Raw genomic sequence first — 70,370 nt, forward strand, 5'->3', positions numbered from 1 at the left:
AGAGAGAGGGAATGATTGAATGTAAGCTTTCTTTAATGGGATCATGGAGTATAATATACTTCACTATGCTTATATAAGAAAACTCAGCACAAAATCCCAGATTAACTGAAGATCTAAACGAGAGTGATTGAGAGCTGGGAGCAGCAGACAGCTTGAAGTGCAATGGGAGAAGTTCCTTCAAGGCCACTTTCCCTTCTCCCTTCTCCTGGCTCTGGGGAGCTCAGCCATCTTCAATTTCTGCAGTTTGTATAACAGCAATCCCTTGCTTGAAACAACAGAGGAAGTGAGGTGAGAGCAGCAGCAACAGAGTCCCTGTGGTGTGGAGGAGGTGAGGTGAGAGCAGGAGGAAGTGTCCCTGTGGTGGGGAGGAGGGAGGTGAGAGCAGCAGGGTCCCTGTGGTGTGGAGGAGGTGAGGTGAGAGCAGGAGGAAGTGTCCCTGTGCTGAGGTGTGGAGGAGGGAGGTGAGAGCAGCAGGGTCCCTGTGGTGGGAGGACTGGTGAGAGTAGACTTGGAGCCAGGCCTTCTCTGGCAGTTGCTGTTTCTTATAAAGGTAACTCAGGCCCAGAACGATGTTAGATTGATGCACGTATGTGAAGCCCTGACGCACTAGCTCCTGAGTGTGCACGGCGCCAGGGTACTGCTCACAGAGCAGCGGCACTTGGCAATGCCTATGCCGTAAAATGTCTGTGAAAGCAAGGGCCAGCTTGCATGCTACTGGCTATATCTGGAAACACGTTTCCCATGGAAGTTTAGGAGACATGCCAGCATGACCGACACCGGCTCTGAAGGGGTGTGTGGGTTTGGAGGGCACCACTGCAACTCCTGTTCTGCTTGCGCTCGCACGGGAGTGTGGCCTCATGCACACTTTAATCTGTACCAGTCCGTGTGGGTGAAAGGCAGGGCAGAAGCAGGCAGGAAGGGAGTGAGTATCTCATTTGTGATTTTTTTGCAGGTATTAACAACATGACTATTGAAATGAAGAAGTGTGTACGAGCAGAGCGATGTGAAGAAGTGATAACTTCTTATGTGGGTTTTCCAGTTATCAATGGGACTAGTAATTGCAAAGTGGCTGTCAGAAATGGGGCCAGTGTCGGACTCACAACTCCTGTCTTCCTTGTTCTCTTGCTAGGGAAGCTGTTTCATTGAGCCCCCACAGGAGCAACTCACCTCCAGTTATAAATTAAATTTAATTGCTTGCTTACACTGTAGATGGTTGATTTCTGTTGACTTGTCCATCATGTGTTTGCTGTGCATTCATTAACTCACCCAGCAAGGGTTAGCTGTGTGCAGGGTTAGTTGTGTGCCCAGCCTCACCCGAGTCAGTGGCCGCTGGGCCCTACCTGGTGTGTGCCCAGCCTCCTGATCGGTGGTCGCTGGGCCCTACCTGGTGTGTGCCCAGCCTCCTGATCGGTGGTCGCTGGGCCCTTGTCTTCAGAGCTGAGGGAACTTGCAGGCGAGCTGCTTGGAGAGCCACAGCAGGACAGGAAGGAGACCTGCAGAAAGCTGCTGACGTAGCCAAGGGTCGGGGTTTTGGACACAAGGAAGCTTTATGGAAAGCTTCAGGTGATCTTGAGAAGCCCTACACTGCGTGGCAGCAGAAGTCGTGGGACACGAGATGGAAAAGAAGGCCGAGGCCAAGGGGCAGTTGCCGGAGTCCAGCTCCAGCCGAGAGTTCGGAGCTCGGGAAGGGTGCGTGGAGTCGGTGATAAAGAAAGACACAGACACTGACACTTGGTGCGTTCTCACAACAGCCCAAGAAAAAGCTGTCCTTTTTATTTACTCAAAACCTCACAAGCTTCTGCACAAGCAACTAATTGTTCTATTTTTTTACCTCAAGACTAAGGGGGCATGTACAGACATTCGGTCACTCTGTCCACACTTCAAGGCTAAGCAGGTGTCCCCAGAGATAATTCTTTAAAACACTGTATTCATATTCTTCAAAGCAAGCCATTATTCATTCTTCAACAGTAGCCATGGAGCGGCAGCCAGGACTCCAAGGCCAAGGCACATGCAATTACCTGCTAATCAGTAGTACATTCCTACCACATTTCTATTTCTACAACTTGCCCATTATTCAATGGGAAAATAGTTTACAAGGGAAAAAATATAAATCTAAAAACAAAAATTACAAATATTAAATCCCTCTACAACTATAGACCCTGCAACCCCATAAATAAAACAATAATTAAAAAACATTTTTCTTTAATAAAAGCATCCTTAATTCCTCTAGCTAAAAATTATAAAAGCGGCTAAAACAGCTACATTTTCTATGCTCCAAAAAATTGCAAAAACAGGCTAGCCTATAAAATAACAATAACTATACTTATTGCCATAGCAATTTCAGCTCTCACTCCCATCACTTGCATTCCCGTGGGTCCACTGGGTGCTACCTGACTGGCCAGGCCCTGGAAAGGAGGCAGATCCGCCTCACTTGTGACCTCCTGTCTTCCTGCTGCCTCCTGGCCTTGAACCAGTCATTATTTTAGAGCAGGGCACTCATGCAGTGCTCCCAACAGGCAGTAGCTGAGGGGATGGCGGGGATGGTCGTGCAGAGAGGGGCCTGGCTGGCCGTGTGTCTGTGAGCGGGGGAGCTGCATGAAGGCCGGCCCTGTGCAGGAGGCGGTCCCCTCGGCTGGGTGGTCCAGAAGTTGTGTTCCCCCCTTGCTTACAACTCCTGACCATTCCTGAGAGTCATCAGAGCCTTGACTTAGATCCTCACCCCTGGGCTGTGAAACCAGCTGGTCCTACCACATCTACCCCCTTCATTTTGGCCTTTAATTCTCCACTCTAAGGCTAGGTTAATTCTCAGCTACTTAAAAAAAAAAAAGATTGATTTGTTTGAGAGGCAGAGTTACAGAGCGAGAAGGAAATGCAGACATTCTGGGGTTCACTCCCCACATGGCTGCGACCATCAGCACTAGGCCAGGCTGAAGCCAGGGTGATGACCTACAGAGCACACACAGAGATGGCACATATGGGCAATAGGGCACACACAGACCACCCAGGCAGCACACACACAGTATCCATGAGTGACACGGTTTGCATGGACAGCCTGCACAAGGCACACATGATAGACAGGAGAACCAGGGAGCACTCACGCCAGAGATGACACACACAGTGCACACGGTGACAGACACAGCACACAGTGGAGTGACATCAAACCACGTCCCAGCCCACGTCCTCCCTCCACTCCAGGACCTGCTCTCCACAGCTGGTGACAGCAGAGGACAACGCCAAGGAGCAGCAGCCACGAGACGTCCTGTTTGCACAGCAGGACAGGACCTGGGCCGGCCCTGGGTCCATCCTGTATCTCGGCCTCTCCCAGGCTCAGCCCCGGCCTCATGGCCCCTCACCTGCTGGATCTGGCCTGAGACAGTCCTGGGGGAGGTGGATCCCGTGGCAGGGGAGCAGGTGTGAGGTACCTTATATATCCCGCAGCCACACCAACAGAAAGGGCAGCTGCCTCCTGGGTAGGGGCCTCTGGCTTCCAGGCTGAGCCCTGCTGCCCTGCCCTCGGGCAGCACAAGGCAGATTAACCCTTTGGAAGCTGAGTGTCCTCTGGCACCTGAGTGCTGTATGGATTTCTTGGTCAAGGATGGCTCTGGCCCAAGGGCCAGGGAGTGACAGGCTGACAGTGTCCACTGTGGGCTTATAACCAGGATGCCAGTCTCACGTGAAAGCCTTTCACAATAAGAACCCTAGAGTAGCCCCAGAGCAGGAGAGAGACATGGGAGGGACGCTGGGGACACCGCCTGGGCAGGCTCAGGGCCCAGAACAGCCTGGGCATTAGGCCTACGACCCCTAGAGCCAGTGTCATTGCCTCACTGCGTTTCAGGGGAATCCTGTCTGAGGAGTCCTTTAAGGGCCACTGTGGGACTGGCAACCCCGAGAGACCACAGTTAAAGGTCCATCAGGGTCAGACAAACATTCCTAATAACCAAATAACCAGGGAGGTCTGGATCTACCGCCAGACTGTCCCCTCCTGTCCCAGTTCCCAGAACCCTGCTGCCTGGGCCCCAGCTCCTGGACTGCAGCAGGGACATTGGGCAACTGAGTTCTGTACCGGGGCCACCCACTCTGTTCCACACTGCCTGTCCACACTGCCTGCAGCTCCCGGGGTGGGGCGACGTCAGAGGTACCACTCAGCAGCAGGGATACCGACAGTCATACACCCCTGGACCTGGGCACTCTGGGCGTGAGGATGGTCACCCCCTCCACCTGCAGCACAGGGAGAGACCCCCAGCTCTTCACTGTGAAGCCTCTGACTCCTGTCCCAGCTCCAAGGATGTGCATGGGGGTACTGAGCCCACCTTGTCCTCCGTCATGGAGGGAATTACAGACCAGCAGATCCTGAGGGACAGGTAGCTGAGGTAGAGAGCAGGATTGGGCTCCCAGCACTGTGTCCAGGCTGTGTTCTTTTGCTATGGGATGGAGCAAGCCTGCCACTGCTTCAACATGTCCACTTTGTCCCTTCAGAGATGGTCTCACTACTGCAGGAACAAAATGAGCTGCCACAGGGCAGAACTGTGAAGGTCTCAACTGCTATTTCTGTGAGTGAGGGCTTAGGAAATAAAGCCTGTTTCTCTCCCTGGTTCTCACATGCCATGTGCCGTGGACCGAAGTCCCCCGAGCTGTCCCGGGGCAGATCCCCAAGGGGGCCTCCTTCCAGCCGAGTCTCCCATCAGAATGACTCCTCTGAGGTCTCAGTCCAAGTTCCAGTCTGTTTCCTGGAACTGAAGCACAGTCATTGGGATTGGGAAGAGGCTGTGCGTGGAGCCGGCGTGAAGCCATCACAGGGCCTGTGCAGACCACCTCGCGGGCTGAACACGGTCACAGGGGACGGAGGAGCAGGCAACAGCGTCCACGGCCTTTCCCCTCCAAGCAGGCCCGTGTTCTAGGCAGCAAGTTCTAGCCTGGGCATGGCAGCACCAGAGCTGTGCAGACACGTCTCCCCAGGAGAATAACAACAAAAGCAAAATCCCACCAAAGGGAGATGTCAGCAGTCTTACAGAGAGCCCACGGCAAATGAGGAAGGATTCAGAAAGTTCCCTGGGAGCCCTAAGAACAGCATGTGGGGCAGCATCTGAACTGTCACCTACTTGTAACACTTGAAGTTTCACATGAGGGACGCTCAATACCAGCTGGACACACCCAGAGTTCAGGCTCCCCTGCCCTGGTCCCAGCTGAGGGCTTTGGTGTCTGGCTGGCAGGGGCTTCAGCTGGCATTCTCCTCCCTACAGCTGCCTGCTGCACAGGCTGACCCCAGTCTGGGCTCCCTTGCTCCAGGCACCTGCCACCTCTAGTGATAACACTGCTGAACGTGAACATCTTAAACAAACCAAACTCACCAGAATAAACACACGTTGACATGTGCCTTTTAAGAAGAAATACTTTGAACACAAATAGATTCAAAGCAAAAGAAAAAAATAAATTAGAAAAATATACTTCATGCCAGAATCACCATAATTAAGGCAGAACATGATGACACTGCTGAAGATATTCAGGCACAGTGTATAGTTTTAAATCTATCAGTTCTTCAGGAAGATGTAACAGTTACGGTCAGACACTCCCCTCAAAGACACACACAGCCCAGGCAGGCAAAGGGAAGGGAGAAAGCAACAGCTCAGCAGCCAGAGACCCTGAGGCCCCATTTCCAGTCCCAGCAGGTCCTGACTGAAGGGCAACCAGGAAGCCAAGGCCTGACCCCCAGCACCCAGCCCTGCAGCAGCACCAGCTGAACTCCTGCTGCCCAGGTGTGGGGGGACACAGGGAGAGCCTGGGCCACAACACCAAAGGTAAAAGGACTCAGGACTCCAGGAGTGTGTGGACGGTGATGGATCCTGACCCGCTGCGATGGTAGAGCCCACGTGTCTGCTTGTCTGGCTATGGTAGCCAGATGTTTGGTCTAATAGTGACAGTCTCCTAGATGAGTTAACCCTCTGTGGTGAGATTAGCCTCCCAGAATTATCTGGACACCTGACCAGAGAGAGGAGACCTCCCTCAGAGGGGACAATCTCTTGCAGGTGCTTTGGGATGTGAGCTGTGGAGCAGCTCCCAGGGCAGGGTCCAGCCTGCTGCCCTCTGGGGAGTCTGGGAGCCGAGGACTTGAGCTTCCTCCTCCCTCCACACATTCAGGGACGTCAGGGTGTCATGGAGGATGAGAACTGAGGGAGAAGCTCAATGTGGCAGGAAGCAGCAGGGAGCCAGGCCTGGGGAAACACACAGAGAGTGTGAGGGGAGAACGGGCTGTGCATGAGAACCTGAGCAACTGTGTCCATGCCTGGAGCTGGACGCAGGGGGACGTCAGAGTGACCCTGAGCTGGACGCAGGGGGACATCAGAGTGACTCTGAGCTGGACTCATGGGAGGTGAGAGTGACCCTGAGCTGGACTCATGGGAGGTGAGAGTGACCCTGAGCTGGACTCATGGGAGGTGAGAGGTGACCCTGAGCTGGACGCAGGGGGACGTCAGAGTGACCCTGAGCTGGACGCAGGGGGAGGTCAGAGTGACCCTGAGCTGGACTCATGGGAGGTCAGAGTGACCCTGAGCTGGACTCATGGAAGGTCAGAGTGACCCTGAGCTGGACTCAGGGAAGGTGAGAGGTGACCATGAGCTGCACTCACAGGAGGTCAGAGGTAGCCTTGAGTTGGACTTACAGGGAGGTCAGGGAATGACCTGAGGTGTACTCATGGACACTCGAGAAGAGCCCCAGCTGGAGTGTCCCACACAGGTGGAACACGGCCCTCTTTGTCTGCTGTTGATGGTGACAAAGCTGTGACATGGTGGGAACCAGAGCAGGAAAGCCATTGCACACAGCACTGGGGTGAGGATGCATACAGTACCTGCATGATGGTGCCTGTTAGAGAGAACCTTTGCCAGGAAAGGCCACCTGTACCCCATGAGTGGCATGGTGATGCCAAAGAACCCAGACTTTGGTCCCTGACCTGGGGATTGAGATGGTTTGCCTAGTGTTGATTTGTCCCAGTGGAGACATTTCTGCTTGGAATTTATGCTTCTTCCTGGGATGTTGAGCTACGTGTGGGAGACCGCTACCCCAGGAAAAAGGCCATCTTCCGGTTGAGAGCTGTGCAACATTGTGGGAACCCATGCATGCTGTCGCTTTTTGTGTCTGTGTCACAATGAACCAGCTTGCATCTGCTTTCTGGCAGATTGCCCTGTGGCAGGTGGCATCTCGGTGAGGTGGGGACAGTGATAGTGCCCACGGAGACAGAGGAAGCAGGAGCAGCCAGGGGGACCAAGCTTGCTGGTGGGCATCAGTTGACCCCCAGGAACCACATCCATCCTTTCCATGGTTGGTGCCCCTGACCACTCCACCTTCCACTGGGCCCCACCACTTGAAATCCAGCCCTTGGGTCCCCACCCTGGGGACCACAATCCCAGCCAGGAGCCCCCATGGGACAAACCACATCCAACACACTGCAGGCACGTCGGAGATCCCTGCTGCACTGAGACAGGCTCAGAGTGTTCCCCAGGACTTCCTGGCGGCCTGCTGAGCCATCACCCCAGGCCTCACTGTGGTTACATGGGTCACAGGACAGCACAGCCCTGACGGCCATTCAGGAGTGAAGGCCCTCAGAGCAGATGGCACAGGTCTGACGGGGAGGTGGCAGGTGTGTGGACGCTGGTAGGGTGCTGTGGGGTCCCTAGCAAGCTCAGAGGGCAAGGACCACAGGGAGCTTGGGGTTGTGGTGACAGTGTCCATTCCCATGCCTATGTGCCCCTTTACCATGGGAAGATTCTCAGTACCCTCTGGGGCCTGGCTGTGTCCTGGGGGACCTCCCTGACACACCCTTTGCAATGTAGTGGGTCCTTTGGGGAAGCCTGGGGCAGGTGGGACAGTGTTCTGGGGAGTCCTGGGGCAAGTGGGACAGTGTCCTGGGGAGGCCTGGGGCAAGTGGGACAGTGCCCTGGGGAGGCCTGGGGCAGGTGGGACAGAGTCCTGGGGAGGCCTGGGGCAGGTGGACAGTGTCCTGGGGAGACCTGGGGCAGGTGGGACAGTGTCCTGGGGACGCCTGGGGCAGGTGGGACAGTGATCTGGGGGGAGACCTGGGGCAGGTGGGACAGAGTCCTGGGGAGACCTGGGGCAGGTGGGACAGTGTCCTGGGGAGGCCTGGGGCAGGTGGACAGTGTCCTGGGGAGGCCCTGCCCTCTGTCTCTCCAGCAGGGATAGGAAGTGCCCTGTGCTCTCTCCCTTCCATGGGCAGCTGTGAGCATAGACTCCCACACTGAGAGACTCCCACTCTGGCTGGGCTGTGCCTGGTGGCCCCTGGGCTCTCCCCTCAGGCTGCAGGTGAGCTCTGAGGAAGACACTAATCAAATGGCACTATGGCCTCCGTCCCCTCCTGATGGCTTAGACCCAGTCTCTGGCCTCAGGTGGGCGGTTTAAGCAAAGCGGATGATTTGACTTTGGACTCACAGTAAATGAAGGATTCAGAAAGACCCACTGCGCCCCGTAAGAACCTTGTGTGTGGGTGCAGCTTTTGAGGTGTTACTCACTTGTCCCACCCCAACTTCCATGTAAAGGAAACTCAATTCCAGCTGGACACAGTCCAGAGCTCAGGGCTCCCCTGCACTGGTCCCAGCTGAGGGCTTTGGTGTCTGGCTGGCAGGGGCTTCAGCTGGCATTCTCCTCCCCACAGCTGCCTGCTGGGCAGGCTGACCCCAGTCTGGACTCCCTTCCTCCAGGCACCTGCCACCTCCGGTGATAACCCTGCTGAACGTGAACAGCTTAAACAAACCAAGCTCACTAAGTAAACACAACCAGACATGTGCCTTCCCAAGGAGAAACACACTTGTAGATTTAAAGTAAAAAAAAAAACACAAAGAAAAATGTGTTTCATACCCAAGGTCGGTGTGAGTAATGCAGAATGGCTACACTAAGTCCAGTTGAAAGGAACTTATACCAAGAAAATTGGTGAAAATCCATAGGCACAACTTATAGTCACAAAATGTCAATGCACCGGGGAGATATAACTATTCTAGTCAAACACGCACCGTAAAGACACAGACACACACACAGAGACACAGACACACAGAGAGACATAAAGACATACACAGACACACACACACAGAGACACACACACAGACATACACACACACACACACACAGACACACAGACATACACAGACACACACAGACACACACACAGACATACACAGACACACACACACAGACATACACAGACACACAGACATACACAGACACACATGGACACAGACAGACACACACAGAGACAGACAGACAGACACACGCACGCACGGACACACACACAGACATACACAGACACACAGACATACACAGACACACACGGATACAGACAGACACACACAGAGACAGACAGACACACGCACGCACGGACACACACACAGACATACACAGACACACAGACATACACAGACACACACGGACACAGACAGACACACACAGAGACAGACAGACAGACACACGCACGCACGGACACACACACAGACATACACAGACACACAGACATACACAGACACACACGGACACAGACAGACACACACAGAGACAGACACACACAGAGACACACACACAGACATACACAGACACACACACACAGACACACACACGGACACAGACAGACACACACAGAGACACACACAGAGACATACACAGACACACACACACAGACACACAGACATACACAGACACACACGGACACAGACAGACACACACAGAGACAGACAGACACACACACGCACGGACACACACAGCCAAGGCAGAAAAGAGAAAGCAGAAAGAACCTGGTCAACAGAGACCCTGAGACCACATTTCTTTCTTTCTTTCTTCTTCTTCTTCTTCTTTTTTTTTATAACATTTGTTTGTTTTTATTGCAAAGTCAGATATACAGAGAGGAGGAGAAACAGAGAGGAAGATCTTCTGTCAGCTGATTTACGTCCTAAGTGACTACAACGGCCAGAACTGAGCTGATCCGAAGCTAGGAGCCAAGAGCTTCCTCCGGGTCTCCCGTGCAGGGTCCCAAGTCTCTGGGCCGTCCTTGACTGCTTTCTCAGGCCACAAGCAGGGAGCTGGATGGGAAGTGGGGCTGCCGGGATTAGAACTAGAGCCCATATGGGATCCTGCTGCATGCAAGGCGAGGACTTTAGCTGCCAAGCTACCACAGCGGTCTGAGGCTACATTTCTAATCTCAGAAGGTTCTGGATCTTTCACCACAAAGCAGGTTCTTGGTTTGCTGGTGCTTTGGGCTCAGCTATCACAGGACCCCTCCTCCCACCCTGGCAGCCCTGGGGCCCACCCTGACATGGTGGTCTGAGTGGTACACTCAGCTCAGCCATCACAGGCCTCCCTCCTCCCACCCTGGCAGCCCTGGGGCCCACGCTGATGTGGTGGTCTGAGGTGTGTACTCTGTGGCCATCACAGGCCTCCCTCCTCCCACCCTGGCAGCCCTGGAGCCCACCCTGACATGGTGGTCTGAGGTGTGTACTCTGTAGCCATCACAGGCCCCCCTCCTCCCACCCTGGCAGCCCTGGAGCCCACCCTGACATGGTGGTCTGAGGTGTGTACTCTGTAGCCATCCATCACAGGCCTCCCTCCTCCCACCCTGGCAGCCCTGGGGCCCACCCTGACGTGGTGGTCTGAGGTGTGCACCCAGCTCAGGCCCAGGAGTTTGGGCACAGAGCACACGGAGGGCACGGAGCACCTGTGGTCTGCTGTGCTTTCTCCCAGGCAGGTTCCTGAGTCGGGCTCTTGGTCAGACTCCTACGTGAGTCTAAATGGAGTCGTTCATCTCAGGAATCCAGCCAGAGACAGAGTGCACTAGGGTGCCTTTGAGGACCTCCACGGTCCCCGAGTCAGGCGGGCCTCTTGGTGAACCACATTTGGAGCAGGATTTTAAAATTGAGTTGTATGTGCTCATGTCATGTGTGTGTGTCTATGTGTGTATACAGGAGGGGCTGCACCCTCTCTCATCTCCTAACAAGTCACAAAGACATCAGTGTTGGTGATGCTAGTCCCCAGGCACTGCCCAGGGAGTGGAGGAGTGTGGAGCCTGCAAGCAGGGCTGCAGTGGCTGCATCTGGGCACTGAGGGGTTGAGTCCCTGCTACACTCTTTGGGAGCTCTTCAGGTGCCCAAGGCTGCTAGTCCCGGCCAGGCAGCCTGAAGCCCCTGCCCAGGTCGCTGCCTACGAGCTGTTTGTGGGATCAAGGCAGTGCCCCATCCAGGACCCACCCCCTCCACAGGCTCTTCCACCCTGAGGTTTGGCTCAGAATTCCTGTCCTGGGAGGCCGACTGTCCTGAAACTCGCAGCATTGCATCCACCTCCTCTCAACTCATGCATTTGATCCCCTAACCATCACCCCATGCCCACCGTGTGGAAGGCACTGGTCTCAGCCCTGGCTGGCTGGCCCCACGTTGGCATGTCCCAAGTGCCTCAGGAGGGTGAATGGGAAACAGACGTTGATGTGTGAGAAAAAAGCTAGGAGACACGGAGTGGGACACAGGCCACAGACTGGGAGGCTCCCCTCTGCAGGCCCTGGGAGAGAGCTCAGGGTGGACACTGACCAGATGACCAGCTGGCAGATGACCAGGCCCAGGACAGAGCCAGAGAGCGTCCTGGAGGAGGGTGTGGGCAGGAGGTGGAGCAGCTGCCTCATGGGTGAGACACGAGAGGCCACAGGAGTGGACTTGTTCTCTTCCTTTGTGCTCGGGACACTGTGGTCAGTAACAGGGGGACCAGACAGACATGGAACTGGGGGACAGCAGGGGACTCCCAAGTGTGGGGGATTGTGCTGGGTCAGGGTGGGAGACACGGCTCCTCTCCATGTGGTGCTAACAGCAGCCAAGGTGTGTCCAGGGCCTGCAGGAGTGGTGGTGTGTGCTGGGCAGTGGGAGTTGGGGAGAAGCAGCCGAGGAACTGGAGGAACAGCATGGAGAGAGACTCTCACAAAGGGCTCCTATAGCTGGGGAGGAGGCACAGAATGGATGGAGCCCAGAGGCAGTCACAGTGATGCATATTCCAGGCAATCACTGGGTCAGGGACTGAGTGTTGCATCCAACCCACACTTCCACCCAAAGGAGCACAGCCCAGACAACTGTGTGACACCATAAAGTTTATTGAGGCATTGGTGGACAGACCAGCCGGCTGGGGTCAGCTCTCCATTCCTCCATTGAGTGACCCTGAGGGGTAGATGACAGGGGGTTTTGTAGGGTGAACAGGTTAAATAACCATGAGAAGTGATCTCTGAAATGCTGGTCATGGCACTGCCTGCACCCGCCCTTATCACCTGGGATTTATGGTTCTTGGCAGGGTGTTTTACTACCTGCGTTCGGTCCCATAAACAGGGAAGAATGCAAAGTGTTCCATACAGAAGCTCAAAGAACAAATGAGCCTTGGGCCAACGTGACTCCATTTTGTGACTGGATTCCACATGGCGGGGCCTCAGAGACCTTCCCACACCATCTGCACTATGCGGCAGACACCAGGCAAAGCAAGGTTGGCATGGGACACGTGACCAAAGGGGTGAGCCCAGGAGGCCACGCGTCCACAGCTGGGATGCTGGGCTGTTTTCAGAAGGATGAGGGAAGGCTCCTTCACAAACAGAAGGTTTCTCCAGCTGGTTGAAGTAGCTGCCCTTGTTGTCTTTGGTCTAACACTTCTGTGAGTTTTTCTTCATGGGGAGTTTTGATGAATGACTCAGTAGTTCAGTGCGTTCAGAATGCTGTGTCCTCCTGACTTGGTCTTGCTGGAACACACGTGTCTGGGATGTTATCTGTTTTTCCTAGATTATTGAATTGGTTGGCTTATAATTACCCATCATGACCTCTTATCCTCATTTTTGTTTTCCATACCATCAGCTACAATCCTTAATTTTGCTAAATTTTTGTCTTTTTTTTTTCTTTTAGCCTGAGTAAAGGCTTGCCCATTTTCTGACTTCCGACAGTTTTTTTGCTGTATTTGAGAGTCGGGGTTGGGAAGCACAGGAGTGGACAGCACTCCTGCCCAGCTCACTGCTGGATGCTGGGCTGTGACCAGGGGCTGTGACCAGGGGCTGTGACCAGGGCCTGGAACCACAGTGCAGGTGTCCGTGAGGGAGGTGGGGACCTGTTGCCTCAGGCATCACCATGCTTTCCTAGCATCCACTGTAGCAGGAAGCTGCAGTCGGGAGCCGGAGCTGCGGATGAGCCAACTCCCCAGGGTGGGACCTGCCCCTGAACCTTGGGCTCAAGCCTGCTGCCCGTGGGCCCTTTCAGAACCAACACCCGGGCTGTTTTCAGTTACATCTGCATCTTGTATTCTGCTTCACTTCTTTCTGTTCTATTCTTCCCAATTTCCTCAATTCTATCTGTTTTGAGTTCATTTTCTCATCTCTAGTGCCCTGAGATGTGAATTTAGCATATGACTTCGTGTCTTCCATGTAGGTATTTATTACCTTTAGCCATTCTCAGCACTGGTCTTGCTGCGTCCCAACGTTTTGGTGAGCTGCGTTTTCATTTGTGTTTGTCTTTCTGGTCCACCCTGTGAGTTGTCCCTGATATTATGCTCTTGGAAGAGCATGTTGTCTAATTCCCACGTGTCTCTGACGTCTCCAGCCCCACCACTGCACGGATGGTCGGGCTGTGCGTTCGCACTGAGTAGATACTCTCACTAGGATTTCAGTCTCCCAACCTTGCCACGCCCGTGTCCTGGGCTCAGGTGAGAGTCCTCATGGGGAATGGTGCCTGTGTGCGCTGAGGGAAGGTCTGCTCTGACGATGGACCAGAAGGTCTGGACAGAGTTCCAGGCTCCTGGCTTCCTCATTGCCTGTGAACCAGGGCACAGGAGCTGCTGTGATGTCACACACCTGCAGGTTGAGCAGTTTCTGCCGCCACGTGGACCTTCCCCATCTGTCCTGTCCTCTACTGAGCGTGGGCGCTGAGGGCTGTCCTCACTATGATGGGGTGTCTGTTTCTCCTTCAGTTCTCCCAGGGCTTGCCTCGTGTGTTTGGGTTCTCCCATGACGTGTGCCCGGAATTGTCACATCTTCTTAATGGACAATCCTTCCTCATTGTCAATGTTCTTTCTCGTGTGGTAACTTTTGATAGAACTTCTGTTGTCGTAGAACTTTGGTGAGCTGTGGTCTGTTGAGGTCACCATTTGCACTGGGCATATCTTTCCAGCCTTCCCTGGCAGCCCATGTGTGTTCTAAGGAATAGACCAAGACCCTTGGATACAGAGTGCAGGTGGTCCTGGCTTCTGTGAGGGTCCATGAGGCCACTCTGATGTTCCAAGGTGAGTGTGACCCATCTGTGTCCAGGTGACTGACAGGGAAGTGCTGTCCGCTCTGGCTCTGTCCATGACCTCCTGCCTGCCCTGTGGCCTCCTGCCTGTCCTCGTCATTTCAGCCACCACCCTCAGTGTTGGCCTGCTAGCTCTGCAGTGACAACCTTTACTCCTGACCCAATTCCTTCTGTGAGTTCCTACAGTATCTCCTGTCCAGTTACCATGGGAGGTCATATACAATATATAACACCTATAAGAACATGGTTTAACCTTCAACTTCAGTCATAGCCTTTGCATATCTCCCCACTTCATATTGTCCGTGTCACAAATTACATGTCCTGGTATTCTGTACCCGTGGGTGTGCTGCTTCCACAGTTACAGTGATTTTATGATTGATCTTAAATCTTAAACGAGAGTTTCCTGTGGTCTCTGCACCTCCCGCAGTGTGGAAGGTCCTGTGTGGTCTGTTCCTGGGTGTCTGCTGGGGAGCTCTGCTCTGTTCCTGGGTGAGGCCGTGTCCTTGGTGTCCACCAGGGGGCACTCAGGTGTGAAGGCGACGCCCTCAGCGGGCAGGTGTTTGGGAAGTCATCATCCCACCCTCCTGATCAAGGTCAGTTTACCTGAAGCTGTTTGCCCTCAGCGTGTGAATACGCCTCCCCATCCTGTCTGCGTCCAACGTCGTCTTACAGGAGTTCACCTGCACGTGGGAAGACATTTCCTCTGCCCCCAGGCTCTCCCTGTGTCTGATGTTTCTGACACTTTGGTCCTAACGTGTCTGTAGATTCGTCCTCATGCTAGTCCACTGAGCTTTGTGCAGTTGGGTTCCACGTTTAGGAAGCTGTCTGCCATAATTCCTCCAACGTCCCCCTGCACCTTTCTCACCTCCGTTCTAGAGTCTTCCACAGGTGCCCGTGGTGCTGCTGGGTTCTCAGCCACACGCTCTCTTGGCTTTGTTCACGTCCCTCTTTCATCTTCTCCCTGACTCACTACTTTCAATCCCTCACGTGGACTTTGCTGATTTCCCCGTCTATTTTATCAGTTGCACTATTGGACCTCTTCTGTGAATTTTCCAGTGTCTATTCCTCAGTTCCACAAGCCAGCGACCGTTCCTGGTTCCTTCTGTGGTCATGTTTCCATTTCAGTCACCCATGTTTAAACTTAGTTTCCTTGGTGTGCTCTCCCTCGTCCTCCTCCAGCTTGTCCCCTTCCCCTGCCCTGGCAGCCCTCGTCCTGCCACCAACCTGCTACTCTGTTGGAATAAAGGGCCTCCTAATACCTTGTCCCATCTGGTGTTTTGGCTTAAGGTAAACGAGGACTTGGCTGTGGGAATTAGCTGAGCATCATAAGAACTTTTAGAACTTTAAGTGCGTTTACAACCTAACACAGGCGACTCCTACTAAAGGTCAGTGCGAATCCCGTGAGCCAGGAAGCCAGGAGCACAGGATGGCCACTGCCCTCTGACCAGGGACCTCTGTCTCGCTGGGGCCTCTAAAATGTTGTGGGGTTTGAGTGAGATACACCAGAGAAGTGTAAGACTTATTAAAGAGTCTGTATTAACCAACCACTAGAAATTAGCAAATGACAAGTCCACATGGCAGTGCACTCAATCGAAACCCTGGAGGAAAACCCGGTTATCATGGGCCTTTATGGGGCTTGAGAGGGGAGTGGTTCTACAACAGTGCAATACTGCCCTCTCTCAGGTGACAGGTGAGCATCACCGCAGGTGGCAGGAGGGAACTCCTAGGAGGTGGGAGGGCAGTGGCCTCCAAGTTCCTGACCTGAACCAGCTGCCTACCCCACAACACAACCCTTTGCTGGACTGATTGAGGCAGGTCCCTCTGCTGGCGTCTGCCACGTGCTTTTACACGCGGGGAAGTGGGTGTGGAAGCACTCTGCTTTGGCTCCTGTGGGGTTAACCTGTGGGTTTTCCCTCTGCTCTATTGTTTGGTCTCATGTCATAGCACCACTCCCCTGCTCCCCCACTCCCCTGCTCCCCCACTCCCCTGCTCCCCCACTCCCCTGCTCCCCCCCTCCCCTGCCCCCCACTCCCCTGCTCCCCACTCCCCTGCCCCCCACTCCCCTGCTCCCCCACTCCCCTGCTCCCCCTCTCCCCTGCTCCCCCACTCCCCTGCTGTCTACTCCCCTGCTCCCCCACTCCCCTGCTCCCCACTCCCCTGCTGCCCCACTCCCCTGCTCCCCCTCTCCCCTCCCCCACTCCCCTGCTCCCCTACTCCCCCCACCCCCACTCCCCTGCTCCTCCACTCCCCCCTCCCCCACTCCCCTGCTCCCCTACTCCCACCTCCCCCACACCCCTGCTCCCCCACACCCCTGCTCCCCGGCAGCACTGGGCTGTGGATCTAGTGTTCTGAGGTTTCATGGTTTTATTGCAGTTCCCTGATGACCACAGTGTTGAGGGTGATCCACAGGCCTTGGAGCAGGTGCTGTCTGCCCTGATAAGACTTCTGATTAGATCTGGTGCTCCCTGTCCTACTGAGTGGCTCACTGCGTTGTTACTGAGTTTTCTCTTTTTTGATAAGATTTATTTCATTTTTATTAGAAAGTCAAATATACAGAGAGAGGGAGAGACAGAGAAGAAGATCTTCTGTTCGATGATTCACTTGTCAAGCGGCAACAGTGGCTGAAAGCGAGCTGATCTGAAGCCAGGACCCTAGGGTCTCTTCTTCTGGGTCTCCCACGTGGGTGCAGGGTCCCAAGGCTTTGTCCCGTCCTCGACTGCATTCCCAGGCCACAAGCAGGAAGCTGGATGGGAGGCACAGCCTCCGGGATTAGAACTGGCACCCACATGGGATACCGGTGTGTGCAAGGTGAGGACTTCAGCCACTAGGCTATTGCACAGGACCCTGTTAGTAAGTTTTTTATGTTGCATCCACTAAACCACTAAAACAGAATGTTACGTTTACCAGTGATGGTCACAACAAAGCTGTATAAAAGAGACGCAAGGCAACCAACCAACTGAACGGCAGGCTTGGCCAACACCCGTTACCAGAGTGTGTTCCAGAAAGGCACATTCACAGGATTTTTATGGGAGTATTTACAATAGCTTGAAAGAGGCAGTTTACAGTGCTTGTACTGTTACCAGGAAAGCCTGGTAGGTTTTTTTCCTCAGCTTTATATAGAAATAAAAAGCCAGGAACCGGTTACAGACAGGAAAGTTTTATTTGCGATGTGATCAAGTGTGCAGGCAAAGAGGGATGCGGAAAGCACCTCCCAAGACAAAGGGGGAGGTGGGGGGCCTCTTTGAAGGACGGAGGGAGACACCCAAGGTTTGAGGAGGGGTCTTGGGCGTTTAAGCCTTCCCTGACCCCTCCTTGTTGAGAGGTAACCGACAGGTAAAGGGTTCCCCACTGGTGGTCTGTCAGCCAGTTAGGAGATGGGTGGGCACTGCTTGCACGCCCACCTGAAGGTGTGACCAAGCCTTCAGCAGGTTTGGGCTGTCTCTAAGGTGAGGGAAGAAATGCCACATCTCTGCCTATCTCGTCTGGACAGCCCAAGCTTGGCTCTTCTCCGGTCCAGCAATTAAGATAACTGTTAGCTTGGAGGGCTGGGGGCATGCAGAAAGCTGGGGGTCTCCTGGGAGATCGGCTGATGGCCTAACAGCCCCTTGGGGCTGGATCATGTTCACATCTGTCCACATGTGAGGAGGAAGGGGTCAGGCAGGCCAAGGCTCCTCACCAAGGCTCCTGGCCAAGGCTCCAGGGTTGGTGGTGGCAGGATCCCTGAGCCCAGTGGCTCAATTGGAGCCCCAGGGTCATGGACTGGGAGGAGCTGCTGAGCAGCTAGCTGTCCGACCATGCAGTATTGTGGTTCCCTGCGGGGACGTCCACTCTGAGCCTTTTAAAATCAAGATCTTTTACACCTCGGGCTGGCGTGATGCAATGGGTAAAGCTGCCTCCTGCCATGCTGGATTCCCCTACAGAAATTTGTTCCTGCACCAGCTGGCACTCTCCCCATCCAGCTCCTGCTAATGGCCAGGGAAGGCAACAGGAGACACCCAGGTTCTTGGGCCCCTGCTCCCACATGGGGGCCTGGATGAAGCTTCTGCCTTCAGCCTGTCCATTGTGGGCATCTGGGCAGTGGAGCAGCAGAAGGAAGATGGCTCTCTGTCTCTCTCATTCTCTGTCTCTGTAACTCTAACTTTCATGTTGTAGTGGGGTGGGCAGCTAGTTCATCTCCTAGGTGAACACGAACACCTCCTAGGTGTTCCCTCCTGCCCACCTGTGAGGCTCACCTATCACCTGAGAGGGGGCGGTATTGTATTGTTGTGCAAACACTCCCCTCGCAGGCCCCCATAAAGGCCCACGATAGCGAGGGGCTCACTCTCTTGGCCCAGTGCTTCCTTACTCTAGCACTCGACTCTTGGCCTCCCTGGGACCTGCTTGCTCTCTGACCCTCCTTGGACAGACTCCGAGGACAGGTGTCCCCTGAGCATGGCCCTGTGTGTCTGTGTGTCTGTGTGTCTGTGTGTCTGTGTCTGTGTGTCTGTATTCCTCACCTCTGCTCACTGCTCGGGCGGGACAGTGAAGACAGCAACGCTAAGAGGCTTTGTATTTCTAACGTGTGTACTGTCAGGAGTTCAGGAGAGGTGAGGCCAGGCAGTAGTGGAATGTGGGCAGAGAAGCCAGGGAAAGGTGAATGTCTGCAGCTTTGGAAGTGTGTCTAGGTTGTTCTCGTATGTCTCTTAGGATAACATATTGCTGGGAAGCTGGGACACAGGTCTTCTGTCTAATGGATGAACTTCAGGGTAATGACGGTCTGTTCCTCTCGGGGTTTCAACTGCTGTATGGATTTGTGATTTGCTATTTCTAGTGGGCCCTGTTATCACCAAGCTTGGTTAATAAAGACTCCCTAATAAACCTTAGACTTGTCTGGTGTGATCTTGCTCCCACCCAACAATATAAATGAAAGTCTTACAAAATCAGAAAAGCAGAACTTGTTTTTAAAAAGGAGAGTAACGTTTGCTGGAGAGTGTGGCAGACACCCCTTAGCAGGGATGGAGGGAGGGGTCACCAGAGCCACCTGCTGACCAGGCCCCTGGGAGAGACAGCCACAGCCCAGCTGCCAATCCCCTCCTCTCCTCCTGATCTGGGTGTGGGGGAGGGTCTGTGTGTCCCCATGGGGTGAGCCTGGGGATGCTGAGATGGTTCTTACTGGGAACGGGGCCCAACTCCTTGGTGATCAGGTCTGGTGTGGACACGCAGGGAGGCTGGGGCAGGGGGACACTGGATCGCCACATTGCTGCCAGATGTCAGCCAGCCTGCAGTGACCTCAGTTCAGACACTGAGTAATTTACAGCTGAGGCAGCTGAACCTGAACTTTTTTAATGGCAGTAAAACCTGTTCCCACCAGGCTGCCCTCTGCATACGGCCACCTGGTTGGGATCTAGTTAGATGGCCTGCTGCTCTTTTCTTCACCCACTAGGCTCCTTGAACAATGCAGAGGTCATGTCAAGGTTTGTGCCCATGCCTGTGCCCCCTGCAGCAGGTTGGAAGGGAGGGGCCGGGCTAGACCCAGAGTGTTCAGAGCAGCAGGAGCCCCAGTACAAGGCTGGCAATCCAGGGGAGCTTGGCTGCCTGGCTCAGGCCTGAGCTGGAGGTGGTGCTGGGGGTGGAGGTGGTGCTGGGAGAGGTCGTGGTGTCGGAGCTGGAACTGGAATTGGAGGTGGTGTTGGAGTCAGGGGTCATTGTCGGCTCGGGTGTGCACATCAAGTGCTGGAATGTGATGTTTCCCACAACAACGTTTCCCTCTGACAGCTGGATGCAGGCAGCGTCACTGATGTTGGAGCAGCCCTTGATTTCCAGCTGCGAAGAAATTACTGCAGACACAAGAAGGGGGCACATGAACATGGTGGCTGGGCTGTGGGGCCAGAGGGTTACACAGCAAGGGCCATGGGATTGGGATTTGCTCACTATTGCGCATGTCACCGAATCCTACTCCAGCCCTGGAGGAATGGTGCTGGGCCTCATTTCACAGGCTGGCCTTCCTCACCTCGGCTGGCACTCCTCACCCAGGCTGGGCCTAGACCCCACTCCTCCATGTCCTGACTACTGCCTGCCTCAGTTTCCCCTGAGCAGAGGCAAAGACAACCCAGAAGGGATGTGGAGGGATGGTGGGGTTGTTTATACTTTACAAAAATAATCTTGGGCAAAAACAACAAAGCCAACAAAAATCATTTTTGTTTTGACAGCTGTGACCATTCTGGTCTTCCACCTCATTCAGGCTCCACAAGGAGGAAACCTCCAAGGCCCACTCCAGCAGAGGATACTGGACAGCACAGCAGAGTCCTCCAAGAGTGGGGCACCCAGCTGAGTGTGAAACCCATAGCAGTGTGGACATGCAGGCAGTTCAAGGAACAAGAACCTTAAGGAAGTATTACTGCGGGGGAGGAGCGGTACACCGGGAGACAGCGTGTGAGGGAGACAAGGGGCAGGGATCATATGAGGGGGCACCGGGCAGTGGTGGGGTGCAGGGAGCCTGCTCTGGGGGACCCATGGGGACAGCTGTGGGTCCTCATCACTTTCCAGCACAAGAGAGACCCTGTGAGGCTGACCCTGAGGAATCCCTGACCACAGGGAGGCCTCGGCCCCCAGTGCCCATCCACGTCCCCCACTCACTGAGATCAGCTGTCCTGGGGATGTGCCCAACTCGAGCTCCTTCTGCCCGCCGAGGTTTAGGCAGAGGCTGGGGGCTGTTCACTGGAGCTGCCCTTCCCTGCAGGACCCTCTGCCTCCCCACAGCCAGGATGGCCCCTGAGCGGGTCCTGGCAGCTGGGCAGTGGGAGAAAGAGGTGTGTTCCCTTTTAGATCCCACTCGTGGAACTTGTCTGCCCCTCCCCCTGTGAGCAGGCCCTGGTGGCCGGGAGAACCAGGCAAGCCATACTCGGAGCACAGCTGCTCCATGAGAGGGAGACACTGGCTAGGGGCCTGGTGCTGTGGGCCCTGCTGTGGGCTGTCAATCCACTGCTGTAGGGGATTCTGAAGCCTGATTTGATGTTCTCTGCCCAGATCCAGGTGAGTTAAATGAGCACCTCCTGTGATCAGTGGGAAGAGGAATGTAGACACACAGGAAAATGGCCATGGCCAGCACATCTGGGTGAGAACAGCCACAAAGGGGGCAGCTGGAGGGGGACCATGCTGGGAAGGGCAGGAAAGAGGCCAGGAGGGCAGGACTGCAACAGCAGCTCAGGACCAGGAGCCCGGATCAGCCTCTCCCTCCACAGGCGTCCCAGCCTCACCCCTTGTCATGCCAGCACACATCCATGTAACCCAGCTCCTCACATACCTGAATTGACTGTAGCCTCAATGGTAGAACGAACACTAAATTGTGCACGCAGATCGACGCATCGCTCTCCCTCACCACATATCTCATTTCTCACTTCACAGGAGTCGCCATTTAACGCAGAGCAGGTAGGGCACTCGGTGTTGCTCTTCCCAACCTTTGGGAAGTCTGGGAGGAAAGAGTCTCACTCAGGACACAGCACTGCACGGAGAAGGCAGGCAAGCAGGGAGAGTCCAAGGGTGGGCAGACCACGATCCTGCGTTGACGAAACCCACCTACCCCAGCTACCCTGAAGACACTGAACCTCAGATCTGCCCTGCAGCCACCCAGGCTCTGCAAATACAAAGGGTACAGATAGAGAGTTGAGGAAGATGTCTGAGTGGAAGCCAACCCTCAGCCAGCACCAGACCCTGAGTGTCCCTGACACTGCACCTGCATCTCAGGCAGGTGCACACGCACACACAGGGTTCCAGCATGCAGGGCTTCCAGACACAGCAGCAGCTCTAGAGCGTGGGGCAGCACCTTGAGCCCTGAGGCTCCTGCAGGGCTCCTGAGGTCAGAGCCTCTTTAGTGACAAATGAGAACCAACTCAGCCTGAATTTCTGAGTGGTGAACACTGACAGGGGGAGGCACATGGACAATAGTTCTCTGGGGTCCTCAGTCCCTTTGCAGACTTAGAGTCTTCCCAGCAGTGCCGAGGTCCCAGGTCTGAGAACTGCTGAGGAGCCCACATGCCTCTCCCAGCCAGAAAGGCGTCTGACCCAGCAGCCAAGACTGCTCTGGGGGTGCCTGTGTCCCATCGTGGGGCCAGATCCCAGTCCTGGCTCCACTCCTGACCCAGCTTCCTGCCCACATGCACCCGGGGAGGCATCGAGCGCTGACTCAGGTCCTAGAATCCACTGCCCCGTGTGCAAAGCCTAGCCTGCATTCCCAGCTCCTGCTTTGTCCTGGCCCAGCCTCCAGCGCTGTGGGAATGGGGAGTGAACAAGCCAGGGAAGACTCTGTGTGTCCTGGGCTGCCTCTCTGCCTCTGGGGTCAAAGGAGAATCTGGAATGCATCACCAAGTCTCCCTCAGCCTGGAGAGCTGCTGCCTGTCCCTGCTGAGCAGGCCGTGCTGGCTGTGCTATGTGCCCTGGCTGCTGTCACTCAGGGTGAGTATCACTCTTGTTTTACAGGAGGGTGTAGCTGGAGGTGTCCCCCGTGCGTGGGGAGCACAGGGTTTGGAGGACACAGCAAGGAAAACAGGGTCTGGGATAGTACTCACCTGCAGAAAGAGTGGGAGTGCATGTCTCTTTTTCTCTACAGTTTTCGTTTGCAAACAGGAACAGCTCTTGGTTAGTTGCCCGGACAGCAAAGTTCAAAGATGATCCTGGTGGTTCTGCTGAGCAGAACTGATCCATCTGACTGAAATCTATCCAACACAAAGACAAACACAGGCAGTTAGTCTCTGGGTTGACAAGGCATGCCGAGCCTGGGGACCCTCAGGAGCACCTGCTTGTGACAAGCACAGAAAGCAGTTCCCTCACTCCACAAAGCCTTTGGTACAGCCCAGAGAGCTTCTTGTGAGAAGAAAGCTGCTCCTCCCTGGGGCAGCCCTGCAGCAGGGCAGCACAGGAAGTGCAGGAGACACCCAGGTAGAGCAGAGCCGAGAAGTGAAGAGCTGGGGTGACATCCTGAGAGCACCTGTCAGGGTCAACTTTACTAAGAGAAGAAGCAGACAGGATGCACCTGCTCTGCAAAGCAAGTGAGAACCAAACCCAAATCCAGTCCAACGTATACACCAGAGCTGCCCATGGTGGGCCCATGTGCCCGTTTAGATGGAAACTTAGGGTCCACCATTGTAGTATAGCTCCTTAGGCTGTTGAATGTACTATTGGCATCCCATATGGGCAATGGTTCCTCTCCTGCCTGCTCTGTATCAACCGAGATCACTGCCAGTTCTTTTTGGGGACAAGCTTGGGCCCCTGCAAGCATGTAGTGGAGCTGAATGGAGCTCCTGGCTTTGGCCTGGCACAGCCCTGGCCGCAGTGGCCATCGGGGTGTTAAGCAGCTGATGTAACATCTTCTTCTCTGTTTCTCCTTCCCTGTTTGTAATTTATCTTTCAAATAAATATATACTATTAAAAATGTAAGTGTAGCTGAATCACATTAACATTTAAATGTAACTTCCTTCATCATCCTAGCAGTACTGCCGCAGTGCCCAGTAGCCACAGCGGCCACTGTCCAGGACAGCACTGACTCCCGTGCCTCCACGGTTCCAGAGACCCACTGAGGGGCACAGGTGCAGTTGGAGGAAATACCAAAAACAGGGGAATAAGTTAGTGACACCACAAGGACACAATCAACCAAAACTGGAGTGGGACAGCCCTGCACTAATGGATTCCACAAAAAACAGGACTGAGACAAAAAGGAGACAGGACTACTTGTGAAAAAATTAATCCCACCAGCAAAAAGCAATACTGAAATGTGGTGTGGATATTAATTCCCATACATCAGTGGTATCGCAGCATCACAGATCTGTGAACACCCGAGTCTTACGATGACCCAGAATTAGAGGAACTGCAGCTGCCCGTCAGTGTGTCAGTTACGACAGTGTGGTGGCTGTGTCTTACTGGAAGTCCTCAGCAGAGACCAACAGTGAAGGGTCCACAGGGAAAGTATAGGAGGAAAGACTCTCTCTGGCTCACATACACACAAGTTACTTCACAAAGCTGAGGATAAATGGAATTAAAGGATTACTTTATTTTGCTGAAAAACTAAATTAACAAGGAATCGTCACGAAGTTCATAAAGAATATATGATGAAAACCTTGTCCATAGATTTCATATACATATATGTGTGTGTGTGTGTGTATTATATATACATATGTGTCTGTACGTTCCCCGGATCACAGGCAGTGAAGGCAGCCCTGCTGATCCCTGCTGACACGGACTGTAACACAGAGCCGCCACACTCCTCTTCCTGCTGCTCTGTGTGCATATATCCATGCACGTGTCAGAATTTGAGCTGCTCTCACATCAAGGAGAGGGTGGGGATGCAGGCCTGGGGTGAATGGGCTGGCTCACCTGCCCTCACTTCCCCCATACCCGGGGAGGTTCCAGAATGAACCTTGTCCCTCACTTGCCCCATATCTCTCCTGTTTGCCAGGTCCTGGAGTGGCTACCCAGGAGCTGCCTTCATGATCCCTGTCCTTGCCAGGTCGGCCACATCTCAGCCTCCTTCCACTGTGGCCACCCATCCAGTCCTGCCCTGTGGCCACTCCCAGGGGTGGAGGTGACACACAGCCAGGCTTACCTCCAGGCCATCTGGCCACAGTAACCCCGCAGCTCTGGCTGTCAACAGGACACGGTGTGGGAGCGGTATCATTACAGTCAGATAAAATATTAATACACTGTGGACACTCCAGGGACTCTGTGGAGACAGACAGCCCTCGTGGTCCACCCCCAGGGACACTCACAGGACAGAGCACCCCACCCACGTCAGGGTCTGTGGATCATGTCCCCACTCTCTAGGCACCCCCAAACCAGATGGCAGGGCAAGGAGGCCCCAGTCTGTTCCCCTTTACACCCTGCGGAGTCCCGGCTGTGAGCACACGGGGAGCACGGGGGAGCCTCCCACACCCCATGGCACGAGGGACAGACCCTGAGTGCAGAGGAGGGTCCTGGGGGCCCACACAGCTTCTCTCACCTACAGCTGCCACAGTGAGCGCGGCCAAGAGGCCGAGGACCAGGATGCTCCTCATGGCGCTGGGGCTGACTCTCCTGAGAGCTGGGCTGCAAGCCTGGAGCCTGCAGACACAGGGAGGCAGCCAGGGTTGGGGGCAGCACGTCATTCCCACCACATCACACTCACGTGGGACACAGCCTGTCCTCATCCATGGAGTGACTCGACTGCAGAGTGGGCAGGGGACCGCACAGACCGTCCCCTCAGCACTCACACCTTGCTCCTGGGTTGGTCACCCTCTCCACAGACCCACCCGCCTGAGACCCGGAGCCTTCCAAGTATCTGGCGCCCACTTCCTCTTGTGACTCACCTGTGTGTGCCACCTCGTGTGAGTCACCTGGCGTGTAACACCTCACGTGACTCACCCACAGGAGCACCTCTGCACTGTCGCCAGCACCAGGGCAGAAATTGAGCCCTCGCGGGGTCAGGTAAGACTCTCAAAGTCTAAGTGTCCCTCCTGGGAAGCGTCCCAGCCAGGCCTGGCCAGTGTCCCTCATGCTGACTGCACACTGCCTGCCTGCAGAGGACAGCTGCTCTGTCCAGCCTGGAGACAGGAGGCCACGGGGCCGGTTCGATGCCTCACTCAGGTTGCCTGGGCTCATGGCAGCGTGGAGAGTCAGCGGCTGGCCCTGTCCTGCATTGACCCCTCGTCCCTCGGCCACAGACCAGATCCCAGGGGAATAGGGAGGAGCCCACCTTCCCTGAGGAGCATGCCCATCCCACCTCACCACACGCCCACAAGCCACACCCATGTTACACACACATTCACATCATTCCACAACTCACCCACCACACCCATGTTACACGTGTGTGATATGCACATAACACATGTCACATGTATACAACCACACCACACACAGCACACATATTACATACCACATGCTCACATCACATAACACAACACATATGTACATACGTCATACCCACTATGGGCACATGTTATTCATACTTGCCAGAGACATTTATCATAAAACACATCATACACACCACACCACACACACACAGATGGCACACAGCACACAGTTGAATGACATCAAACCATGTCCCAGCTCATGTCCTGCTTCCACTCCAGAGCCCATTCTCTTGAGCTGCTGGCAATAGAGGACAATGCCAAGGAGCAGCAGCCACGAGACGTCCTGTCTGCATGGCAGCAGGACAGGACCTGGGCCAGCTCTGGGTCCATCCTGTGTCTCGGCCTCTCCCAGGCTCAGCCCCGGCCTCGCAGCCCCTCACCTGCTGGATCTGGCCTGAGATGGTCCTGGGGGCAGTGGGTCCCATGGCAGTGGGTGAGGTGCGAGGCACCTTATATAGCCTATGGCCACATCAATAGAAAGGGAGGGGCCTCTGGCTTTCAGACTGTGCCCTGCTGCCCTGCCCAAGGCCTATTAACCCTTGGCAGCTGAGCACTGGCATGCTCTGTGGTCTGAGATCTGCAGGGATCCCTGCTGCCTTGGTCAAGCCAGCTCTGGCCCAGGACCAGGAAGCAGGTAAGAGGCTGGCAGCGTCCACTGCAGGGGCCCAGGGATTCAGTCGCACATGACAGCTTGCCTGTTCATGACAAGTCTCCCAGGGCAGCCCCATTTACTGGAGAGAGACGGGGCAGGGACCCTGGTGGGCACCTGACTGGATAGGCTCAGGGCTCAGAACCTGCTGGGAAAGGGGCTCTGTGTCCCCGGAGGTCCTGGCCTCACTGTGTTTCAGTGACTATCCACCTCTGAGGGTCCCTCGAGGGCCACCATTGGGCTGGCAGCCCTAGGAGGCTGGGGCTGAAGGTCTGTCAGGTCAGACAAACATTCCCACCTAGCAGGGAGGTCTGGCTCTGGTCCAGGCTGTGCCCTCATGATGCCCATCCCCTACCCCCTGCTCCCTGGGTCCCAGCTCCTGGTCTGCCAGTGAGGATGCCAGGTGTCACTTGGGCAGCTGAAGATGTATGCCTGCTGAAATGCATACCTGACCCACTGTCACCTGTCCATAGCCCAGCAAGCGCCATCAGCAGGGAAGCTGGTGGCGATGCAGCCCTGAGTGGGCCCTGAGAGGCCTGGGGACTGTGCCAACGGTGATGGTTGCCCCCAGCCCCTAGCACAGGCCCAGAGAGGCCCAGCTGCCCTCTTCATGGTGGGGCCTGATTCCCAACACCCACACTGCCTTTTCATTGTCTTCGCAGAATCCCCGGTCATCCTGGGGTGAGACTGGAGCCACCTTAGGGAGGAATCTTCTTTAGTGGCCTGAGTAGGAGCAGAAAGAACGAGGGGGAGGCAGGGCCGACACCCGAAGCAGGAATTCTGCCTCTCCCAGGGACCCAGGCCCAGACCTCAGCAAAGGGCCCTGTGGAGACGTGCAGCCTGCTCCCGCCTTCCGGAAACTTCCTCTCAGGGGCTGACTCTCCAGCTTAACAGCCTAAGAACAGGCTGCGGTGGAATCTCGGCGCCTGACATTCCTGATCCAGCCATGTCAAGGGAAAACATGTGGATGTGACAGACAAGCTTGCCTCGGTGCACGACCTGTATGGCTGCATCCCTGTTCTCAGCTCCCCATCTCGCTCGTGGACGATGATGGCCCCCACTTCTGAGCTGTTATGGGAACTGAGAGGTGACACAGCCTGCAGCCATCAATATGAGGCCTTGTAGAGTATCGGTTGTTTCTGCTGCCACATCTCTACTCCTGAGTCCTGGCACACAGCTGCTGCCCAGGCCGGTAGACCGAGCGGAAGGAGGGGAAGACAGCCAGTGGCAGGGAATGCGGGCAGCACCAGGGGCTGTGCCTCTCTGCCCACTCACTCTGCCCAGAGATGGAGCCAGCCCCCAGCCTGCTGCCTGCTGGGCTGTTCTGGCTTGGGACACGAGTCTCAGCTCAGGTGGGTGGACTTGCTTGTGTTTCACTGTCCCCATTGGGAGGAAGTGACGACTTCAATGCTGGCCTGCCATAAGGCAGAAAGTGGGGGTGCTTGGGCACGTATAGACCTGGAGCTGGAGGAACCACTCGGGGTCTGCCACTGCACCCTGCTTCACACAAGTTGCTTTGGAGCCAAGAAACAAAAAGGACTAAGAAGAAGGCAGAGCAAGAATGTGGTGAGTCCAGTCTTAGAAGTCCTGCGGTCAGCATCCTTAGCCTGGACGCCATCACGTCCCTGGGCTTCCTGTGTGGTGTGTGAACCGAGCTCATCTATCTGGGAAAATGTTTGCTGTAATCACTTCCCCAGGTTCCCTGCCTGCGTGCACACAGCTGCTTGTAGGGTGGTTGTAGCCAGGGCTGTACCATCTGCACCTAGGGCTGTGCCACTTGCACCTAGGGCTGCCCTGCTGGGGAGCACAGGGCAGCAGGCAGCCTGCACTCAGAGCCCGACTCACTAATTTCTCAGCGCCTCCATCAGGACAGGTGGAGCTCTTTGTCCCCTGAGCTCATCTTCAGCTGCCCGAGTGACACCCCACTCCTCACGAGCGTGTGCTTGGTTGGGATGGGGGTCACTGCGAGTTGCCTTTGGTGGCTGTGCTGAAGTCACTGCTTCCATACTTACTAGACTCCAAGTTGAGGAGAAATGGTTCTGCTCAGTGAGGGGCTGATGGAGATGGCGCCAGACGCCAGTGAGTCACGTGTCTAAGTGGCCGTCTAGCCGCTCACCCTGCTTCCCTTCAGAACCAGCACTGGGAGAGGGCAGCTTCTGAGCTGGGGTGTTGGGGGTCGTGGAATCAGGCGGGCTAGGCAGGCGCTGTCCGAGGCCAGGCTGTGTTGAGAGGGGACTGCAGCTGCTACTGTGTTCTGGGCATTGTTTGCTCTTCTAAAGCAGGCTGACATCATCACAGCTGCATTTGGTACGGGTCCCTTTGCCATGGGACAGAGCAGGCTTCCCCACTTCTTCCACATGTCCATCCCTCAGGGATAATCATATTACAGTAAGGAACACAAAGTAAGCCGCCACAGGGCAGGACTGTGATGGTCTGAAGGGGTATTTCTGCTTTCCCTGGTTCTCACATGCGGTGGGCTTGGACCGAAGTCCCCCGAGCTGTCCCGGGGCAGATCCCCAAGGGAGCCTCCTTCCAGCCGAGTCTCCCATCAGAATGACTCCTCTGAGGTCTCAGTCCAAGTTCCAGTCTGTTTCCTGGAACTGAAGCACAGTCATTGGGATTGGGAAGATGCTGTGCGTGGAGCTGGCGTGAAGCCATCACAGGGCCTGTGCAGACCACCTCGCGGGCTGAACACGGTCACAGGGGACGGAGGAGCAGGCAACAGCGTCCACGGCCTTTCCCCTCCAAGCAGGCCCGTGTTCTAGGCAGCAAGTTCTAGCCTGGGCATGGCAGCACCGGAGCTGTGCAGACACGTCTCCCCAGGAGAATAACAACAAAAGCAAAATCCCACCAAAGGGAGATGTCAGCAGTCTTACAGAGAGCCCACGGCAAATGAGGAAGGATTCAGAAAGTTCCCTGGGAGCCCTAAGAACAGCATGTGGGGCAGCATCTGAACTGTCACCTACTTGTAACACTTGAAGTTTCACATGAGGGACGCTCAATACCAGCTGGACACACCCAGAGCTCAGGCTCCCCTGCCCTGGTCCCAGCTGAGGGCTTTGGTGTCTGACATGGAGCAGTAGGCAGCCGGCTGCCCAGGCTCCCTTCCTCAGGCACCTGCCAACTCTAGTGATAACCGTGCTGAAGGTGAACAGCTTAAACAAACCAATCTTATGAAAATAAACACACACAGATAAGAGCTTTCTAGGAAGAAACACACTGAACTAAAATATACAAATAGATGTAAAGTAAAAAACAAAATAAAAAAAAGATGTGTTGCATGCCAAGAGACAACATAAGAGAAATGGATATGCATATGTCCGATAAAAGGAAGTGTAAGTGATAAAATTGCTAAAGATAGATAGACCCAGTGTATAGCTAATAAAGTGCCGTGGAAGATGTAACAGTTATGGTCAGACACTTCCCTTGAAGACACACACAGCCCAGGCAGGCAAAGGGAAGGGAGAAAGCAACAGCTCAGCAGCCAGAGACCCCGAGGCCCCATTTCCAGTCCCAGCAGGTCCTGACTGAAGGGCAACCAGGAGGCCAAGGCCTGACCCCCAGCACCCAGCCCTGCAGCAGCACCAGCTGAACTCCTGCTGCCCAGATGTGGGGGGACACAGGGAGAACCTGGGCCACAACACGCCCTCAGCCACAGTGGGTGAATGTGGACACCAAAGGTAAAAGGACTCAGGACTCCAGGAGTGTGTGGACGGTGATGGATCCTGACCCGCTGTGATGGTGGAGCCCACGTATCTGCTTGTCTGGCCATGGCAGCCAGATGTTTGGTCTAATCGTGATTCTAGATGTTTGTGCTACAGTTTTCTGGATGAATTAACCCTCTGTTGTGAGGCTGGCCTCTTGGATTATCAGGACATTTGATCACAGACAGAGGAGACCTCCCTCAGAGGAACAAGCTCTCTGCAGGTGCTTTGGGATGTGAGCTGTGGAGCAGCTCCCAGGGCAGGGCCCAGCCTGCTGCCCTCTGGGGAGCCAAGGACTTGACCTTCTTCCCTCTCTGCCTCCCTCTCTCTCTCTTCATGTTGAGGTTCTCCCTGACACCTGAGCAGTCAGACTGTGCCTCCTGTCCCGGGGACCTGCTCTCCTGATGTCCCTTCTGGGCTCTGTGACCACAGCAGCCCCTGGGGGTGAAGGCTCAGCAGGTGCCCAGGAGGTCCTAGAAAACACACCAAGTCTGAGTCAACGTGCCAGGGACCCCTGAGGTGACTGTCCCCTGACATATGCAAGAGGACGTGAAGGTGTTCATGATCAGAACTGAGGACGGAGCTCAGGGACTGGGAACATCGGAGAGCCAGGGCTGGGGAAGAACGGGCAGTGCAGGTGAACCCGAGCAGATGTGTGCACGTATAGGTGCTGGGCTCACAGGAGGTCAGGGGGACCCCAAGCTCACAGGTCAGAGGGACCCTGAGCTCCCAGGTCAGAGGGACCCCAAGCTGACTCACACAGGACTGAGGGACCCAGCAGGTTTACACAGGAGAGAGGGACCCCGAGCTCACAGGACAGAGGGACCTCGAGCCGACTCACACAGGTCAGACGTGAGTGAGCTAGATGCAAGTAGAGCTGACTCACAGAGGTCGGAGTTGGGGCCGAGCAAGAACATGTGTTCCTGCAACACCAGCCCGGGAAGTTGAATAGAATTCCCACGGCCCTCTGCCTCTGCTGGTGGTGACAAAGCTGTGACGTGGCAGGAACCAGGGAAGGAAGAGCCATCACACACAACGCTGGACGAGGCATTAGCCTCAGAACTGATCATTGCCGGGAAAGGCCGCCTGTGCCCAGCTAGTGGGCATTGACCTGAACAAAGAACGCATCCGTTTGTTCTCTGACCTGGTCAGTTTGCCCCAGTGGAGACATTTCTTCTGGAAAGATTTGCTTCTGCCTGGGCTGCTGGGCTACATGTTGGAATCTGCTGCCCAGGAAAAGAGGGCATCTTCCAGATGAGAGCAGGGTGAGGTGTGGAACCCATGGGTGCTCTCGCCTTTGCTACGTCTGTTCTCCCACAAACATGGGCTGTGTCTGTGTCACCTCAGGTCATCTTGCATTGCTTTCTGGTCATGTTGCCCTGTGGCAGGTGGCATCTTGGTGGGACAAGGACAGTGATAGTGCCCATGGAGAGAGAGGAAGCAGGAGCCGCCAGAGGGACCAAGCTTGCTGGTGGGCATCAGCTGACCCTCAGGAACCACATCCACCATTTCCATGGTGGTGCCCATGACCACTCCACCTTCCACTGGGTGCCCATTGAGATCCAGCCCTTGGGTCCCCACCATGGGGATCATCATCCAAGTATAAGAGCCTCCATGGACAGACTAGGTCCGACATACAGCAGGCACCTTGGAGATCCCTGCTGCACTGAGGGAGGCTCCGTGTGTTCCCCAGAACTTCCCGGTGGCCTGCTGAGCCGTCACCTCTGGCCTCGCTGTGATCACAGAGATCACAGGGCAGCACAGCCCGGATGGCCGTTCAGGAATGTGGGTCCTTAGAGCAGGTGGCACAGGTCTGACAGGGAGGTGGCAGGTGTGTAGACGCTGGTAGGAGTGCTGTGCGGTCCCTGTCAGGCTCAGAGGACAAGGACCACAGTGATGGTGTGGGGTGGCATGGCAGGTGCCCCTTCCCATGTTTGTGTACTTTTGCTGCTATGTGGACATTCCCAGTGTCCACTGTGCCTGACTCCTGTGCCCTTCTAGGGGACCTCAGTCACACATCCTTTGCAATGTAGTGGGTCCCTGGGGAAGCCTGGGGCCTATTGGACAATGACCTGGGAAGCCTGGGCAGGTTGCAGGTTGGACAGTTCCTGATGAGGCCTGGGCAGGTTGGGCAGTGCCGTGGACAGTGTCCTGCGGAGGTTGGACAGTGTCTCAGGTAGGCCCTGGTGTCTGTCGTTCTAGAAGGGATGGATGGTGCCCTGTGCTCTGTCACCTGCCTGGACAGCTGTGATCAGAGTCCCCCACACCCACACGCTGGCCAGGTCCTGGCTGCAGGTGGGCTTTCAAGGAATACAGAAAACCGAAGGACGCCGTGACTTGTGTTTCTCTCCTAACTGGACCACATCCCATGGTAAGCAGAGGACTTCTTGAAAGTTCATGGGCATGCTTAGTGGACCTGCCCCATATGAGGCCTACACTATGTGAACACCCCCCATGGACCCTGCCCTGTGTGAGTCCCATAACGTCTGAATTCCCTATGTGGACTGAGACCCCTTCAGCTCTGCCTTATTTGAGCTGGTGACCATCACTTGCAGGCAGAGGGACACTGACCAACCAACCTATCCCCACCTTGGCTTCTGCCCATCAGTCAGCCCAGGGGTTGCTCCAGGCTGAGGTTCCCCCCCTTGGGTTCTCCCTCAATCCCCCATGCTCCAGGCTGAGGCTCCCTCCCTCCCCCTGGGGTTCTCCTGCACTCACAGCTGCTCCACTCTTGCTCACTTCACAACCAAGCCAGGCTTGCGGAGTTGGTCTCAGTCAAATCAGTGCACACAGCTGACAAACATGTACCCAGGAGGACTTAACCATATCAGGCGTGGCTGCTTCTAGAAGGATTTCTGTTGTGAAATTTGCCTACATGAAGGATAGGATTATTCACCAAAGCGAGTTGTGTGTGCGACAGTAATGACAGTGACTCACCGTCAGGTGCTCTCAAGGTCACAGGGTCGGGAACCTGGGAGGAAGTCCAGGGGTTTGCGTGTCTTCTAGACCTCAAGCCCATGGTGTGGCTGGAGCTGGCTGTGGCTGGTGCTGTATGGTCACTGCTGGCAGATGCAATGTGGGAACACCAGGCCCTGTTCATGACTCATGGTTTGGACAATGAGCAGTGACCCTGACTGTCCTGTTTCTCTGAGTTGCTTTAAAACTATGTTTTATTTGAGAGAGAGAGAAAGCGGGATGATAAAGAAAGGCTGCCATGTATTGCTTCATTTTCCAAATGCCAGAGACCACAGGGACCAGGAGGGGCTGAAGCCAGGAACTGGACCCTTGTGGGCGGCAGAGACCCAACGGCTGCAGCAGTCGCTGGATGCCTCCCAGGTGCACATTAGCAGAAAGCTGGAAACAGTCACGATTCCCACCCCTCAGATGGCATTTTAGCTGTCTAGCTGAATGCCCGCCCTCCCTGAAGCTTGATCTAAGCAGCCACACCTTGATGCTAAGCACCTGGCCTTCCTCCCCTGGGTCTCCCTGGGGTTCTGACTGAGCAGTGGAATGTCAGAGCTTGGCCCTGCTTCCCAGGCAACCCTCCATACAGCCCTGTGTGCAGGCATGAAAGCCAACCCTGAGGGCAGAGGGGACTCAGCTCCCAGCCCAGCCGCTCTCTGCACTCACCCAGCACTCCACCTGCCCAGCCACTCCCTGGCCACCTGCCCTTTGAGCTCTGCCTGGGCTATCTTCCCAGGCTCCAGGAAGAAGAGGTTGAGGGCAGTGCCAGGGGCAAGGCAGAGGGACAGGTGGCACCTGTGGATCCTCTGGCTTACTGTGCCAGAGTGAAGCCGGCACCCACCTCCCACCTGCCCCGCAAAGCTGGCCCTGGCTGGGGACCCCTCTGTCCTGTCACGCAGGCAGTGTGTGTCCTGGCACCGACAGGCCAACCCCGGGGGCTCCCCTCAGGAACCTGGGAGCTCCTCCCCAGGCTCCCCTGCCCCACCTTTGTTACCTCAACAGTATTCTGTTTTAATTCATGAATGGGGTGCCTGTGATTTATTCATCATGCTCAGTAATGTTCCACAGTTTGTGCAGGGCGAGTGCTGTCACCCCTGATTAGGTTTATTCCTGAGTATCTGGTTCCTTTCCATCCTGTAATGATTTCCCCATCTGGTGACCCATTGTCAGTGTAGATGGGATTTAATTTACTGCTGAGTAAACTCACAGCTGCCTCTGTCTTTTGGTCCTCACTCTGCGATCTGCTGAGCCATGAGCACAGGTGGTGATTTGAGCACTGGAGGTTCCTGGGTGTGAGTCATGGCCTCGGGACTACAGGCTCTGTGTGTGTGTCTGTTTTCCTCTGATGGCTCTGGCCAGAACTTCCAGTGGGGTCCACCTCGAGGGGGCCAGAGCAGAATGGTCATGGGATGCTGCCAGCTCTGTCTAACCACTGAGTATGACGTCCCCCACAGTCCATACAAGCCTCCTGCCTGATTGAGGCAGGTCCCTCTGCTGGCGTCTGCCACGTGCTTTTACATGCAGGGAAGTGGGTGTGGAAACACTCTGCTTTGGCTCCTGTGGGGTTATCCTGTGGGTTTCCCCTTGGCTCTGTTGTTTGGTGTATTATGTTTATTTTGAACAATAAAAACTTGGTTGTTTTTTTCAAAGCAAGCTGTTTTTTTTCACATGCAAGCTGAACAGAAAATCTAGAAAGTTCTGTTGTGGCCCTTTCTTGCAGGACAGCCATTACCTCTCCTACTAACAGATGGTTTCAGCATGAGGAAGCTGCTGGGCTGGTGGGTCAGCACTGAGGCCGGTGGTCACCACACAGCCCACAGCAGGGCCACTGCCCGTGCTGCTGCACAAAGGCCTGATGCCACAGGTCTGCCCTCCAGGACCCTCCCTGATCAGGCTCCCTGCCCTCCCCCCAGGAGATTCCATGTCACAGCACCACTCCCCTGCTCCCCCACTCCCCTGCTCCCCCACTCCCCTGCTCCCCACTCCCTGCTCCTCCACTCCCCTGCTCCCCCACTCCCCTGCTCTCCCCTCCCCCGTTCCCCCCTCCCCTGCTCCCCCACTCCCCCGCTCCCCCTCTCCCCTGCTCCCCCTTTCCCCCGCTCCCCCACTCCCCTGCTCCCCACTCCCCCGCTCCCCCACTCCCCTGCTCCCCCACTCCCCCGCTCCCCACACCCCTGCTGCCCACTCCCCTGCTCCCCCACTCCCCTGCTCCCCCACTCCCCCGCTTCCGCACTCCCCTGCTCCCCACACCCCTGCTGCCCACTCCCCTGCCCCCCACTCCCCTGCTCCCCCACTCCCCTGCTCCCCCACTTCTCTGCTCCCCCACTCCCCTGTTCCCCCACACCCCGGGCAGCACTGGGCTGTGGATCTAGTGTTCTGAGGTTTCATGGTTTTATTGCAGTTCCCTGATGACCACAGTGTTGAGGGTGATCCACAGGCGGCCTTGGAGCAGGTGCTGTCTGCCCTGATAAGACTTCTGATTAGATCTGGTGCTCCCTGTCCTACTGAGTGGCTCACTGCATTGTTACTGAGTTCCAGGACTTGGGTTTTGGTAAAAGTCCTTCATCAGACACTTTTTTTTTTATAAAATTTTGAAAATATTCACTGCTAGTTCGTGGCCTCTCTTCTCATTCTTTTTACAGTCTCTTTAGCAAAACACCTAAGTTTCATACCTTCTCTCTCTCCCCTTACCAACATTCTTCCTCTTCCTTCTCTGTTTCTTTTGGGTTTATCAGGACAGTGGAATATGTTCTCGTTGTCATTTATTCTTTTGTAATTTTAATGTTCTTTCCTCTTTCATGCCCGTACAGCTGAAGGGTTTTTCCTCACAGAATGAATCCCTGGGCCTGTTGGGGTAATCTAGTGGCTATGGTTCTCGCCTTGAACGCCCCGGGATCCCATATGGGCACCGGTTCTAATCCCGGGGGCTCCACTTCCCATCCAGCTCCCTGCTTGTGGCCTGGGAAAGCAGTCAAGGACGGCCCAAAGACTTGGAACCCTGCACCAGCAATGGAGCCTTGGTGGAAGCTCCAGGCTCCTGGCTTCGGCTCTGGCCATGGTCGCCACCTGCGGGTGTGAATGAGTGATGGAAGATCTTTCTCTCTTTCTTGTCCTCTGTGTGTATACCTCAGTTTCCAATAATAATAATAATAAAAGAATGAACACCTAACTTAACTATAGTTTACATATTGTTTTACTAAACTCCGTGTTTAACCTAAATCTTAGTTTTTAATTATTTACTTCCTCCTGTTTGCTTTGTGTTTAGTTTGCTGTTCTTTTCTCCACACATTCATTGTCACACCTTGTTTATTTCAAACACAGAGAGAAAGCAGGGAAGAAACAGAGAATGAGATCTTCGATCTGGTGGCTCCCTCCCCACATAGTCACAGCAGCCAGTCCTGGGCCGGGATGAATCCAGGAGCCATTTGCTTCTCCCTCCTGGGTGCAGGGGCCCAAGAACTTGGGCCATCCTCTGCCCGTTTCCTAGAAACATTAGTAGGAGCTGAATGGGAAGCGGAGCTGCTGGGACTCAAATCTGTGTTCAGATGGAATGTCGGTGTTGAATGTAGTGGTTAACCTGCTACACCGCAATGCTGGCCCCAATCCATGACATTTATTATTATTGTTATTCTTAAGTTTATTTATTATCATTTTTAAAAATAATGATTACATGGTTGATCATGGTGGGAAGGATAAAGGTTTAACGAAAATTGTGTGAGTTCATTACTTCCAAATTTGCTAGTTGTTGTTCCTGGGGGAAGGAGAGAAGCAAAGGGGGAAATTACTCATGACTCTCCACACGTCCCAGCACCCAGGGATGAGGAACCAACACCTCATATCAACCAGAGTCTCAATGTGTACATACTCCGAGGGTTCTGTCCAAGTGGTTTGGATAGTTCTGAAATGCTGCCGATTTCACTGATCCAAACATGATGTCAACCTCCCAATGTCCATTGGTTCCATTCACCGAGATTTTTTGCTGTCTGCATTTGTTTGGGGGTAGTTGTCCAGTTCTGTTCTGCTACAGCACCAAATGCGTTGTCATATTCTCCTTTGACAACAGGGCCTTTGTCCACTGCCCCACCTTTTTCATTAAGTAGGGCATGTTCTTGCACGTGAATCCAAGCAGCTAGGCCAGGCGTCCCATGCATCACCGGATCCCCCAACCCTGGGGCTCACAAACTTGACATCCACTGAGGCAGGTCTCAGGGCCCGGGATTGAAACCCAAGCCCTGCTAGATCCCCCACCTCTGTGGCTCATGGACCTGGCACTCACCTAGTATGCAGGCCCTGGGGCCCAGGGCAGGAGGCCCAAGCCCCGCCAAGTCCCACACCAGGGTTCACAAAACCAACACCCACCTAGAAGGCGGGTTCCAGGATCTGGGCCAAACTACCCATACCCCACTGGTTCTCCTGTCTCTGGGACTCAGGAATCCATCCCCAACTACACATGTGGGCCCCCTGACTTGAGCCAAGCTACCCGAGCCCTGTCAGATCCCCTGTCCCTGGGATTCATGTATCTGGCCCCCGCTTAGCCCAGGCTGGCATGACTTGCCTCACCTTAGCTTCCACAGTCTTATTGCACTGCCTGGCCTAGTCTAGTCTGCCCCCTGTTCCAGCTTCTGTTGGTGGGTGCTGCAGTCTATCCCAGCCCAGACTGATTGCTGTCCTGGTCCTAATGTGAACTGGTGTTGTGACCTGATCTGGCTCCTCCTGCTTGCTGCCCCGGTTCTCAGATCTGCCAGTGGGTGTTATGTGCTAGGCCAGACCGGTCTGTCCCTAGACCTATCCCACATGTATGATGGTGGATACTGTAAGCTGGCGTTGTCTGGGCTGCTCCTTGCCTTGCTTCATGTACTCTCCTGCAGGGACTGCGTCCCAGTGAAGGAGTTTCCCAAGCTCCTCATTGAGTACATCGTTGGCCCAGGTTGACTTTGTCCACCTCCTGTCTTGATAAGAACAGTGGCCTTGCTCAACCGGCCACACCCATTCTGGTTCTTGTTGTTGGTTTTTGTAGCCCAGCGGTTCCTAGTCCATGCCCAGACACAGTTTTCCATAGTTCAGCAGGAGTCAAGACCTAGTCTGGCCTGTTCTACATCCAGAATGGCTCTCATGAGGACCAGTGGGGACTGGAGTTAAGCCCAACCTGTTGCTCCACTGTCCCAGAGCACACCAGCATCAGTGCAGTCTGTAGCCATGTACAGCCATGCCTGCTACATTCAATCCTACTCTTGTTCTAAAAAAAGGAAACCCCATCCCAACTGAGTGTCCCCTTACCTCCCCACAAGGCCTGACCCCATCTGCAGTTTTTGGGTGAGCCAGCAGATTGCAGTTCCACAGAGGTGAGTCCACCTTGCCCCCACAGATTCTGCTATCAGACCAACTTCTCTCACTCTTGTTCTCTCCTCCAAACCACTCTGGTGTCAGTCCCACACATACATACACATATCATGGACTTATCAATGGAAGTTCCACAGCTACAATTCATAATCTGGGGATAAAAACCACAGGTCATCTCTCACTGCCACTTATGCAATCCCATAATTCCCCTGTAAATCAATACCCTCTAACTGTGAGGGTAGGCCCCCAGATGGCTCGAGGGGCTTTGCCCAGCACTTTTGGCACCCGAGATGTCTGGCTACAGGTACCCCTGTGGATCAAAAAACCTAGCCTCCAGGATAGGGTGGTCCTGGAAGCCTGCCGAGCCTTCCTCCCCCAAGGAAGCCAGTGTGCTCAGCTGTTTGTACCTGTGCCAGGCTCAAGAAGCCTCCAAGCCAAGGGTCTTGAAGGCCTGCCCAATCTTGACAATTTTTAATACTCTTGCATGCTACCCCCCTTTTTTGGCACAATAACAAACTTTCTCCTTCCCTCTCATTTACTATTAAATCAGAGTAAGTTTGTAGAATTCTCAAGTGAACAGGAACAAGCAATTTTACCCAAGGATTAGCAGAAATGATGCATGTGATCTCACAGCTGCCACGCTCTGCTTCTTCCTCTGCACCTCTGTTGGCCCTGACCCAGCTGTAAGACAGTTCACTTTGTAAGGAGTGATTCAAACATCCCATCTTGGACCCAGTGCCACTTCCTGCTTCTCCTTTCCCACAGCTCCCCAAATTTGTGTGTTCTGATCATCCACCAATGAAATGTAACCTCATTGTGTCTTACCTGAAAGCCTCATCCACCTTTCTCTAGAGACCCCTTCCCCTAATCCCCCCACCTACCAGTCACCTGTGATCTCAGACACCAAATACTGGCGCCAACCCACAGCCCATCCCAACCAATTCCTCACGACCCCTCATCCCCCCAACCCCCGATACCTTGCAGGCTCCTCTGGGTTGCATAAATGAACCTCCACAGGGGCCACTTCCCCTTTTCCCTTTCCCTGGCTCTCCCTGTCCTCCTCCATCTTGCCCCTTCCCCTGCCCTGGCAGCTCCCCATCCTGCCACCAGAGCAGGAGATGTTTCCCTTCCTGTTCTCTCCCCTCCTCTATACCCACCCCCATCCCGGCTCTGTTTCTACCCTGCTGGAATAAAGGACCTCCTGAGCACCTTGCTGTGTCTGGCATTTTCGCTTGCAGTAAACAAATTGTCGAAAGAGGACTTGGCTTCGGGAATTAGCTGTGTGTAAGAACTTGAAGTGCATTTTAAGACCTAACACAATTCCGTCTCCCAGCAGCTGCTTGTGTGAGGTGCTGAATCTGGATGTGGTTGGAGAGGTTGGGGATGTCTGTGATGAGCAGTACATTTGAAATGAAGATCCTGTTGAAATTTAACTTCTGGCTACAATTATTGGCTGCTGTTTCACAGGCTGTAAGCTTTCCTGCCCAAGCCCTCAGCAGGCAGTAACTGTCCTCAAGACAGGTCCGCATGTGCTGATTAGGGTCTGACACTTACCAGGAGCCAGCAGGGAGCATACCAAGGGCCAGCAGAATGGCTGGAATTTGGGACTCTGAACATGTCCCCACTCTGTGCTGGTCACAGCCACTGGCCACACTCCTCTCTGTGTGGGACTTGTGCCTCCAGGGCCCAGGACCAGCTGCCCACCAGCATCAAGTGGACAAGGAGGGTCCCGAGAGCCCCCTGCCCTGTCAGCCTCACTCAGAGCTGCTGCCAGCCCCAGTGGGGAGCAGGCGATGGGAACGGGAGAGGCTGGGGAAGCTGCACGTGCTGGGCTCCAGTGCACAGTCGGCTTCTGCCTCTCCGTGGGGTGACTGCGATGCCGTCATGAGCTGTGCAGGTGGACAGAGTGTGGGAACGATGATGGGGTCTGAGGAGAAGCAGGTACCAGACATACAGGGTGGCACCCACAGGTGTGGCTCCATGGACAGCTCTGAGGGATTGGTAAACTGACCATCCCCTTCCCCAGGGAAAGGGGCCCAAGTCCTCCTCTGGGAGCAGTGTCCATGGGCCACGGACCCCTGGGGTCAAGCAGTTGGCTGCCTCCCCTTCTCCCGGCTGGACCCCTATAGACTCCCCTCTGACTCGGCTGGCAGGGCACGTGGGTGGGCACCAGCACCCCTGTGGCCACCTCACCCATGTTGCTGCACTGTCCAGCTTGAGAGCACCTGTGTCCCACATTCCCAGCCCTTCCTCCCTGGATCCTGGCCCATAATCTTGCTCATTCCCTTCCAAGGGCAGCCTCGGAGCTTTGGGACTGCCCGACAGGGCCAGGTGCCCCACCAGGGAGAGAATGGTTGTTGCAGAGCCATGATGAGTAGGGGCTCACGGGAGCCCAGGAGCAGGTAAGCTTGGTGGGAAAAAGCAGTCAACCCTGCAGTCTCGGGGCCATGGGGTCCCACAGGGCAGGGACAAAGAAGGGGTCAGAGCTGTGGGGGCAGCAAGGCAGCATTGTATCTTTGTGGGTCACCCCTCTGCCTGGGCCTGGGCAGAGCTGTCATCTTTGTGCTGGGGGCCTCCTGGCAGACCGACTGATGCCCTGATGGCCCCTGTCTATCAGGTGAGGATGGAAGGCCAGGGCAGTTCAAGGCTGTGGGCCAAGGCTCCAGGGCTGGGGGTGACTGAACCCCTGAACATACTGCCTGTGCGAAGTCCCAGGGCCATAAGTTGGGCCAAGCTGCTGGGCAGCTGCCCGACCACACACAGCTGCACAGAGGCCAGGTCCCTGTGAGCACTTCTCTGTGTAGTTTTAAGCAAGATCTGTTACTCTTGGGCTGGCTTTGTGATGCAGTGGGTAAAGCTGCCTCCTGCCATGCTGGATTCCTGCACCAGCTGGCACACTCCCCATCCAGCTCCTGCTAATGGCCAGGGAAGGCAACAGGAGACACCCAGGTTCTTGGGCCCCTGCTCCCACATGGAGGCCTGGGTGAAGCTCCTGGCTTCAGTCTGTCCATTGTGGCCGTCTGGGCAGTGGAGCAGCAGATGGAAGATGGCTCTCTTTCATTCTCTGTCTCTATTACAGTTTCATATAAATTAAAGTCTTACAAAATCAGAAAAGCAGAACTTCTTGTTTTTAAAAAGGAGAGGAGCATTTGCTGGAGAGTGTGGCAGACACCCCTTAGCAGTGATGGAGGGAGGGGTCACCAGAGCCTCCTGCTGACCAGGCCCCTGGGAGAGACAGTCACAGCCCAGCTGCCAATCCCCTCCTCTCCTCCTGATCTGGGTGTGGGGAGGGTCTGTGTGTCCTCATGGGATGAGCCTGGGGATGCTGAGATGGGATCTTACTGGGAACGGGGCCCAACTGCCTGGCAAGGTCTGGCGTGGACACGTAGGAAGGCTGGGCCAGAAGCTCTTACTCCTGCAAGGTGACAGTCAGCCTGCAGTGACCTCAGGTTAGATGCTGAGTGAATGACAGCTGAGGCAGCTGAACTTGAACTTTTTTTTTTTAATGGCAGCAAAACATTCCCACCAGGCCATCTCTGTGCATGGGACCACCTCGTCGGGATGCAGGCAGATGGCCTGCTGCTCCATCTTCACCCAGGCTAGGCTCCCTGGACAACGCAGGGGTAATGTCAAGGTTTGTGCCCATGCCTGTGCCCCCTGAAACAGGTTTGGAGGGGCCGGGCTAGACCCAGAGTGCTCAGAGCAGCAGGAGTCCCAGTACAAGGCTGGCGATCCAGGGGAGCTTGGCTGCCTGGCTCAGGCCTGAGCTGGAGGTGGTGCTGGGAGAGGTCGTGGTGTTGGAGCTGGAACTGGAATTGGAGGTGGTGTTGGAGTCTGGAATTTGGATCGACTCAGGCTGTTCGCATGTCAAGTGGTGGATGGTGATCTTCCCAATATTGAATGGTGTCTCTCTGGAGCAGAGGGACTCAGTTATGTTGGAGCAGCCCATGAGTGCCAGCTTCATAGTGCCTGTTGTAAGCACAAGAGGGGGGGCATCTGTCCTAGGTGACCGGGCTGTGGAGTCCGAGGACTACACAGGGAGGACTACAAGCTCAGGATTTGCCCACCTCTACAGGTTCCACATACCCTGCTCCAAACCAGGACGAATAGGCCTGGCCCTTCTCACCCGGGCTGGGCCGTTCTCACCCAGGCTGGGCCTCAGTGCTGCCTGCCTCAGTTTCCCCCAAACTGAAGCAAAGGCAGCCAGAAGGAAAGGAAACGGATGGTGAAGTTCTCTGTACTTTAAAAAAGTAATATTGGGGGCCCGGTGTGGTAGCCTAGTGGCTAAAGTCCTCGCCTTGAATGTGCTGGGATCACGTATGGTTGCCAGTTCTAATACCATCGGCCCTGCTTCCCATTCAGCTCCCTGCTTGTATCCTGGGAAAGCTGTGCAACAGCAGGAGCTGAGCTGATCCAAAGCCAGGAGCCCAGAGTGTCTTCCAGGTCTCCCACAAGAGTGCAGGGTCCCAAAGCTTTGAGCCATCGTCCACAGCTTTCCCAGGCACAGCTCCTGCAACAGACGGAAGATCTTCCTCTCTGTCTCTCCTCCTTTCTGTATATCTGACTTTCCAATTAAAAAAAAAATCTTAAAAAAACCCAGTAATCTTGGGTAAACAAAGAAGCCAAAAAATCACTTTTGCTTTTGGGGCATAGTCAGTCTGGTCTTCCACCTCAGTCAGGCTCCCCAAGGAGGAAACCTCCAAGGCCCACTCCAGCAGAGGACACTGGGCGGCACGGCAGAGTCCTCCAAGAGCGGGGCACCCAGCTGAGTGTGAAACCCACAGCAGTGTGGACATGCAGGCAGTTCAAGGAACAAGAACCTTAAGGAAGTGTTACTGCGGGGGAGGAGCGGTACACCGGGAGACAGCGTGTGAGGGAGACAAGGGGCAGGGATCATATGAGGGGGCACCGGGCACAGGGTGAGTGGTGGGGTGCAGGGAGCCTGCTCTGGGGGACCCATGGGGACAGCTGTGGGTCCTCATCACTTTCCAGTACAAGAGAGACCCTGTGAGGCTGACCCTGAGGAATCCCTGACCACAGGGAGGCCTCGGCCCCCAGTGTCCATCCACGTCCCCCACACACTGAGGTCAGCTGTCCTGGGGACGTGCCCAACTCGAGCTCCTTCTGCCTGCCGAGGTTTAGGCAGAGGCTGGGGGCTGTTCACTGGAGCTGCCCTTCCCTGCAGGACCCTCTGCCTCCCCACAGGCAGGATGGCCACTGAGCGGGTCCTGGCACCTGGGTGGTGGGTGGAAGGGTTGTGTTCCCTTTCAGACCCCACTCGGTGACCCATATGCTCTTCCCTCTGTGGGCAGGCCCTGGTGGCCAAGAGGACCAGACCAATCGTGCCCTGAGTACCGCCGGAGCTGCTCCATAGGCGGGAGACGCTAACATAGTGCCTGTCACTGCGGGCCCTGCTGTGTGCTGTGAATCCACCAGTATAGGAAATTTAGAAACTAGATTTGACATTCTCTGCTGGGGCCCAGGTGCTCTAAGCGAGCATCTGTGATCAGCATAGAAGGGGAGTGTAGGCACACAGAGAAAGAACGGCGCCGCCCAGCACTTCAGGTTGAGAACAGCCATAAAAGGGTAAGCTGAAGGGGGTGGCTACATTGAAAAGGGCAGAGCAGGAGGCCAAGAATGTAGGACTACAAGAGTAGCTTGGGACCAGGAGCCCGGAGAAGGCTCTCCCTGCCACAGGCATCCCAGCCTCACCGCTTGTCATGCCACCCCCTTCCAGGTAACCCAGTGCCTAGCACCCCTGAAGGGAATGGAGTCCCAGACTTACCAGAAGTGCTGATTTCTGCAAGCAGATCGATGCATTGCTCTCCTTCATTGCACGTCTGGGGTGCCCCCTCACAGGAGTCAGCGTCCGATGCTAAGCAGGTAGGGCACTGGGTGTCGCCGGTTCCATTCTCTGGGAAGTCTGGGAGGAAAGAGTCTCACTCAGGACACAGCACTGCCCAGGGACGGTGGGCAAGCAGGGAGAGTCCGGGGGTGGACAGATCAGGTCCCAGCTAAAAAGTTTCCCCTGATCCCAGCAACTCCCGGGGACACAGATCTTCCCTGGAGCACAACCACTTTCAGCACGTCTGTAGGGTACAGACTGAGGACACAGGGAGCCCTTTACGCTGAAGCCAACCCTCAGCCAGCACCAGACCCTGAGTGTCCCTGACACTGCACCTGCATCTCAGGCAGGAGCACACGCACACACAGGGTTCCAGCATGCAGGGCTTCCAGACACAGCAGCAGCTCTAGAGCGTGGGGCAGCACCCTGAGCCCTGAGGCTCCTGCAGGGCTCCTGAGGTCAGAGCCTCTTTAGTGACAAAGGAGGATCAACTCAGCCTGAATTTCTGAGTGGTGAACACTGACAGGGGGAGGCACATGGACAATAGTTCTCTGGGGTCCTCAGTCCCTTTGCAGACTTAGAGTCTTCCCAGCAGTGCCGAGGTCCCAGGTCTGAGAACTGCTGAGGAGCCCACATGCCTCTCCCAGCCAGAAAGGCGTCTGACCCAGCAGCCAAGACTGCTCTGGGGGTGCCTGTGTCCCATCGTGGGACCAGATCCCAGTCCTGGCTCCACTCCTGACCCAGCTTCCTGCCCACATGCAACCTGGGAGGCATCGAGTGCTTACTCAGGTCCTAGAATCCACTGCCCCGTGTGCAAGACCTAGCCTGCGTTTCCAGCTTCTGCTTTGTCCTGGCCCAGCCTCCAGCGTTGTGGGAATGGGGAGTGAACAAGCCAGGGAAGACTCTGTGTGTCCTGGGCTGCCTCTCTGCCTCTGGGGTCAAAGGAGAATCTGGAATGCATCACCAAGGCTCCCTCAGCCTGGAGAGCTGCTGTCTGTCCCTGCTGAGCAGGCCGTGCTGGCTGTGCTGTGTGCCCTGGCTGCTGTCACTCAGGGTGAGTGTCACTCATGTGTCATAGGAGAGCCTGGCTGGAGGTGTCCACCCTGGTGGGGAGTATAGTGACAAACAGAGGGGAGGGTATTGGCAGATGCAGTGATGGGAATGGGGTGGGGGATAGCACCCACCATCAGGAAGGGTGGGATCACACGCTTCTGCTTCGCACTGTTCGTTTGCAAACAACACCCGCTGTTGTCCAGTTGCTCGGACAGCAAAGCTCAAAGACGTGCCAGCCGAAAGTTCTGAGCAGAACTTCTCATGGTAACTTTTGAGCTCTCCATCTACAAAAAGGCAGACACAGACCGTTAGACCCAGGGATGAGAGATTGTGGGGAGCCTGGGGACCCTGAATAGCTGCTGCTTCTGGCAGGAACAGAAAACGCGATTCTTGCTGCATGCAGACTTGGACGTAGTTCAGAGGGCTACCAGTGAGAAGCAAGCTGCTCCTCCCTGGGCAGCCCCTCCTGCAGCAGGGCAGCACAGGAAGTGCAGGCGAGGCCCAGGAAGAGGAGGAGAGCTGAGAAGTGAGGTTTCTGTTGACATCCTTGAGAGCACCCCTCAGGCTCCACCTGCCTAAGAGAAGAAGCAGACAGCATGCACCTGCTCTGCAAACCAAGAGCTTCTGCTGAAAACTGAACTCAAACCAGTCCAGTTTCTAGACCAGAGCTGTCCAGGGTGGTGGCTACTGGCCACATGTGCCCATATAAATGTAAATCTAGGGCCTAGTGCAGTAGCCTACTGGTTAAAATCCTCAACTTGCACATGCTGGTATCCCATATGTGTGCCAGTTCATGTCCTGGTCGTCCCACTTCCCATCCATCTCCCTGCTTGTGGTCTGGGAAGGTAGTCAAGAATGGCCCAAAGCCTTGGGACCCGACACCCACATGGGAGTCCTGGAAGAAGTTCCTGGCTCCTGGCTTTGGTAGGCTCAGCTGTGGCCTTTGTGGCCACTTGTGGAGTGGTTTAGTGGACAGAAGCGCTTCCTCTCTGTCTCTTCTCTCTGTATATCTTACTTTCCAATAAAAATAAAAAGCAACTCTTTAAAAAATTGTAAAGCTAGGGGCCAGCATTGTGGTGTATTTGGTTAAGGGGTGGCCTCTAACACCATCATCCCCTATAAGTATCTGTTCTGGTCCTGACAGCTCCACTTCCTTCTTTAAAGATTTATTTATTTTTATTGGAAAGGCAGATTTACAAAGAGGATAGACAGAGGAAAAGATCCTTTATCACCAGTTTATTCTGTGGCCTCGTTGGATGGAGCTGAGCTGATCTGAAGGCAGGATTTTCTTTAGGGTCTCTCTCCTACATGGGTGAGGGTCCCAAGGCTTTGGTCCATCCTCTGTTGCATTCCCAGGCCACAGCAGGGAGCTGGATGGGAAGCTGAGCAGCCAGGACATGAACATGCACGCACATGGGATCCCGACATGTGCAAAGTGAGGAGTTAGCAGCCTCTGGGCCATTGACCCTGGTCTGGCTACACCAGTTTCAACCCAGCTCTCTAATTCATGTGCTGGAGCAGTTTGGGCTCCTGATACCCCATGGGAGGCCTGAGTGGAGTTCCTGGCTCCTTGTTGCTGGCTTTGACCTGGCACAGCCATGACCCTTGTGGTCATCTGTGGATTGAACTAGCTGATGGAAGATATTCTGTCTGTTTCTCCTTCCCTCTCTGTAATTTTACCTCTCCAATAAAAAAAATATGTATTTAAAATATAAGTCTAGATCAATCACTCTATCACTTAAAATTAACTTCCTTCATTGTCTTAGTGGTACTCCCAGTAGTGCCCAGTAGCCACAGTGGACACTGTCCAGGACAGTGCTGACTTACATGTTTTCATGGTTACGGAGAGAATCACAGGATGGAACAGGTACAGTTGGTGGAAATAGCAAGAACAGGAGAACAAGTAAGTGACAGCATGAGGACAGAATCAGCCAAAGCCAGAACAGGACAGCCATGCACTAAGGATCCACTTCCTCCACAAATCATGGGACTGAGATAAAAAGGGATTGTGATGGAAGCTGTTGTGAAAAATTAATATGAATAGCACAGGGCAATGTTGAGACGTGATGTGGGCATTAATTCCCATGTATTGGTGGCATTGCAGCATCACAGCATCTGTGAACACCTCAGTCTTACGATGACCCAGAATTAGAGGGAACTGCAGTGTGCTCGTCAGTGTGTCAGTTATGGCAGTGTGGTGGCTGTCTTACTGGAAGTCCTCAGCAGATGAGGCCAGAGGGATGGTGCTGCAGCCAGCATCCTGTATTGGCACAGGTTCATACCCCAGTTGCTCCATTTCTGATCCAGCTCTCTGCTTGTATTCTGGCAAAGCAGCAGAAGATGGCGCAAGAACTTGGGTCCCTGCACCCAAAGGGAGACCTGGAAGATGCTCCTGGCTCCCGGACACAACCAGCTCAGCTGTGGCTGTTGTGGCCATTTGAGGAATCAACTAGCAGCTAAGAAGAGCCCTCGTTCTTTTTCTCCCTCTCTGTAAAATCTGTTTTCCAATATAAACGTTTTTTAAAAAAATGCAGGACAGTGGGAACCCTGGGCAGTGTGGAGTCCAAGCTATTTGCAAAGTGCCAGGAGGGCCCCGGGAGCAGTTAATATGGAAACGTACAAAAAAGAAACTCCCTAGTCCAAAAAGTTTGCTACCATTAATAAACTTTGGCTGTTGACCATCAGTCAGTAGTCCACATGTGTTCTTTGTCAGTCTCCCTGCACCAAGTCCATTGCTGCTGGACAGCAAATTTTAAAATCCTTAGTAGAGATCATCAGTCAAGGATCTGTAGGGAAAATATTTTTTTCTCTATCTCTCTCAGATCTGTACACACACAAGGCTATTTTATAAAGCTTGTGGAGAAGTAAAATTGAAGAATTAGCTTTTTTTTTTGGTGAAAAACAAGTTAAAATCCATAAATGTGAGGTCTTCCCTAAGTTCATGGACATCACATATCATGTCAGAGTGTGCTTGTATCTCAGATGAGCACGTTCCCTTGAGCACACGGCAGTGAAGGCGGCCGTGCTGAGCCCTGCTGACACGCACCTGGTGCACGGAGCCGCCACGCTCCCCTTCCTGCTGCTCTGTGTGCACATGTCCCTGAGACACGTGTGGGAGACCTCGAGCTGCTCTCATGCCAAGGGGGAGAGCAGGGGCACAGGCCCGGGGTGGGCAGGCTGCCCTCACTGCCCTCGCTTCTCTCATCTCTGGGAAGGCTCCAGAATGAGCCTTGTCCTCTCGTCAGCCCCGCCTCTCCTGCTCACCTGGCCAGGAATGGCTCCTGTAGGAGCTGCCTTCATGACCCCGTCCATGCCCAGGTGAGCCCAGGTCAGCCTCAGCCTCCTTCCTGCCCTGTCCACCTTCTCCAGCCCCACCTGTGGCTGCTCACAGGGGTGAAGGAGTTTGCAGTGCAGGCTCACCTATAGGCCAGCTGGCAGCAGAATACCCACAGCTGACGGCTCCGGCTTCTTCAGGACACGCTGGTGGAGTGACATCACCATCATCACCATCATTACCACAGTCGTCAGAATACGGTGGAAATGAAACACACTGTGGACACTCCAGGGACTCTGTGGAGACACACAGCCCTCGTGGTCCACACCCAGGGACACTCACAAGACAGAGCACCCCGCCCACATCAAGGTCAAAGAGGATCACGTTCCCACCTTCTGGCGACCCCCAAGCTAGATGGCAGAGCAAAGAGCACCCCATCTGTTCCCCTTTCCACAGTGGGGGGGCCCAGCTGGGCCATGAGCTCACAGGAAGCATCGGGGAGCCTCCCACACCCCACGGCACGAGGGGCAGACCCTGGGTACAGGAGGAGGGTCCTGGGGGCCCACACAGCTTCTCTCACCTACAGCCACCACGGTGAGCGCGGCCAAGAGGCCGAAGACCAGGATGCTCCTCATGGCGCTGGGGCTGACTCTCCTGAGAGCTGGGCTGCGAGCCTGGAGCCTGCAGACACAGGGAGGCAGCCGGGGTGGGGGGACATTCCCTCACCCCTACAGTGGCTGGGCTTTGGGGCACAGAGCCCTGACCATATGCGCCCTGACCTCAGGCCACCTGCCCTCCAGGGGCTGGGAATTCCACACTCCAAGTTGTAGAAGAGTCACACTTGTGTGGGACACAGCCCGGGGTGGGCACATGAAGCCACTCAGCTGCGAGGTGGGCAGGTAGCTTCCCTGACTCTGCTCGGCATCCATTTCCACACGACGTTCATACCTTGTTTCTAGGGGCCCTGCCACTCTCTCCACAGGCACTGGCTCCTCTGAGCACTGTCCCCTGCCAAACACTTGACATCCACCTTCTGTGATTCACCTGGCATGTACCACCTCCTGTTAATTATCTGGCATGTGCCATCTTGTGTTATTTATCCTGTACCACCACACCTGTGTGTGCCATCTTGAACAGCCCTCTTGGCATGTAATACTCGTGTAACACCCACTGGAGCAGCCAGCACTGTCACCAGCACCAGGGCAGGAATCAAGTGAAACACTCAACGCCTAGGTGTCCCTCCTGGGAAGTGTCACGGCCAGGGCCTGGCCGGTGTCCCTCATGGTGACTCCACTCTGCCTTCCTGCAGAGCACAGCTGCCAGATCAGGCCCAGACACAGGGGGTCACAGAGCTGGGGCCGAGGCCGCATGCATTCAGATGGCCTGTGCTCAGAGCAGCTTGGAGAGCCAGCAGCTAGCCCTGCCCTGCTCTGACCCCTTGGCCCTCATTCATTCTGTTAACCATGGTCACAGCCACTCAGAGACAGTTAAGATCAAGTTCACTGGCACTCAGGGAAGGGTCATTTCCTGTGGCAGCAGTCCCACTCCCAGGGCACAGGAGCCACTCCTCTCAGGGTGGTCATGGGCACCAGCACCCACTGCAGAAAGCCCCTGGCAGGCAGCTGTCCTTGGGCTTCTGTAGGGGCAGAGCTGCGCTGCCACACCCCCACTTGTACTGCTCCAGAGCAGAGTCCAGGGGAGATGGGAAGAGGCCCACCTTCCTGGGGAGCTTCCAGGTCCTCTCACCTCACCATATACTCCCACACACCACACCCATGTCATATGCCATGTCACACATTCATGTCATTCTATACATGTACACCAAAGCCCACCCACTGTACCACATATACCGTATGCACACGCTACACCTGCACCCAACACACTTGTCAGAAGCACATCACATACACATACCACAAGATGGCACATCACACATTCCCATCATTCTACACACAGCAGAGCCTACCCATCACATAAACCACACCACCTAAACCACATGCACGTACTGTACATGCATGCCACACATGCCACATGCCATACCACCATCCTCACACACAACACACCGCACATGTCGTCACAATCACCACCATGTGTGCACACCCTATCACACACACCACATGTCCATACATGTCACACGTGCTTATTATACAACACTCCACACACACCAGGTAAGCCATACTACATGTGCATGTCACACGTGCCACACCATACCATAAACACAACATGGTAAACCAGAGCATACACACAACAAACACATGACACACCACATGCAGCACACACAACAAACACATGCATAATGCATGACCACAATACACACATTAAACACTTCACAATAAATACCACTCATGCTACAATGTACTTGCACATGCCACACATGTACACATACACTGTGCACGACATTGTGCACACTCACACAGATGCTTCCCACACTGAGCGAGGACCCCCAATTTCCTGATGGCTGTAGGGAGAGGAGATCCAGCACCATCAGTAGAGGGACCTGCTGTGCTTTGTGGTCCACCCCACCCCATGGGATTGTGAGCACCATGAAGTGGCATGTGGACACAGACATGTCCCTGTGTGCACACCTGCTGGTCAGCATCCTATTTAGAGGCCCATGGGCCCCGGACTCAGACCAGGCGACATAGCCAAGATGTGGAGCCAAGAGGTGGCCCTGTGGTGGGACTCAGGGCTCTGATGGCCTCCCCCAAAGGGAGATAGGCATGGGAATTCTGGGGCTCATGTAGGGATCCATGTGGGTGACCAGAGCACCTCCTGTGATGTTCTTGTCACTGCCAAAACTTGTCATCAGGTCATTCCCACAGCCTGGCAGGACCCTGCTCTGATGGCTGACGTCTCCCACACAAGGGAGCACAGTTCAGAGCTTGCAAAGGTCCAGCACCCACAGAGCAGCCCACAAGGATGGCACACATGGGCAATATGGCACACACAGTACACCCAGATGGCACATAGAGCACACAGTGGAATGACATCAAACCACGTCCTAGCCCAAGTCGTCCCTTCACTTCAGAGTCCGCTTGAGGACAATGCCAAAGAGTAGCAGCCACGAGAACGCCCTGCTGGCACAGCAGTAGCACAGGAACTGGGCCGGCCCTGGGTCCATCCTGGGTCTTGGCCTTTCCCAGAAGCAGCCCTGGCCTCACGGCCACTCACCTGCCGGATCCGACCTGAGATGGTCCTGGGGGTGGTAGGTCCTCTGGCAGGGGAGCAGGTGTGAGGCACCTTATATAGGCATGGAAACACCATAAGAAAGGCAGGCAGCTGCCTCCCAGGGAGGGGCCTGTGGCTTCCAGACTATGCCCTACTGCCCTGCCCAAAGGCAGCACACAGCAGGTTAACCCTTTGGCAGCTGATGCCCCGAAAGCTGCAGGGATTCCCACAGCCCTGGTCAAGGCTGGCTTTGGTCAAGGGGTAAGGCGGAAGGTGACTGGCAGGGTCCATGGCAGGTCACGCCCAGGAAATCAGTCTCATGTGACAGCCTGCTCATGACTAGCCTCCCAGAACAGCCTCATTCACAGGAGAGGGACATGAAGGGACCCTGGTGGGAACCCAACTGGGCTTGGGGCTCAGAACTGGCCTGGGAACAGGACCCTGGTCCACTGGAGCCAGTGTCCTCGCCTGACTGTGTTTCAGGGTCTCCCCTCTGAGGGTCCTTTGAGGTCCACTGTTGGGCTGGCAGCCCCAGGAGACTGGGGGCTGAAGGTCAGTCAGGTCAGACAAACATTCCCAACAACCAGCAAGGACTGGCTCTGCCTCCAGGCTGTCCTCTCATGTCTACTGCTGCCTAGGACCAAGCACCTGGTCTGTTGCAGGGACATCGGGCACTATTTAGGCAGCTGAAGAGTTCTGTCTCCTGGGATCCATAACCGTTCCACTGCTGCCCATCCACATGCAACAGGCATCTCCCAGCAGGTGCGACCTCAGGGGCACCCCTTAGCAGCAGGGAGACTGATAGCCATGCAGCCCTGGGCCTGACTCTGCCTAGGAGCCTGAGACTGTGCGGATGAGAATGGTCACCCTTCAGCCCACAGCTGAGGCCCCAGGAGGCCCAACTGCCGTCTTCACCACCGATTCTTGGACTCTGGGCCCGCAGTTCCTCCCGACTGTCCTTGCTCCTTGCTGTGTCTTAGCAGGACCTGGAGCATCCTGGGGTAAGCCTGGGGCCACTCTGCGGAGGGGGCTTCTCTAGCAGCAGAGAATGGCTGCTGGCGAGGGGGGTGGTGGTCCATCCTAAGTCTGAGCAGACACAATGAGAGGGAGGCAGGGAGAATACCAGGGACAGGAATTCTGCCTCTCCCAGGGCCCAGGCCCAGCACTCAGCAAAGGGCCCCATGGAGACATGCTGCCTGCCCTCACCTTCAGGAAACTTCCATTCAGGGGCCGATTCTCCAGCTTGCCAAAAGGCTACGACGAGATTTTGGTTCCTGGCATTTCTAAGCCTGCATGTCAAGAGGAACCATGGTGGTGTGACAGACAAGACTGCCTCAGTGGCTGGCCTGTACAAATGAGTTCCCATTCTCAGCTTCCATTTTTCTCGGGGGACGAGCATGGCTCCCCAACTTCTAGGGACCGGGAGGTGACATAACTATCAATCATGAATCAAAAAGCATCAGTTGCCCCTGCTGCCGCATCCTGGCTCCTGAGTCCTGACCCACACACCGCTGGTGGACCAAGCGGAAGGAGGGGAAGACAGCCAGTGGCAGGGAATGCGGGCAACACCAGGGTCTGTGCCTCTCTGCCCACTCACTCTGCTCTGAGTGATGGAGCCAGCCCCCAGCCTGCTGCCAGCTGGGCTGTTCTGGCTTGGGACACAAGCCTCAGCTTGGGATGGTGGACCTGCTTGCGTCTCAGCATTCCCACTTGGAGGAAGTGATGGCTTCAGTGCTGGCCTGCCATAAGACAGCATGTGGGTACTTGGGCATGTGTAGACCTGGAGTTGCAGCATTCACCCGGGGTCTGAAACTGCATTTGCCTTCACACAAGCTGCTTTGGAGCCAAGAAACAAAAAGGACTAAGAAGAAGGCAGAGCAAGAATGTGGTGAGTCCAGTCTTAGAAGTCCTGCGGTCAGCATCCTTAGCCTGGCCACCACCATGTCACTAGACTTCCTGTGTGGTGTGTGACTGAGCTCATCCACCTGAGAAACTGTCTGATGTATTCACTTCCCCAGGTTCCCCCATTTGCATGCAGACAGCCTCCATGATGGGTGCTTGCAGCCGGGCTGTGCCACCTGCTGCTTAGAGCTGTGCCTGGCTGCTGGGCAGCACAGGGCAGTGGACAGGCTGGGTTTGGAATTCCCAGCTCCTGCTTTGGTCTGGCTCAGCCCTGGCTGTTGTGGCCATTTGGGGAGTGAACCAGTGATAGAATTCTCTCTGTGTGTGACTTTGAAGTAAATAGGCAAGTCTTTAGGAATGAGTCTTGATGCCTTGTGAAGAACCACACTGAGGTTCCCTAAATGGCCTGTGTGTGATAATGAGCCCCCCATACCCCTTCTGCCCAGTACCCTCCTGTGCCTGTTCCCAGGGCACTCTGAAACCTGCTTACTTAGACATCTGGTGCCTGTCCATGTCCTTCTCCCAGAATAGAGCTGGATGGACAGAGGAGCCCCTTGCCCCCATGTTGTTCAGCTGAAAACAACCACAACTAACAAATAAACAGGTGGACAATAATGAGTAAACAAGAGAAGTGTGATGGAGGCAGATTTCAGGGTGAGGTGGGGCAGAGCAGGGCGGGTGGGGCCCTGCCTGAAGGTGAGCAGGAAGGAATGGTTCTGGGAAGAGGCTGGGCAGCAGCTCCAGGAAGAGCACCCGGCATGAGCAAATGGGCTCAGCACAGAACGGTGTGTTTTATTCAAGGAATGGATCAACTTTTATTGAAGATATAAAGGTTTATGGAAGATTACCGGTTTGTGGAAGAATTGCAAGGCTGGAGGCACGCCCTTCCTCCAACACTGACTCCATGGCCTGGGCTCAGATGGTGGGCAAAGAGCACAGGGCCCAGTGGGTCACAGGGCTCCAGGGCCACTGTTCTTCTCAGGGAAGTCAGAAATCCTTTCCTGGGGTGGTGTGTGGGTCACTGCTTCTCCCCCTCGTACATTTGAGCCCACTGGGCACTGACCTCCCACTCCTCACAGCTGTGCTGCATCGTTAGGTCATGGTCATGATCAATAGCATTACAGGCTACTTAGTGCCGAGGTCACTGCTTCCACACGAAGTGGACTGTGGGTTTGTGGGGAGTGGCTGCTCAGCAAGGGAACGAAGGGCAATGCTACCAGACGCCAGTGACACTTACATGTGTAAACGGCTGCCCAGCCCTCGCCCTGCCCCCCTGCGGAACCAGCACCCGGGACAGGGCAGCCTCCGAGAGGGGGCTGTTGGGATGTGGAAGCCAGCGGTCGAAGCAGTTGCTGTCTGAGTCACACAGTGTTGAGAGCCGAGTGCAGTGTCTGTCTGTTTCTGGGCACTGGTTGCTCCTCAAAAGGCATCTAGGATTCTGTCCCAGCTCCAAGAATGAACCTAGGACCCACAGAGCCCACCTTCCTCCGTCATCGAGGGATTACACAGACCCAGCAGATCCCAAGGGACAGGACCCAAGGGATGGGCGGCTGGGGCGGACAGCAGGACAGGTGTGCTAGCTCTGCATCCAGGCTGGGTCCCTCTGCCGTGGAGACCGAGCAAGCCTCCCCACCTCTTCCACATGTCCACTCTGTCCCGTCAGGAACTGTTATTCCACAGGGCAGGGCTGCAAGGGCCTGTGGGGTATTTCTGTGATTGAGGCTTTAGGAAATGAAGCCCATTTCCATCCCTGCTTCATATATGCACTGTGCCTTAAACCAAAGTCCCCCGAACTGTCCTGGGGACAGAGGAGAAGGCAACAGCGTCCACGGCCTTTCCCCTCCAAGCAGGCCCGTGTTTTAAGCAGCAAGTTCTAGCCTGGGAATGGCAGCACCAGAGCAACAAAAGCAAAATCCCACCAAAGGGAGATGTCAGCAGTCTTACAGAGAGCCCACGGCAAATGAGGAAGGATTCAGAAAGATTCCCTGGGAGCCCTAAGAACAGCATGTGGGGCAGCATCTGAACTGTCACCTACTTGTAACACTTGAAGTTTCACATGAGGGACACTCAATTCCAGCTGGACACACCCAGAGTTCAGGCTCCCCTGCCCTGGTCCCAGCTGAGGGCTTTGGTGTCTGGCTGGCAGGGGCTTCAGCTGGCATTCTCCTCCCCACAGCTGCCTGCTGCACAGGCGGACCCCGACCCGGGCTCCCCTCACCATCAACTGTAGTGATAACCGTGCTGAACGTGTACAGCTTAAACAAACCAAGCTCATTGAAATAAATACACAGATGTGAGCTTCCAAGAAGAAACACAGTGTACTAAATTATGCAAATAGATTCACATTGAAAAAACAAAGTAGAAAAAAAGTGCTGCTTGGCTGGAGACATGGATGTGCATAGGTCAGATAAAAGGAACTAAAGTGAGAAAACCTGTGGAGATACACAGGCACAGTGTATAAAAGTGTCAATTCATCAGGAAGATGTAACAGTTACGGTCAGACACTCCCCTTGAAGACACACACAGCCCAGGCAGGCAAAGGGAAGGGAGAAAGCAACAGCTCAGCAGCCAGAGACCCCGAGGCCCCATTTCCAGTCCCAGCAGGTCCTGACTGAAGGGCAACCAGGAGGCCGAGGCCTGACCCCCAGCACCCAGCCCTGCAGCAGCACCAGCTGAACTCCTGCTGCCCAGATGTGGGGGGACACAGGGAGAGCCTGGGCCACAACACGCCCTCAACCACAGTGGGTGAACGTGGACACCAAAGGCAAAAGGACTCAGGACTCCAGGAGTGTGTGGATGGTGATGGATCCTGACTCGCTGCGATGGTGGAGCCCACGTGTCTTACTTGCTGGGACGTGGCAGCCAGATGTTTGGTCGAATGGTGATTCTAGATGTTTCTATGACAGTCTCCTAGATAAGTTAACCCTCTGTGGTGAGGGGGGCCTCTCGGGATTATCTGGACACCTGACCAGAGAGAGGAAACCTCCCTCAGAGGACGTTCTCCCGGCAGCTGCTTTGGGATGGAGCAGGGCCCATCCTACTGCCCTATGGGAAGTCTGGGAGTGACGGGATTTAGCCTCCTTCTCTCCTACTCCCTCTATCTCCATATGTTCAAATGGATGTCAAGGTGCCCATGGAGATTGGAATGAGTGAGAAACTCAATGGGAGCAAATCCCTAGGAGAGAATGGCTTCCTAAGGGGAGAACTGGCAGGGCAGCTGAATCCATGCAGCCTTGTGCTTGTTCCTGAGCTGGACCCAATGGTTGGCGGGGGGTGGTGGTTGGCAGGGACAGGGTGACCCTGAAAGGGACTACTCCTGAGGAGAACAGAGGTGACCCAGGCAGGCAGAGAGATACTCCTGAGGAGAACAGAGGTGACCCAGGCAAGCAGGAGAGATACTCCTGAGGAGAACAGAGGTGACCCAGGCAAGCAGGAGAGATACTCCTGAGAACAGAGGTGACCCAGGCAGGCGGGAGGGATACTCGTGAGAACAGAGGTGACCCAGGCAGGCAGGAGGGATACTCCTGAGAACAGAGGTGACCCAGGCAGGCAGGAGGGATACTCCTGAGGAGAACAGAGGTGACCCAGGCAGGCAGGAGAGATACTCCTGAGAACAGAGGTGACCCAGGCAGGCGGGAGGGATACTCCTGAGAACAGAGGTGACCCAGGCAGGCAGGAGGGATACTCCTGAGGAGAACAGGGTGATACTGAGCTGGTCTCGTTATGAGGAGGATAGTGGTGAACCCAAGGTGGACTCTCAGAGACGTCAGAGTCTGGGCCCGAATGAGGAGCACACATCCCTGCATCATTACCACATGACGGTTAGAAGGAGAACCAGGGCCTGTCTCTCTGTTGCTGGTGGTGACAAAGCTGTGACATGGTGGGAATGGGGGCAGGAAGAGTCATTGCACACAACACTGGGGGAGGTGGTACCAACTGAAACTGACCATTACCAGAAAGGCCACCTGTGCCCAGCTAGTGGGCACTGTGATGCACATGGAACCATCTAGTGTTTCCCTGACCTGAAGATGTGCTGGTTTGCATGGTGTTGAATTTGCCCCAGTGAGGACATTTCTTTGGGGAACATGTACTTCTTCCTGGGATGCTGTGTGGGAGGTCACTGCCAAAGGAAAAGAGGCCATCTTCCCGATGAGAGCTGGGCGATGTATGGGAACCTATGGATGTCCTAGGAAGCGAGGTCATCTTTCCAATGAGAACTGGGTGACATATGGGAACCCATGGGTGTCAAAGGAAGAGAGGCCATCTTCCCGATGAGAGCTGGGTTATGTATGGGAACCCATGGGTGTCCCAGGAAGAGAGGCCATCTTCCCGATGAGAGCTGGGCAATGTATGGGAACCCATGGGTGCCCCAGGGCAAGAGGGCATCTTCCCGATGAGAGCTGGGCAATGTATGGGAACCCATGGGTGTCCCAGGAGGAGAGACCATCTTCCTGATGAGAGCTGGGTGACATATGGGAACCCACAGCACTCTCGCCTTTGCCACGTCTGCTCTCCCACTAGCAAAGGGCTATATCTGTGGTCCCAACAGGGCAGCTTGCATTTCTCTGGGGACCAATGTTGAAGCAGGGAGGTGGTTTTCTGACAGCACTGACAATGTGTGTGGATCTGAAGAAGTATACGCATGTCTGTGGAACATGAAGTGGGCCTGTAGCATGAAAAACAGCAGCCAAAGATTGGAAGCAGAAATTAAAGGTGAAATGTCATTAGGACTCTCATGTTGAATATGCAGCTCAATGCAGGCGTCACCAAACTTGTCTCCAGCCGGATCTGGGTACAGCACATCATTCAAGGAGCTTCTGGGAGAAAGAAGGTGGATTACCTCACAGCTGGGTCAGGACAAAGAGGTAGAGGAGACAGAGGGCCACACCTGTGAAGTAGCATTTATCATTTCTGCTAACCCTGGGGTAAAACTTCCTTTTATTAAGAAATAGCATTTATCAGGCCTGATGCGTTAGCCAGTGGCTAAAGTCCTCGCCTTGCATGTACCGGGATCCCATAAGGGTTCTGGTTCTAATCCTGGCGGCCCCTCTTATCTAGCTCTCTGCTTGTGGCCTGGGAAAGCAGTCAAGGACGGCCCAAAGCCTTGGGACCCTGCACCTGCGTGGGAGACCTGGCTGAAGCTCCTGGCTCCTGTCTTCAGATTGGCTTAGCTTTGACTGTTGAGGCTGCTTGGGGCGTGAATCATAGAATGGAAGATTTTCCTCTCTGTCTCTTCTTCTCTCAGTATATCTGACTTTGCAATAAAAATAAAATAAATCTTAAAAAAGGAACTGTACAAACTTACTCTGATTTGATAGTAAATGAGAAGGAAGGAGGAAGAAAGAATTTATTTTTGTGCCAAACAAAGCCTTGCATACAGAGTATTAAATGTCTCCTGGATGGGGCAGGCATTGTGGTATAGTAGGTTAAGGCACTGCAAGCAACACTGGCGTCCCATCTGAGCACCGACTTGGGTCCCGGCTGCTCCGCTTCCCAGCCGGCTCCCTGCTGAGGTTCCTGGGAGAGCAGCACAAGACGGCGCAGGTGTCCGGGTCCCTGTCATCCAGGGGGAGACCCAGAGGGCTGCTGGCGTCATGCTGGTCCAGCACTGCCCACTGTGGCCATCTGGTAGTGAAGATCTCTCCTTCTCTCTCTCTCTCTTCTACTCTTCTTCTCAAATAAATAAATACATTCATTCTTTGAGGGAAAAACCTTCAGTTACACTGACATGAAAGAATACTCAAATTAGGAAAGAATGAATAAAAAATGAGAACATTTACCATTGTCCTGATAAACCCCAAAGATACAGAGATGGAAGAGGAAAAAACTTGGTAAGGGGAGAGAGTGTGGAACTTTGGTGTTTGCTGAAGAGACTGTAAAAAGAATAAGAGAAACCACAGCCCACGGGTGAATATTTTCAAAAAAGTGTCTGATGAAGGATTTTTACCAAAACCCAAGTCCTGGAACTCAGTAACAATGCAGTGAGCCACTCAGTAGGACAGGGAGCACCAGATCTAATCAGAAGTCTTATCAGGGCAGACAGCACCTGCCCCAAGGCCTGTGGATCATCCTCAACAATGTGGTCATCAGGGAACTGCAATAAAACCATGAAACCTCAGAACACTAAATCCACAGCCCAGTGCTGCCCCTGTGTGTCCACCAGCCCGGGTTTCCTCTTTCCACACCATCAGCCACAAAGGGCTGTGGACCACCCTGAGCCCATGCCATGCTAGCCCCACACAGGTTGTCCTGCTACAGTTGCTCTTCCTTCAGACTCTGTGAAACCCCTGTCCTCTCCTATGAGCCCCGCTTCCCAGGATCCAGTCCCAATCCCTCCCAGCAGGTCCAGCTGTTGAGAGGCACTGGCAGGAACCTGGAAGGGAGAAGGACCAAGTCAGGCTGCCCCATCTGTCATTGTGTGGTCTCTGGCTGGGATCCATCTCCTGGCCAGCCTTGGCCTCAGTAGCTCCCTCTTCCTGCTGGAGGAGGTAAAGCAAGCAAAGGGCACTGCGTAGGGTGGCCTCCACTGCAGGCCACAGGACATGTCACAGAGGCCAGGACAGGGAAGCCCAGCACAGGGCCTTTGTGGGGTGTGGGGCTGGGCTCTGGGCAGGGCCTCTGGTGGCCTCTGGTGGCCCGGCCCCTGTAGCCCCCTCCCCAGCCTACGGTCCATTCACTCAGTTCCTGGGCACACTCTGGGTTGCAGCCCCTGTTCTGTCCACCTTTGGCCCAGTCCACAGCCTGCTCCCCTCACCTCCAATTGCTACATGGGTAGGAGGGGCTGGTTAATGATTGATGGCATCCCCTCTGTATATGATGGAGTCATCGAGGAAGTCAGGGCCCAGAATGTGGAAAACCTCCTGGGAATTCATGCCAATAGCCCCTCAATCAAGCTGCGGGCCTGGTGAAAAGCCACGGCCCATTAGGTGTGGCCAGGGTCAGGCCAGGGCTCAGAGCTGCTCTTGCCATATCGGGCTTGACACTGGGGCCTGGAGAAAGTTCCATATGTCTACCATAATACACAGGAACACAGAGGGACTCACAGGGACACACAGAAAGACACAGAGGAACACAGGGACACACGAGGGATATACAGGGACACACAGGGACACATGGACACAGAGGGGTACAGGGACACAGAGGGGTACAGGGACACAGGGACACCCACTTCCCTGGAGCCTGGACCAGAGCAGTGTCACTGGTGTCTTCGACTAGTGAGTGCTCCAAGTGCTACAAATAGAACCCCAAGTCAGTCCTTGTTAGAAAGAAAAAGGCAACTTGAAGGCCCCTGGCTGGGGAGGCCCAGGCACCCTCCAGAGCTCTGTGGGAGGGTGGTGAGCTTCCATGGATACCTACGGGGCGATGGCAGGGCCCACGGGGCGTGTGGCAGGGCTCACAGGAATGTAGCAGGTTCCGCATGGCTGGGGCAAAGCCCATGTGACTGTGATGGGGCACACATCGCTGTAACAGGGTCCACATGGCTGTGGCAGGGCCCATGTGTCTGTGGTAAGGCCCATGTGGCTGTGGCAGGACCCACAAGGCTGTGGTAGGGCCCATGTGGCTATGCAAAGGTCATGGGGCTATGGTACGGGCCCATGGGACTGTGGCAGGGCCCATCGGGCTGTAACAGGGTCCACATGGCTGTGGCTGTGGCAGGGCCCATGGGGCTGTGATAAGGCCCGTGTCTGTAACAAGGCCCTTGGGGTTGTGGCAGAACCCATGCAGAGGCAGCCGGGCCCCACTGTGTGTCCTCTGGGCCTTCCTTCCTCCCATGGCTCAGCAGGATCCTCAGGGCCCCTGGGCACAGGTTCTCCACTTGCTCTGAGCCAGGTGAGGCTGGTTCATCCACGAGGACCTGGTTTGTGGCCCAGAGCCCAGGGCAGGCTGCACGCGGCTCTTGGGCTGTGTTAGGGGTGGAGGATCAACACCCAGAGCCCAGGGCAGGCTGCACGCGGCTCTTGGGCTGTGTTAGGGGTGGAGGACCAACACCCAGAGCTGCTGTCACATGGCCAGACACCAGAAGGCCCATCATGATAGAAGGTCCATTTGCGCGTTCCAACATGGAGATGCTCATGTGCGACTGGACAGGAACTGTAAGCAGGAGGAGGGCGGCTGGGTCTCAGCCAGTGGGGCTGGGGCCGGTGGGTCTGAATTTGGACATTTAGCATCAGTCTGGGTGTGAGAAGGTCAGCTGGCACAGAGCTGCAGAGGTTGCCTGGCAGGGGACTGTGCAGTCCTCGGAGTGGAAGGGTGCTGTGGCTGCAGGGGCGGGCAACTGCTGCAGTCCTAGCCTTGTGTCCTCAAGGGAGGATTCTTGTCTTACAGCTGTGCCCAGACTGACCCCAGCCCCTGAGGACTTCTGACTCACAGGCATTTATTTGCTCTGAGTCATGGGGGGGACTCCTCCCACAGGATGGTCCCCACCACCAGCTTCCTACTGCCTTCGCTGGCACAAACATGGCGGCCAGCAGCAGTGACTGGAGCAGTGCTGAAGCTGTGGACCCTCGGGTGGACCTTGCAGAGCTGTGGACCCTCGGGTGGACCCTGCAGAGCTGTAGCCTTGGCTGTTGGTCCCTTAGAAGAGCTGTGGACCCTCGGGTGGACCCTGCAGAGCTGTAGCCTTGGCTGTTGGTCCCCTAGAAGAGCTGTAGACCCTCGGGTGGACCCTGCAGTGGCTATTGGTGCCCTGAGAGAGCAGCAGGCAGTCTTCATCTCTGACTGCTGGGAGGGAGGGTGGATGCCACAGAGCCCCAAGAGGCCAGAGTCCCTGTTGAGCCTGCTCTGGGTAACCATCACCTGATCACGTGCCCCAGAAACCCCACCCCATAAAACCCCAGGTCTGGTGGCAGTGTCTACTGACCCTCAACCTAGATCTGACCTGCGCTGAGAGCACCAGGCTAAGACTCTAAGGGTCGTGCCCCTCACACCACCAGGTGAGGTTCGTGTCCCTTATGCCCCAGGTTGTGTCCCTCACACCCACAGGTCCTGTCCCTCACACCCCCAGGTCCTGTCCCTCACACCCCAGGTCCTGTCCAGCTTGGCCTCACACACTCGCTCAGGCAGTTGCCCCAAAGGATGTGGGGAGCCATGAGCATCCACAGCTTCCACTGAAAAGGGTCCAGTGTGGAGGTAGACATTGGGGTGCAGCAGACTGAGCCGTCTCTTGGGACACCACCTCCCACATTGGGGGGCCCAGGTTTGAATCCCAGTGTTGCTTCTGAGCCAGCCTCCTGCCAAGGTGCACCCTGTGAGCAGCACGTGATGGTCACCCATGTGGAGGACACAGAAGAGCATGGCCAATTATTTCCCATGTGCTATCCACACTCCTGGTCACCATGAGAGGGCTCCACGCTACAGCCCTTGACTCTACTTCTGTGGTTTGCAGCCAGAGAGGAGTGGGAGCTGTGTGGAGGCAGGGCCAGGACACAAGAGAGGGGCTGAGCCTGGCAGTGGCTGGAGACACTTCGGCTGGGATCCTCTGGCTGGTCAGGGAGGGACTGCTCAGAGCAAGGCTGGGGACAAGCAAGGAGGATGAAGGGTCTCCTGCTTGTTCCCGTGGGGAGAGGGCAGGAGCCAGGTCATGGTTGGTCTTCCCATCAGCATCGAGCCAGGTGCACTCACAGCTGAGCACTCAGGGGACCCTGGTCCTGGACTGGGCTGGCTCTGGGTGCCCACGCCTGGCCCCCAGGCAGCAGGATCTCTGGGCTGACCCTGGTCAGCAGCAGCTCTGGCCCCGGGGAGCAGGATCTCTGGGCTGACCCTGGCCCCTGATGGGTGTGGCCCAGCCCTGCCCTGCCAAGGACAGGTGGTTTTTGCATGTCTTCCCAGAACAGGCCTAGGTCAAGGGGAGGTGGAGGAGGAAGTGGAGCCTCTGCAAACAGAACTAGATCCCCCTGAACTGTCACAACCCTTCCGGGTCAAGCTAGGGAGTCAGGTGGGAAGGGCCTGGACAGGAGAGGATCTGGGCCAGCTGTGCCGGCCCACCGTCCTCAGAGCTCCTCCCTGAGGCCCAGCGCTAGGCAGTGAAGCTGCTCACAGCTTTCTAACGTAGGCTCCAAGCCAGGACACCAGCAAGGGCCCTGAGCACCTGCCAGAGCCCTCCAGGTATGCCCCCTCCTGCAGCTGTGGTGCCAGGGCCTTGCCGAGCCAAGGACCTGTGATGTCAGTGGGAGTCAGAGGAGCCTGGAAACCACTAGGTAAGTCCCACTTGCTGGAGTCCTTCAGGTGTGTTCCCTGCTGTGTGTGCTTCCTCCTGCAGTGGGTGCCAGGGCCACACTGGACAGCTGTCCTTGGTGCTCCTTGCAGCTGCTTATAGCTTCCTAATACAGGCTGCAAGCCAGGACGCCGGGGCCCTGAGCACCTGCCGGAGCCCTCCAGGTGTGCTCTCTGCCATCCGGGTTCTTCCCCCTGCAGCTGTGGGTGCCACAGCCATGCTGAGCTGGGGATCTGAGATGCTAGTGGGAGTCATAGGTGCCTGCAACCCCTAGATAAGTCCTACCTCTGAGGTCCTGGAGAGAACCCAGGGTACATCTGAGGCATATGGAGGACCACCCAGATGGGACCTGCGGAGCCCCGAGTTTAGGTTTGGGTCAGGAGGTGGAGCCTAAGCGGCCACAGATGGCCTGGACAGGAGGGTCACCCAGAAGCCACATGCTCATGTCAGAAGTGGTGGGTGGAGTCCAGAGGCTGTGGCCACTGCCCAGGACCGCGAGCAGGGCTGGAGGACTGCAGGGCTTCGGGGCTGGGCCTCAGGTAGTGCTCAGGGAACTGCCCCATCTCAGATCCTCCATCCCTGGGTGCCAGCCCCACCTGCTGTCCTCTGGTCTTGACCTTGACAAGTTTCCCTGCTCAAGAACGTCTCCTAGGCAAAAAGGTATGAAATAACAAAAGCGATAATGACTTTTATGGTAGACAGAACTGCTGCTGGTGTAATCGGTCACACCTGCCTCATCAAGGTGTATAGGCCTGTGTCAAAGACGGGCGTGGATGTCACTGTGTGCCTAGTGTCACACATGCACCAAGCCAGCAAAACTGTTAAGTACCAGCTTTGGTCAATAATCCTGTCCTTCATGGAGGCAAATTTCGTGACTGAAAACCTTCTAGAAGCAGCCACGCCTGATACGGTGCTTCTGGGTGAATGTTTGTCTGCTGTGAGCGCTGGTTTGGCTGAGACCCTAGCGTGGGTTGTAAAGTGTGTAGGAGTGGTGCAGGAGCAGCTGTGAGAGCAGGAGAACCCCAGGGGAGGGAGCCTCTGCCTGGAGCGTGCTGGGGGGATTGCCTATCTCCCAGGGAGAACTCCAGGGGGAGGTGGGAGGGAACCTCAGCCTGAACCGCGGGGGATTGCACATCTCCTAGAATGACTGATGGATGAGCAGAAGCCAAGATGGGGACAGGTTGGTCAGTGTCCCTCTGCCTGCAAGTGATGGTCACAAACTCAAATAAGGCAGAACCAAGAGAACACTGGTGGATGCCACAAGGGTAGGGCTCATGGAGGGAACTCAGATGCTGTGGGGGCTCACAAAGGGCAGGGTCCATGGAGGGTGTTCAGATGGTGTAGGCCTCTTATGGGACAGGGTCCATTGAACATGTCCATGTGGATAGGTCTTCAGCTCAGCAGGGTCCACGGAGGGAATTCAGATGCTGTGGGGCTGACATTGAGCAGGCTCCACGGAGGGAATTCAGATGCTGTGGGTCTGACATTGAGCAGGCTCCACGGAGGGAATTCAGATGCTGTGGGGCTGACATTGAGCAGGCTCCACGGAGGGAATTCAGATGCTGTGGGGCTGACATTGAGCAGGCTCCACGGAGGGAATTCAGATGCTGTGGGGCTGACATTGAGCAGGCTCCACGGAGGGAATTCAGACAGCTGGACACACCATCTTCCGCACTTTTCTCACTTTTGGTTCCTTTAATCTGACCTTGGTGTAGCCATTTCTCCTTACTTATTGCCATGAACCACATTCTCCCCTAAGTTTTAAAAATTTATTCTATTAAATTTTAACATATGTATTTTGGTTTAATGCATTCCATCTCTGGACTACATATGCCTGGATATGTTTATTTTAATGAGCCTCGTTGGTTAAGCTCTTCACATTTGCTTTGTTAGTAGTTGAGATGGTGGGTGCCCCGAGGAAGGGAGCCTGTACCGCAGTCAGGCTGTGCAGCAGGCAGCTGTGGGGAGGAGAATGCCAGCTGAAGCCCCTGCCAGCCAGACACCAAAGCCCTCAGCTGGGACCAGGGCAGGGGAGCCTGAGCTCTGGGTGTGTCCAGCTGGTATTGAGTTTCCTTCACATGGAATTCTGGGTGGGACAAGCGGGTGCCAAGTCTGATGGTTCACCCACATGCTGTTCTTACTGCATCCCAGACAATTTTTTTGAATCCTTCCTCGTTTGCTGTGTACCTATAGTCAAATTTTTGAGATTTTTATTGGGTGTGAATTTTTTCTTTGCTTTTTTCATTCCCAGGCTAGAACTTGCTGCCTAGAACACGGGCCTGCTTGGAGGGGAAAGGCCGTGGATGCTGTTGCCTGCTCCTCCGTCCCCTGTGACCGTGTTCAGCCCGCGAGGTGGTCTGCACAGGCCCTGTGATGGCTTCACGCCGGCTCCACGCACAGCCTCTTCCCAATCCCAATGACTGTGCTTCAGTTCCAGGAAACAGACTGGAACTTGGACTGAGACCTCAGAGGAGTCATTCTGATGGGAGACTCGGCTGGAAGGAGGCTCCCTTGGGGATCTGCCCCCGGGACAGCTCGGGGGACTTTGGTCCAAGGCACAGAGCAGGTAAGGACCAAGGAATGGAAATGAGCATTTCCTAAGCCTTCACTCCCAGGAATACCCCCAGTGGCCAATAGGCTCGAATGTGCACGGCGAGGAAGCAGTCAGCCACACGCCCCCCATGCTGTGATCCCTGACTTCCCTGAGGAGGACACGGTGGCCCTGGAGCCCTGTGACCCACTGGCCCTGCACTCTTTGCTCACTGAGCCCAGGCCACGGAGTCAGTGTGGGAGGAAGGGCGTCCGTCTCTATCCCTCTGGCCTTGCAATTCTTCCATAAACCTTTACATCTTCAATAAAACTTTGGTCTCTGAACTGCTGAGCCCATTTTGCTCATGCCTGGTGCTATTTCTGGAGCTGCTGTGTGCCCTCCTCCCAGTTCCTGCTCACCAACAGGTAAGGGCCCCACCCGCCATGCCTGCCTCCACCTCACCCTGGCATCTGCCTCTCCCTCCATCACACTTGACTTGTTTACTCATTATTGTCCACCTGTTTACGTGTTAACTGTGGTTGTTTTCAGCTGGCCAACACGGGGGGGAGCAAAGGGCTCCTCTGTCTGTCCAGCTCTATGCGGGAGAATGACACGGACAGGCACCAGGTGAGCAAGTGAGCACATTTCAGAGTGAAGCCAGGAACTTCTTTCAGATCTCCCACTTGGATGCAGGGCCCAAGGACTTGGGCCACCCCTCGTTGCTTTCCCAGGCTGTATGTAGTGAACTGGATCAGAAGCGGAAGAGCCAGGACTTGAACTGGTGTTCGTTCATATGAGATGTTGGTGCCACGAATGGAGGCTTAGCCTGCAATGCCATTGTGTTAGCCCCATATAGTTTCTTCTTGTTCATCTTATTTCTTCCCACTGTGGATTCTTGACACTGTGGGTGGGTGACAGTGGAATGGGTGGGGATCCCAGCAAGCAGAATTCCTCAGCTGCCCGAGCAATGCCCGATGTCCAAGCCTGGGAGCTTGGACCCGGGGAGCGGTTCTGGGGGCACGAGGGGACAGCCTGGAGGCAGAGCCAGACCTCCCTCTGGTTGGGAGCGTTTGTCTGACCCTGACTGACCTCAGCCCCTGGCCTTCTGGGACTGCTAGCCCAACAGTGGACCTTGGGGAACCCTCAGAGGGGGTTGCTCCCTGAAACACAGTGAGGTGAGCACACTGGCTGCGGGGGACCTGAGTCTCATTCCCAGGCTGTTCTGAGCCCTGAGCCTGCCATGCAGGGTGCCTCCACATCTCCTTCCTGGAAATGGGGCTGCTCTGGGAGGCTTGTCGTGAACAGGCTGCCATATGAGACTGATTTCCTGGGCCGTGACCTACAGTGAGCACCACTGGCCTCTTACCAGTTCCTTGGCGCTTCAGTTAAAGTAGGTCTTTACCAGGGCAACAGGAATCCTTAGACTCTGGCAGTGTAAAACACTGCTGCTCAGCTGCCAAAGGGTTAATATTCCATGTGCTGCCCTTGGGCAGGGCGGCAGGGCACAGTGTGGAAGCCAGAGGCCCCTCCCTGGGAGGCAGCCGCCCTTTCTGGTGGTGTGGCCATGGGCTATATAAGGTGCCTCGCACCTCATCCACTGCCATGGGACCCACTGTCCTCAGGACCATCTCAGGCCAGATCCAGCAGGTGAGGGGCTGCGAGGCCGGGGCTGAGCCTGGTAGAGGCCGAGACCCAGGATGGACCCAGGGCCGGCCCAGGTCCTGCCCTGCTGCTGTGTAGACGGGACGTTGTGGTGGCTGCTGCTCCTTGGCGTTGTCCTCTGCTGTCAGCAGTGTGGAGAACGGGCTCTGCAGTGAAGGGACGATGTGGGCTGGGACGTGGTTTGATGTCACTCCACTGTGAGCTACGTGTGCCCTCTGTGTATTCTATGTGCTGTGCTGTATGTGCGTAGGGTGCGAGGTTTTGTCCATGTATGTACTGTGTTTATATTGTCAGGGGTGCCCTGTGCATGCTGCCCATGTGTGCCATGTTGCTCATGTGTGTGCTGTGTGTGTGCAGTGTCACCCATGTGTGCTGTGTGTGTAGTATGTGCTGTGTCACCCATGTGTTCTGTAGTGGTGTGTGTGGTGTGTACAGTGTGTGCAGTGTCACCCGTGTGGGCTGTGTGCACTCTGTTGACCTGTGCATGCCCAGTTGTCCATGTGTGTACCTCACATGTGCTGTGTATTTTGTGTCATCCTTGCAGGCTGCTCTGTGGGTGCTGCACCCTCACAGCCTCTGCAGTGTGCTCCCCTGTGTGGGAGGTGCCAGCTGTCATAGCAGGCCCTACCAGGCCATGCAAAGTCCCAGTGAGAGGATGTGATAGCGGCAGGAATGACAGAGAAGGTGCTCTGGCCATCCGCATGGGCCCTGCCTCGACCCCTAGCATTCCTGTATCATTCACCCACTGGGAGGTCGTAAGGGCTCTGGGACCCACCACAGGGTCACCTCCGGGCCCCACCACGGGGTCAGCTCCTGGACCCACCACAGGGTCACCTCCGGGACCCACCACGGGGTCAGCTCCTGGACCCACCACAGGGTCACCTCCGGGACCCACCACGGGGTCAGCTCCTGGACCCACCACAGGGTCACCCCCTGAACCCACCACGGGTGGTGAGTGATGTGGTGTGCCTGGTGTGTGCACTGTGTGGGGGTTACCAAGCTGTGTTTGTGGTTTGGTATAGCACGTGGTTGTTATGGGATGCGGGTGGTATGCATGTCTGGTGTGGTGGATAACATGTACATACGACGTGTATGCAGAGGATGCATGTGTTGTGTACGCTGTGTGCACACATGTGTGGGTGCTGAGGTGTGTGTATTGTGTATATGGTGTAGCTGTATCCATGTGATACGATGTGTGGCATGGGTGTATAGTGTGGATGTATGTGGAGCGTGGGGTGTGGTTTGTGTGTGGATTGGTGTGAATATGTTGTGTGGCACGTGTGTGACATGCATGTGTATAGCATGGGTGTGGTGTGTTGGGGGTGTGTGTGGTAAGCTGGGAGGGGCTGCAGCTCCCCAGGGAAGGTGGGCTCCTCCCTGTCCGCTGGACTCTGGTCTGGAGCAGGATAAGTGGGCGTGTGGCAGTGTGGCTCTGCCCCCACAGAAGTCCGAGGACAGCAGCCTGCCAGGGGCTTTCTGCAATGGGTGCTGGTGCCCGTGCCCACCCCTAGAGGAGTGGCTCCTGTGCCCTGGGAGTGGGACTGCTGGCACAGGACATGACCCTTCCCTGAGTGCCAGTGAACTTGACCTTAACTGTCTATGTGGTTGTGACCACGGTTAACACAGTAAGTGAGGATGAGGGGTCAGTGCAGGGCAGGCCAGCCAGGGGCTCTCCGAGCTGCGCTGAGCCCAGGCCATCAGAGTGTGGCCTCTGACCCAGCTCTGCGGCCACTGTGTCCAGGCCAGATCTGCCAGCCATCTTCTGCAGGGAGGCAGTGTCAGCTCACCTTGAGGGACACAGGCCCCGACTGTGACACTTCCCAGAAGGGACACCTAGACTTTGGGAGTCTTACCTGACCCTGCCAGGGCTCGATTTCTGCCCTGGTGCTGGTTCAGTGCCTGAGTGATCCAGGGTGAGTGACATGAGGTGTTACA

At 55.3% G+C, this 70,370-nt stretch overlaps 2 protein-coding genes and 1 long non-coding RNA gene across 3 annotated transcripts in view; 2 read left to right on the top strand and 1 right to left on the bottom strand.

Annotated features, from left to right (window-relative positions):
• Positions 1 to 19,690: 19,690 nt before the first annotated feature.
• On the bottom strand, positions 19,691 to 49,646 carry LOC131482610 (ly6/PLAUR domain-containing protein 8-like). Its single transcript, XM_058677398.1, has 6 exons — positions 49,544 to 49,646; positions 24,853 to 24,969; positions 22,823 to 22,969; positions 21,562 to 21,726; positions 19,931 to 20,095; positions 19,691 to 19,755 (listed from the first exon to the last, which is right to left on the bottom strand). The coding sequence occupies exons 1-6, from the start codon at positions 49,596 to 49,598 to the stop codon at positions 19,691 to 19,693; spliced, it is 714 nt and encodes a 237-aa protein (XP_058533381.1). The 5' UTR covers positions 49,599 to 49,646.
• A 14,214-nt stretch (positions 49,647 to 63,860) lies between these two features.
• LOC131482648 (uncharacterized) lies at positions 63,861 to 67,124 on the top strand. Its single transcript, XR_009247190.1, has 2 exons — positions 63,861 to 64,226; positions 66,495 to 67,124. It is a non-coding gene; the product is annotated as an uncharacterized LOC131482648 (long non-coding RNA).
• A 1,249-nt stretch (positions 67,125 to 68,373) lies between these two features.
• LOC131482647 (ly6/PLAUR domain-containing protein 8-like) overlaps positions 68,374 to 70,370 on the top strand; it is a 7,669-nt gene continuing 5,672 nt past the window's right edge. Inside the window, exon 1 of the mRNA XM_058677689.1 lies at positions 68,374 to 68,420. The gene's annotated coding sequence lies outside the window, so the exon portion shown is untranslated. The remainder of the gene's footprint in view (positions 68,421 to 70,370) is intronic.

Source organism: Ochotona princeps, chromosome 19 (assembly GCF_030435755.1).
Source record: "Ochotona princeps isolate mOchPri1 chromosome 19, mOchPri1.hap1, whole genome shotgun sequence".
Classification (NCBI taxonomy): Eukaryota; Metazoa; Chordata; class Mammalia; order Lagomorpha; family Ochotonidae; genus Ochotona; species Ochotona princeps.

Excerpts from the sequence above, each read along its gene's own strand:
- LOC131482610 (XM_058677398.1), bottom strand. The coding sequence starts at position 49,598 with ATGAGGAGCATCCTGGTCTTCGGCCTCTTGGCCGCGCTCACCGTGGTG. Across the intron at positions 21,727-22,822 it reads CACTCCCACTCTTTCTGCAG|ACTTCCCAAAGGTTGGGAAG; the intron begins GTGAGTACTATC and ends CTTTCCTCCCAG. Across the intron at positions 19,756-19,930 it reads CAACACCACCTCCAATTCCA|GGGGCACAGGCATGGGCACA; the intron begins GTTCCAGCTCCG and ends AACCTGCTGCAG.